This window comes from Cololabis saira, chromosome 22, assembly GCF_033807715.1.
Source record: "Cololabis saira isolate AMF1-May2022 chromosome 22, fColSai1.1, whole genome shotgun sequence".
Taxonomy (NCBI): domain Eukaryota; kingdom Metazoa; phylum Chordata; class Actinopteri; order Beloniformes; family Belonidae; genus Cololabis; species Cololabis saira.
The window spans coordinates 29214945-29287033 of NC_084608.1; the positions used below are offsets into that span (position 1 = coordinate 29214945).

Genomic DNA, 72089 nt, shown 5'->3' on the forward strand with positions numbered 1-72089 from the left:
GGCATTCAAGATGAAAAGCCTGGATTAAAAGAAATAATAATATTAGTTGTCATTCAGTAAGGCTGTTATAAAACTGATATCTGCAGAAACTTACCCGGTATTTCTGTAAAATCTCAGCGTAAGGTTCGCACCTGGAAACAAAGAAATGTTAGTATTCAAATTATTATTATTATTATTATTAGTAGTAGTAGTAGTAATAATAGTAGTAGTATGCAGTCACTGAATCAACCATATCGTCTTCTGTATTCCAGATTATTAAATCCAAACTTCGACCCAACTGAAATGTACGAGAGGGGCCTTAACAGAGCTTTGCTTAAGTGAAACTGAAAAATGTCAGTTACGTGAAGGAATATTATGATGAAAACTGGACCAAAATCCCATAACATCAATCTGAGAGACTAATACATACAGCTTCATGTTATTGCTTCTGAAGGTGGATCTACAAACTACTACAGGATGGGGGTACTTTGTATTGCCCGCATGCATTTTTTTTTCTCAATAAATTAGTACAGTGAAAAAGGTTCTGTATGTTTTTCTGTCTCCAAGATTGCATTTGCCTAATACTAAGACCCACTACAAAACAACTTTTATTGCTTTTACAGAAGAAAAAAAACATAGGATTGAAAGTTACCAATTACTTAGATGTAGTATTTGTCAGAGGTGTCAAGTAACCAAGTACAAATACTTCGTTACCTTACTTAAGTATAAATTTTGGTTATCTATACTTCACTGGAGTAATTATTTTTTTTACTTTTACTCCTTGCATTTTCAGGCAAATATCTGTACTTTTTACTCCTTACATTTTAAAAACAGCCTCGTTACTCTATTTCATTGCGGCCTTTAAATAAAAACTATCCAGTTAAATTGCTCCATCCGTATAGAGTGAATTTGGTTGTGGTTGTTTCAGATGTTCTTGTCCAGTTTTGTTCTTACATCCGTTCCCTCAGATTCCTGCAACTAAACTTGGATGTACATTCCAATAAAGGTTAGGATAAATGATAACATGCCTCTGAAGTTTGACTTTTTGCACCATTACAATACTTATAGGCAACTAGTCATCATATCTCCTGCTCTCTGAAACACATGTTAATGTTCAATAGTACACATATATGGTTCTTTAATATATTTGCATTATACTAAGATGCATTCATTTTCAATGGCTTTTGTCCTTAATGGCTTTTTTCCCCCTTACATTACTTTTACTTTTATACTTTAAGTATTTTTGAAACCAGTACTTTTATACTTTTACTTGAGTAAAAAACTTGAGTTGATACTTCAACTTCTACAGGAGTATTTTCAAACTCTAGTATCTATACTTCTACCTGAGTAATGAATGTGAATACTTTTGACACCTCTGGTATTTGTCAATAATGAGATTTTCATTTATTTTCACAGCAGCTGAAGTCTAGAGAGGCGGTCAGAACCTGTACAGCTGGCTTTCAACACAAAGGAAGTTAGTTTACGTTGAGGCCTGGAACCCTGGTATCAACAAGCTTTCAGGGTATTTCATTGTAGTTCTGAGATACTTACTGTGCCTGCTCACACTGATTGAAGGGAGGTTGCAAAAGCTGTCAAGTAAAGTTAGAAAGTCAATACACAGTACATACTCAGTGTGAAGTATAGTTAAAGCAATCAGTGTACATACCGAGCGCAGGGAGGAGGGGTTAAAATCATCTTTGGGAATATCAAGTCTTATGGCATAAAACTGCCCTGGAAAAAATCAAGGAAAAGACAGAATAGTTGAGTATGAAAAACAAGTATGTTTCTGCTCTCAAGCGGTTTTTTCTTCTCTTACTTGCAGAATCACAGAAAGCCGTGCAGTTGCAGAATTGTGGCGCAGCCCCTGAAGCACAAGCAATCATGTTTACAACAGCAGAAGCTACAAACAGTCTGTTGCTGTGAGTTTACAGTGTCAGTGTGAGCCGTACGTACCGCTGCAGGACTCGCTCCTCTGTTCTGCAGCATTCTGGGAGTTTGGCTCAAACATGGAGCTGGAGGAAAAACAATACAAAGATAGAATGCTCAGTTGTGCACACAGAGAAGAGAAGAAAAACAGGAGCTGCAGCTCACCAGGTAATCCTGGAGGTGCTGTTGGACAGGCAGATGTCATCCAGGGAGGAGGACGATGTGCATCTCACAAAACCACCACTAGAGGGCGGCACGTTGTCACACAGCTTTCGACCTGATGTGGAGAAAAACAGAGTAGTATGAGTGTGTCAATACTGGCATATGCTGGAATTCACTTATTAGGATGTATTTATTACAATTTTCTAGATTAGGACATTTCAAACTTTTTAGAAATTGCTTTGAAGGACAGACACCGTCTATCTGTGTATCTGTTCATCTTTTGCATTTCCATAAAAGTGCATCTGTGGATTTATTTTGTAAATAAAAATGTTTTCTCTGGCACCATGTGCAAATTGGGAGCATGGTTTGCATACTTGGATGATGCTTAACATGTGTACAGTCGTGTAGGTAAATGTGGTACAGATCACAACAACTACTGTTGGTTTTCAGCCTTAAACTCCCTCGTTCTCTGAACGGGAGAGAAGTCTGTGGATCAGGAGGTTTCTAATGTTTTTGGTTGCACTAATTAATCAAATATTCTTATTTTTTATGTAACACCATCTCCAAGTCTTTGCTATGCTCTTTTTAATGCATTATTGGTCAGAGGTGTCAAAAGTATTCACATTCATTACTCAGGTAGAAGTATAGATACTAGAGTTCAAAAATAATTGAAGTATCAACTCAAGATTTTTACTCGAGTAAAAGTATAAAAGTACTGGTTTCAAAACTACTTAAAGTATAAAAGTAAAAGTAATGTAAGGGGGGAAAAAAGCCATTAAGGACAAAAGCCATTGAAAATGAATGCATCTTAGTATAATGCAAATATATTAAAGAACCATATATGTGTACTATTGAGCATTAACATGTGTTTCAGAGAGCAGGAGATATGATGACTAGTTGCCTATAAGTATTGTAATGGTGCAAAAAGTCAAACTTCAGAGGCATGTTATCATTTATCCTAACCTTTATTGGAATGTACATCCAAGTTTAGTTGCAGGAATCTAAGGGAACGGATGTAAGAACAAAACTGGACAAGAACATCTGAAACAACCACAACCAAATTCACTCCATCCGGATGGAGCAATTTAACTGGATAGTTTTTTTTAAAGGCCGAAATGAAATAGAGTAACGAGGCTGTTTTTAAAATGTAAGGAGTAAAAAGTACAGATAATTGCGTGAAAATGTAAGGAGTAAAAGTAAAAAGTCGTCTGAAAAATAATTACTCCAGTGAAGTATAGATAAACCAAAATTTCTACTTAAGTAAGGTAACGAAGTATTTGTACTTCGTTACTTGACACCTCTGTTATTGGTGTCGATTGATTAGATTCAAAAACGTCTGGGTGGAGGGGGAGGGTTGCGCTTATTTGGGTGATGTTGCACCATTACAGCATAAGCAAACACATTTCATTTCATCATACTAGTTTGTTTTACTTTCTTTCTTCTCTTTTTCATCCTTTTTATTGGGTCATTATCTTCTTATATTTCATTAGCAGTTGGAACACGGTGAAAGAGGGTTTTTTCTCGTTATCGTTGTACAACCAGCCAGGTATCACTGTATGCAATGACCCTGTGATATATTCTGAAAAGGTTTCAGGCACAGTTTCATATATTTGCCACTCAGGTCTGCGGTTTGGTCTCTTACCGACTCTTTCCACTTGGATTTGTCCCACAGCTGTTTGCAGCATATTCTCTCCAACGAGCTGCAGGTCGCATGCAGAGACGGTGTGGCTGAGCAGCAACACCACGTTGCAGGTTGTTTGGCTGGAGACATAACAGAGATAACAGATTTTTATCTGGTATTTAAATACAACCTCAGATAAACAACAACACGTGGCAACACTTTAGATGTTTTAGTTTCACATTAATCACTTACATGAGTGTCAGTCTTCCCACATCTATTAAATCCACTCAATTAAAAACTGACATTTATATGAATTAATTTGCTGCTGAATTCTTGAAATTCTTGATTAACAGGATGAATAATTTTTTTTTTCTTGCTAAAAAATAGCATCTGAAGGCAACAAAAAACAAAATTCTAACATGCACAAATAACGGCATCTTTTTTTTTACATGCATGTTCGAAATAAAAATCTTCAAATTCAAAGATGTATATGCACATCTTCATGTTCAACACAGTGACAGCAGGCATCCAAGGTATCCACGACCAGGGGCTGCGTAATGAGCCTTAATCATTATCCTTCCACCACTGTACTTGACAGCAAGTTTGAATTGCTGATATGTTACTTTTATATTTTTCTCCAAGTGTAAAGCTTTATCTTTGAGCCAAATGTTGCTACTTCAGTCTTGTCCATTTATGCAAAAATGTCCAATGTTCCAGAAATCTTGTGCGTCTTTGCAGTCAATCGCAAGCCTAAGCTACGCTGCAAAGTTCTTTGTAGAGGCTTTCTTCTTCCAAACAGTCCGTTTCTAGATGTACTGTCATATACTTTAAATCTATAAGGCAAGGCAAGTTTATTTCTATAGCGCGTTTCATTTACAACACAATTCAAACAGCCTGAGATATACTGTAGTTCTTGGATTTCTTTGGGTCTTGGGAGAATAGTTTAAAAAGGCCTTACAAACCTGCCCAGATTGATGGGCAGCAACAATTGCTCCTCTAAGATCCTTGCTGATGTCTGTCCTTCTTGGCATTTTGTTATCACACTGCTGAATAGTTTAGACGTTTGAAACATTTAATCTTATAGAGGTGCTGACTTTTGGGCTTTTGAAGTGCATTGCTTTAATTATAGCTTTGTTTTAATATTTGAAATCTTGTGCTGCCTCTTGGCCAGGACACCCTTGCAAAAGAGATTTTTAATCTCAATGGGTTTCTTTTCCTTTTTAAATAAAGGTTAAATAAAAAAAAATTAAAAATTGCTACTTATTTCCTGCAGAAATGCTGAAGATGCACCTTGTTTGTGAATTGCGTCTGCATTTCGATGTAGTTTTTGATTAATAAACGACAACAAAGTGTCAATATAGCACTGTTGTTGATTTGTGGTTGTAGTAACCGTTTCGAGGACCAGGGGACCCCCCAACCCATAAAAATACAGATTTACTATTACCTTATGTTAGCAGCACGTTTTACACAGGACACTTCCACAATCTGCAAAAACAGAGGAGAAAGGTTTCAGTCATTTGTTAGATCTACAAGAGAAATGTACTAACGAAATGCAGAATGATGCTGCTGTTTCTAGATGAGGCTGACCTGAACCGTTCCGTCATTTTGACAGAAATCCATAAAGCTTGTTGCTCCTTGGACAGCAGCAGCACCGTCCCCCGGACAACCAAAGGCGGTTGACACCTGAGTGAAAGATGAAGAAACAGAAACAGACAAATGAATATAATGCAAGATGACAGATTCAGTTTAAGTAACAGGACAGTGAGGGATGAGAGCTGCTTGTGTTGTAACTGTGGTTGTGCAGTTTGGATGTGAAATTAAACAGCTGTCTAATGCAGACTACAGGCAAACTTTTTGTGGACAATCCATCAAATTTAAAGAGATCACTTCTATTTTTGTTTATGATATGGCATAATAAGTTTTTTCCTGTCCTTATTCTTTAATAGTAGCCCTGGTTAGACATCAGCAGTTAGAAATCTAACATTTCTCCATGTGGGAGATTTGGATCAAGAGATTATATTTAATTAAATGCCAATAAAATGAAAACAAGCAGCTTGCAGCCTGCATGGCTCTAAAAGTTTCTTCTGTTTTTTAATTAGTTTGTGCTTTCACATGAGAAAATAACTAAAGCCTTGACGTAATTTCTCTTTGCTGTGATGCTGAGCTCATTCAATAAAACTGAAATATTATTCTGAGCCGCTGCAGCTTTGCGTGTTGAACTTCTCTGACTAAAATAACATCAATTGTCATGAACTGAAACTAGTGCAGTTGTTACTGGAAAATAATGTTACTTCAGGGAACAACGAACAAAATAATCCATAATTATCATTATTGCTGCCTCCAAAAGTTTGTGTAAAAGAGATTGGGCACAAAAAAAATAGATAAGATTAACTAATATTTAACTAATACTTCAACATGAAAAACCTTGCTGTGGCTTTAATTAGGTATCATTTAAGTGATTTGAAATTGGTATAACCATCTGGAGTTATACAGCTTGTTTCCAGAATCTTACAGTTGGTTGATTATGTATAAAAACAGAAATAATCCGTCATATTTAATCAAACATGGATCTAAACAGCTACATGCACTTAGCAGATGGAAATTCATTGAGAACTGAAACTGATATCCAGCATTGCACATTGGGTCTGGAGGTTCAAGCCCCAGAATGAACCACCTTGGGCCCCTGAGCAAGGCCCTTAACCCTAATAGCTCCCCGAAATGGTGTGTTTATTCTCTCAGATGTAAGTTGCTTTGGATAAAAGCATCTGCTAAATTACAGTAGTAGTAGTAGTATAGTTAAATAAAGCAAAGAAAGTTATCCATTTAGATATAAACTTTGTTGCATCCATTTTGCACCGTTGTCCCCTTTGATGTTAACAGCACAATTAAATACTGTATTAATCAAGGAATGAAGGTGCTAAATGGATTGACAGGTGAAATTCCCAGGAGGCGTTTCTCTGCAATTAAGGCATCAGTGTCTTGCTTTCACATGCTCCTTGTTGTTATTTAACAGAGACATGTAGCTCATTGCTGAATAACCAAATGGAGGCTGTACATTGACGTGCGCGGTACCAAACCTTCAGATCTCGTGGTTTATCCATCTTATAACCATTTTTATAAACAAAATACACGTGGGACATGAGGCACGGTCAAGCAAAAATAAATAAATACAATCCAGGGACTACAGGCGGAAATTAGCAATTGTTGCTATAACCTGGCTCAAAGCATCTCTTCTTGTTTTACAAGATTCATGTTTTTTTTGTGTATTATCCCTGTTTTAAATAAATAAATTAAAAGTCAAATAAATACATATGGAAGAGTATTAGGGCCACTTAAAAAAAATAAAAAAAATTCTGAGAAAAAAGTCAGAATTCTGACTTTAATCTCAGAATTCTGAGAAAAAAGTCAGAATTCTGAGAAAAAAGTCAGAATTCTGAGAAAAAAGTCAAAATTCTGACTTTAATCTCAGAATTCTGAAAAAGTCAGAATTCTGAGAAAAAAGTCAGAATTCTGACTTTAATCTCAGAATTCTGAGAAAAAAGTCAGAATTCTGAGAAAAAAGTCAGAATACTGACTTTAATCTCAGAATTCTGAGAAAAAAGTCAGAATTCTGACTTTAATCTCAGAATTCTGAGAAAAAAGTCAGAATCCATCCATTATCTATACCCGCTTTATCCCTTGCGGGGTCACGGGGGTCTGCTGGAGCCTATCCCAGCTCATTTCAGGTGAGAGGCAGGAGTTACACCCTGGACAGGTCACCAGTCCATCACAGGGCCACATATAAACACACAAACCATGCTCACAACCACACTCACGCTCACACCTACGGGCAATTTAGAATCACCAATTAACCTAGCGTGCATGTTTTTGGACTGTGGGAGGAAGCCGGAGTACCCGGAGAGAACCCACACAAGCACGGGGAGAACATGCAAACTCCACACAGAAAGGCCCCTGTAAAAAAAAAAAAAAAAAAGTCAGAATTCTGAGATTAAAGTCAGAATTCTGAGATTAAAATCAGAATTCTGAGATTAAAGTCAGAATTCTGACTTTTTTCTCAGAATTCTGACTTTTTTCTCAGAATTCTGACTTTTTTCTCAGAATTCTGAGATTAAAGTCAGAATTCTGACTTTTTTCTCAGAATTCTGACTTTCTTCTTAGCATTCTGAGATTAAAGTCAGAATTCTGACTTTTTTCTCAGAATTCTGACTTTTTTCTCAGAATTCTTTTTATTTTTTTTTAAGTGGCCCTAATACTCTTCCGTAAATACAATCTGCTTATGTAATAGACTTATGAAAAGCTACATGTGCAATGAGGAGTTCAGAACATGAAGGAAAAAGGAAAACACAACAGAATTGATGATGTCACACGGGTCTCAGATTCACGTGTTCAGTCTCAGCTGCAGCTTTTAACGGGCATTCCCTCAACAGCGTCAGATATTTGATATGGATATGGATCGTGTTTGAGCTGTTCACACATAATGATCGAGCATTGTTCATGGACCAGTCTGACCGGTTACTTAATCATAACTGACGCAAACGTAGAGCACGGCGTCAGTCGGGGTAAATTCCTCTAATTCATTTGAAACTATTATGACGGACTGATGATACTTATATAGTTATATGATTTTAACAAAACATTGGCCACGGTTACATGATGTTTTTTAATTCGGAATGAATTATTCCGAATTAAATAATTCCGAATTAAACTATTTTCCTTCGAGTTTACATGGAAATAGTAATTCCGAATTGAGGTTTACATGGAAAACATGTTTGATCGGCTTTATCCAATTCTGCTTAAGGTCTGGGGGTTGGGAAGGTTCTGATTGGATGGGGGGGGACCGAAAGTTACGTCTACCAGAAAATACGTCTATTTTTTTTTTATTATTCTATTCAGATTTAAAATCAGAATAAACCAGCCACTTACTTTAGAATTAAGTTTTTTGTTGTTTTTTTTAGTTTTTTTTTTACCTTGTCTGCACACATATTAATGGTTGATATGCCGGTAAAAACCCAAGGCATATATATGTGCATTATTACCATATTTAATATATATACATATATATACGCATACATATGCATACACATACATATATATATACACACATGAAAAAAAATAAAGAAAGAAAAAATAAAGAAAGAAAGAAAAAAAAAAAGAAAAAAAAAGAATTAAGTTTAAATCAGAATGGCCATTTTCGGAATTAGGTGTTTACATAGTAATTTTTACTCATTTTAAATCGGATTTAATTTTAATTCTGAATTAAAGAGGAATCAAACTTCCCATGTAAACGCACTCAAAGTGGTGTTAACAAGGTGTGACACTCGTTTGCACAGAGTTTTCAGTGACGAATGGAAGTGATACTGCATGCCAGATATATGTAAAAGATATTGATTCACTCATGAAATTTGGGGTTTGTGAACGTTGAGAAAATATAGAAAAAAAAACCAGGAACGAGGAATCAGTCAGGTTCCTTGTTTCGTGACAGTGATTAGCTGTCAGACTGGTGCATCACAGGGCTACAGTGTGCTGCTGTACAGTACGTAATGTATCCTGCACCAGCAGGACCTGTTTGTCACAATGTGACATTTATAGCTATTAAATGCATGATTCAGTGTCAGGCTGTCGCCTGAGAAGTGCATGAAAAACCATCAGTGCTGGGGAGGCAACGCCTGCACTCTCACCAAATTACGGACTTGGTGTTCGGTGTGATTGCCTTCTCCGGCCTCCACCCTTACAGACATCCAATAGTAAGCATCTGCAGGAAGAAAATAAAGCTGTGAGGGGCCACGAACGCCACTGTATGCAACAGCACTTCTGTGATTCAATAGAAAGCTGCTAATTTATACCTGTATTGGAGCAGAACTGACTGAGGTCACAGTTTATTTGTGGAACCCCTAAAAGAAAGAAGAAACGTCAGTCAAAAAGTACATTTTGTTCTTTACGTGAGTAGCACACATATCACACTCAGCCTCTTATTACACACCTACACAAATATGTGCTAAACATCTACTGCATGCAGACTAACCTGATGGTAATAATCCTCCACCAATGCTTTGTTCGGTTGACAGAGTTATTATTGGGAGCGTGTTTGTATTTCCTGCAACCTGATTGGCTGAATTGGTGTCAGAAGGCGGGATTGTCCCTCCGGGTAGGGATCTGCCGTATACGTGAACAGGGCCTGAAATGAAAGCAGACTCAGTGGCCACGCCTGGAGTACTGAAACTTTTTTCATGCGTCAAAAGAATCTCTGGAGGAGAAAAGTCTGGAGGGGATATTATTTGACTTAAGCGGATGCATATGAGCAATACTACTAAATTTCTAACCATAAGGACACACTCACAGTCCCCAGTCAGTCTGAACTCTTATTACTCCAGTCTCAAATGAGCTTGTGCCTGATTGCCCCTTGAATGTGGATCATCACGCTGCAACATTAAAGTTGTTGTTTTAACTTTAACAGCATGACGACAACAGCAAAGAAACTATGACGCCAACACGACTGACTATGTGGCTTTTGGGAATTTTCTTTTTCATGCTCAGGTTCTCACGTTTTTAAACTGTTGAGTCAAGAACGTCATGTGTACGTCATAAGCCAGTGACTAACTGATTCTAACTGCTACTGATTGACAAAAGTTTTAGTAATTAGAGAGACAAATGCTGCTCAGTTAGACACACCCAAGTATGTATGTATGATGGTTCAAGAAGTGCCATCCACAAAGAATAGATTGCGCCCGCAAATAGCGCTGTGAATTGCACCGCATTTACGCCCGCAATTTGCCCCGCTTTAAGGTCCTATTCACAAAAGATTTTGCTCTAATGACATACCGGAGCAAACACGCCCATAAAGTTTTGCAGTAACTTCATTAACACCGGATCGGGATCAGATCAGGATCTGACGGTAATTCATGTTCTGTGTTTTGCTACACACACCTACAGGTCAGCTGTTAAACACACACATTCTAGATGTACAGTATATGTTTATATGGTGGAACTGTTTGTAATAAAGCAGCCCCTTACTGTATGGATGAATCCTGAGCTCCGTCCTGTTATTTTTATTTTTAAATCCGAGATAAGTCCACAACCCCACTTGATCTGACTGTCTACAGTCATGTCTGACTGTAGATTTCACCCTTAATATCATTCAGTATCACACAGGCTTGAATGACATTGAAGAGAGAGAGAAACAGAGACAGAGGGGGAGTGAAGCCTGAATTATGGTTCTGTGTTAAATCGCTGTGTACCCTACGCCGTAAGCTCTGCGTTGGTGTAACGCGGAACCATAAATCAGCCTTGAGGAGTGTTACAACCAAAAACGTAATAACGGCCAATAACGTAATAACTGCCAATAACGTAATAATTTTGGCCATTTCAAATGTAATAAAGCCAATAGTGTAATAATGTGCCAATAATGTAATAAAACTTTTGAGCCAATAACGTAATAACTTTTTGCCGATAATGTAATAAGGCATTACATTATTGGCTGGTTATTACGTTATTGGCCTGGTATTAAAAAAAACCTTTCAAAATGTAATAACTGGTGCCGATAATGTAATAACACATAAATATGACAGCAGCTCTTGGAAATAAAGGTTTTTTTTGCAGTTTTTGGGCAGTTAGTGGATGACATATAGTCGTCATATTTATTCATCCAAGATATCTCTCTCTCTCTCTCTCTCTCTCTCTCTCTCTCTCTCTCTCTCTCTCTCTCTCTCTCTCTCTCTCTCTCTCATAATTGTGTGGTTTTTCATGTGTACCATGCATATACCATAAAATCAGTGTCTCATTGAGGTGTCAAATGAATTCACCATATATTTTCCTGGACATGAACAATGTCTGTTTATCAGAATTAGCTTCAGTTTGAAACAGAAAGCCAGGTTCATCAGCTATACAAGCAGGTTCATCCGATATAGAGGGGGGGTCGGGATTGTTACAACCAATAGTGTAATAATGTGCCAATAATGTAATAAAACTTTTTTTTTATTACATTATTGGCACATTATTACACTATTGGCTTTATAACATTTGAAATGGCCAAAATTATTACATTATTGGCAGTTATTACGTTATTGGCCGTTATTACGTTTTTGGTTGTAACAAGGAGTGAGTTTGCGCGCAGTTAATACACGCTTCGAAAAGACGGTATTTGCTCCACTATTTTTGCATGTGGCAAATAGCGCTGGCCTTTGTGAATTAGACGGTTTTTGCAATGAGGTTTATTTGCATAGAAAGGGGGCAATTTTGCGCCGAATGTATGAATATTACCTAATTTACATGCATGCAAATGGCACAGACGCACCATGACACTATTTGCTTGTCAGCGCAGTTTCTGGTGCAATTCGCCCTTTGCGGGTTCTTTGTGAATTAGACGCTCTCTTTTTGTCTCATTTGCACCGGTTTAGCGGCCGCAAAAGCCGCGCAATCCTTTTGTGGATTTGGCCCATGGTTTCTTAAAAAAGTGGCCTTGTTAATAATGTTTAGCTTAGTGGTGGATGGTTACGGTGCATTTTTAGCCATGACCCTAAACAATGGAGGACTTGGGGCCCTGTTAAATAGGTTTAATGTCATTATACTTAAAACAGGCGTACATTTACTAACTGAAGCCAGTACGAATACCTGCAAAACAAAGAGTCATACTCACAAAACCCATGCAAATGTCAGTGGAAAGATGAATGAAATGTCGAATACAGGTATGAAAGAAAGGGGAAGGAAAACTCTGCACAAAATAAACTACGTTACCTCTCAAAGTCACAGTTTAATCTTAAAACAATATTGCCTTCTATGGAGCAGGGATGGTAACGGTGTGAAGTAAACCTGTCGTCATCTGGTAGGTTGGGTGAGTGATAGGTAAATTCAGGAAGAACGAAGTGAAAAAGTAGATAAGGGACAGCCGTCTCAGACGTCGTTTCAGCAGATATTCCCTGCAGCTGATGCTTACCAAATACAGCCGAGCGCCTCATTCCAAGTCCACTTCTACGTACAATTCCTGCAACAGATAGTTGAGTACAGATCTACATTTGCAGTCTGATATAGACACTAAAACTGTTTTAATGGTCCCAAATAAGTACAATATCTCTTTGAGACTATTACACACAACATGCAAGAGAAAATAAGTCACCTGAATCCATGCTGTTAGAGGCGGCTTTGTTTTGACTCGATCGTCTGAACCGTTTTAGGTCTACAAGACATGCAAAGACATGTGACATTCAACATCTAGCATGCTCAGGAACATTCACCGCTACAGAGCTGGAAAAGGAGAATATCTGGAGAACAACAGGTGTGGTGTTTTGAATGCATCAACTTTAGATAGGTATAGTTTGATCTTTTGGATGTCTCTCTGACCCATCAGTAGCTTTAAAGGAAATGCTCTTTTGTAACTCATGTGATCGTCGTTTCCTGACATTTTTGTTTCATCTAAGGTATTTCTCCCGTAGCTTCGCACCCATCATATCTCAAACATATGTGAATCACTTTAGATTGATGAGGAAAAATATAACGAGTGACGCTGTTTCCTTCAACAAGATGCCTGCGATTGACTGGTTGAAAGTCTGAAGTCTCTCCGTGAGGAGCGGGGAGGCCTCATGACTCCGGTTACTGGTCAGGATGCACAAAACTTTGCAAAGATTACAAGACAATGTCTCCGTTGAGGACGCCTGTGAAAGCAATCCAGACAAAGCTAGAAAATGCTTATCTGCCTCTTTCATGGCGGTAGCCATGTGCAGTATATCGGACCACCAGGGCTGGTCCAAATGCCATTTCATGGGCTACAGATCTTTAGCACGAGATCATAACAAATGTTAGGAGAGTTTGAGCTCCAAATGTATGATGCTCCAAATAAAAATGGCAAAAAAAAAAAAAATCAAGCAAGTGTGGCCCCACATGTGCATTACTGATCTAGTGTGGTTTAGAGGCGGGACATTGTGACGAGAGAGGTCCACACTCAAGCATGTGACCAAGTGAGTGTAGTGGACACACACCACGCGGATTTATCACCATTTCCCATTACTGGTGTCATCATGAAGCATAGCTGAAAGCCATATACACTATCCTTTTAGTCTAAAAACTAGGGCTGTCAATTTTGCGTGTTAATTAGATTAATTAATTACACTGCTAATTAACGCGTTATGAAAATTAACGCAATTAATTATGAGTGGCAAAATGCGCAAGCATTTTAAATTTGGCCCATTGAGGGACTCGTAGGCCACTTAGCAGTGGCAGGTCACTTCTCATCTGCGTTACTAGTCAAACAAAAAAAACAGCGTGACAGACCTGGACGACTCAGGGGAGCGACTCAGCGAATCTTTGCTGGGCCTTTGAACGGCAAGTTTATGTATAAAAAGAAAGAAGACAGGACTATCAACAAGAACGCGGTGATTTGTACATTTTGTAAAAAATTGTTTTCCTCTCACCGGAGTTGCTCCAGCCTGAATTATTTTTTAAACGCTAAACATGTCCGGACAAGTTCCACTGTAAACGTTACAGCTACTAGTACTTGAATCGCTGTATTGAGTCAGCTTTAGTTTTAATTTTGAATTGAGAGTCCACTTAAGTGTCTATTTGAGACTCAGCCTTATTTTATTTCTGAATTTTATTTATTTAACTGTATTTGTTTGCATTTTTGAATAATGCACCTGGCCTAATTGGTTTACTGATGTGCTTGAGCTTTTTCTTTTGAATTTCATCTATGAAACACACTTCACCAATAAAAATGTGGATTTCAAATCTTCTCTTCTTAGTGTATTAGTCATGCAGTGCAATTTTGCAATGTCCTAGAAATCGAATTCTTTATTTGGGGACCTTTAGCAGATATGAGATTAAAATGCGATTAATTAGATTAATTAATTATAAATCCTGTAATTAATTAGATTAATTTTTTTAATCGCCTGAAAGCACTACTAAAAACACTAGACATGTAAGCCATGTCCACATTAAAGGTCTATTTCTCAATATTAAAAGTTGAGAATATTGAAAAGAGTAAATAAGAAACATGCTGAAGAAGGTCCATGCAACATATTACACACATGCAGTGCTACATATCAGCTAATAGGTTAATATTCTAGCATTCTTGAGTTTACCGGAACAATAATTCTGCATTTTGTTGCTTAATGCAGTTAATAATTAGTCCAGAGTATCACTCATGCATAAAAGCCCAGCTTCAAATGAATCTACCACTGTAACTGTCAGGCTCGATGAGTTGAAGTCGCTCTTTTCTCACCACATGGAAGAAACCGGTCCCCTCGTCTGGCTTTTAAACTGGTCATGCCCCAGTAATGTGAATTCCAGCCAATCACTGTGCCATCCTCGCAGGGGCCGTGGTCCCTCAGGTCGTCCCACATACGGAACAAGTACAACTCCACTTTTGTCAGCTTGGCTGCCTGGAACTGGTTTGTGGAGTCACAGCCCAGCCACAGGGATCCGGATGAAGGGATGGCCTGAGCGATGACCGTCCTCTCTGCCACCATTCTCCCGTCAACCTGAAACAGTTACGCAGCCCCCATCAGTAACGTTGGAAATGGAGCATTAAGAGCAGGTGTTAGGAGTTTTTATCTTGTCGTAATGGAAACAATGCCATCTGATCTCCAAATCTAATCTGTGCTTGTATTTTTTTTAATTAAAATGTCTTCCTTTTGGCAGCCTGTCCCAACGGCAACACTTCAGTGTTTTTCTAATTGCACTCCTGAACTTTAGCATTTAGCGCACTCACTCAAGCTTGTGGGGTCTGAGTGTAGCTATTTTAGGCAATTTCAAAGAGCTTTGTGCAATCTGACCTCAGGGTGAACCTGCAGGAAGGTGCACTTCTGGGAAGTACGACAACTTTCTTAAATGTGTTTGCACAAGTCTCGTAAACCTCAGACTGATTTGTAGCAGTAATTGCTTTCCCTCTTTAGAAAACTGCCAAAACATCACATTTATGGAGGTGGCCTTATTTATATATGATCAATTAACTAAATGGGTTTTATGAGCAGCACCTGGCCGCCCATCAAATACTTGATATCAGACAATGACATCAAATGCTGGATTCAAATCAAGCGCCAGTAAAGTGAAGACCCACTCTTGATGCCACAGTTTTTGCTAGTTACTGGCCAATCTCCAAGTTACATTTCCTCTCAAAGATCCTGGAGAAAATTGTTTATAGTCTGCTAATGGCCTTTATAGAGGAACATAATATTCTGGAGGTTCTGCAATTAGGTTTTTAAAAGTTTACACACCACCTGTTTTTGACACAGGTGGTGTGTAAACTGTTTTTGTTTTTGACACAGTGTAGCATGAAAATGTACTTTCTTATTTGAAGAGGTGGGTGGGTATAGGAGGAATAGCACTGGAGCAGTTCAGATCCAACCTTTTAGTGCGAACATTCTGCATCTACGGAAGAGTATTAGGGCCACTTAAAAAAAAGAATTCTGAGAAAAAAGTTAGAATTCTGACTTTAATCTCAGAATTCTGAGAAAAAAGTCAAAATTCTAGGCCACTAAAAAAAAAAATAATAATTCTGAGAAAAAAGTCAGAATTCTGAGAAAAAAGTCAGAATTCTGACTTTAATCTCAGAATTCTGAGAAAAAAGTCAGAATTCTGAGAAAAAAGTCAGAATTCTCAGAAAAAAGTCAGAATTCTGACTTTAATCTCAGAATTCTGAGAAAAAAAGTCAGAATTCTGACGTTTTTCTCAGAATTCTGAGATTAAAGTCAGAATTCTGAGAAAAAAGTCAGAATTCTGAGAAAAAAGTCAGAATTCTGATTTTAATCTCAGAATTCTGAGAAAAAAGTCAGAATCCATCCATTAACTATACCCGCTTTATCCCTTGCGGGGTAACGGGGTCTGCTGGAGCCTATCCCAGCTCATTTCAGGTGAGAGGCAGGGGTTACACCCTGGACAGGTCACCAGTCCATCACGGGGCCACATATAAACACACAAACCATGCTCACAACCACACTCACGCTCACACCTACGGGCAATTTAGAATCACCAATTAACCTAGCGTGCATGTTTTTGGACTGTGGGAGGAAGCCGGAGTACCCGGAGAGAACCCATGCAAGCACAGAAAGGCCCCTGCCGGGCCTGGGAGTTGAATCGGGGACCTTCTTGCTGTGAGGCATCAGTGCTAACCACTAAGCCACCGTGCTGCCCCCAAAAAAAAAAAAGTCAGAATTCTGAGATTAAAGTCAGAATTCTGAGATTAAAGTCAGAATTCTGCCTTTTTTCTCAGAATTCTGACTTTTTTCTGAGAATTCTGAGATTAAAGTCAGAATTCTGACTTTTTTCTCAGAATTCTGACTTTTTTCTCAGAATTCTGAGATTAAAGTCAGAATTCTGACTTTTTTCTCAGAATTCTGAGATTAAAGTCAGAATTCTGACTTTTTTCTCAGAATTCTGAGATTAAAGTCAGAATTCTGATTTCTGACTTTTTTCTCAGAATTCTTTTTATTTTTTTTAAGTGGCCCTAATACTCTTCCGTATGCATCAATGTTTAGATTATATTAAATTAGATTAGATAGTCCTTTATTCCTCCCTCAGTGGGGAAATTCGCTTTGTGCAGCAGCAGTACACACAACACACACATGCAGCGAAAGCAGGATAAAAAGTACAAAAAATATATTTACAAAATATAAACAGTATAAAACGTGAAATAAAATAAAAGTAGTGCAGTACGCAGTAGTACAGAGTTGGCTTTCTTCACCACTTGTGGATATATTTCTCTTCCTGCTTCCTTTCATTTGGGGTCTCACAGGGCTCCGTCTTCAGACCCCTTTCATTCCCACTCTATTTGATTCCACTTGGTTCCATGGCAAGGAAGCATGGCCTTCCTTTCAATTGTTATGCAGCATGAGTAAAATAAAAGTGTGTCTATAAAAGCAGAGGTGGCCTTCAACGTTTTAAATTTAAATGAAAAAAGACTGATGGGACTAGTTTGGCAACACGACTGAGACCAATCCTGTACATATGGGTTCTTTGAGCCAGTTTATAATGTCACGTGTCACAAACCTAGGGACTGAAATGAACCCCGATCTTAAACTGGACAGCTGGATCAACACGAGAATGAAATCTGGCTTTTTTCAATTGAGTCAGCTGGCGTAAAGTAAAGCCACATCTGTCCAGCAGAATTTTGAAAACGTAATATACGCCTTTGTCACAACTTGGCTGGATTATGGTAATGCCCTTTATTTTCGGATTTTGGACCCTGTATAGGATTAAGTGGGTGATGGATGGATGGATGGATGGATGGATGGATGGATGGATGGATGGATGTCAATGTCAATTTTATTTATAAAGCACATTTAAAAACGGCCGAGGTCGACCAAAGTGCTGTACAGCATACAACAAAATAAAACAATACCAAAAGAAAACACAGTACACAGTGTAGAAACAATAAAATCACTAACATACTAAAATGGTCAATAAAATAGTAATAAAAAATAGAAAATAGAGAATAGACGACAAAGAACAGACACATAAAGTGCACAATCACTTCTCACAGATGTAGGGAACTAATTTGTCACACACTAAAAGCCAAAGAAAATAAATAAGTTTTCAAAGAAGACTTAAAAACCACTAGGGTCTCAGCAGATCTAACATTTAGTGGCAAACTATTCCACAGCTTAGGGCCGGCCACCGCAAAAGCTCGGTCACCTCTAGTTTTGAGCCTGGATTTCGGGACGTCTAAAAGCAACTGACTTGACGACCTCAGCGCTCCGGCTGGAGTGTGGGAGTGGAGAAGTTCAGTAAGGTATTGGGGAGCCAAGCCATTCAGTGATTTAAAAACAAGCAGCAGAATCTTAAAATCAATCCTGTAGTGAACAGGAAGCCAGTGCAGGGAGGCCAGAACCGGGGTAATGTGGTCACGCTTTCTACTTCCTATGGATGGATGGATGGATGGATGGATGGTTCCTCCATTGCTCATATGCTTCAGAATAAGCCTGCATGTTTTAACTGGCCCACCAAAGTACATTTCCTGTTTTTTTTTTGCTCCAATCCATTCCTTGCCTACATTTTAGGATTCATTTTTACATTTTTTTATTTTCCTCTAAAGCCCTAAATGGCCCTGCCCTGCCTCTCTGAGCAGCTTTGCCCTCACATACATACCCGTCCTTTCAGATTAGCGGAGCAGTTGGTCCTGAGGGTGCTCACAACGAAGTGCCAGCTCAGGGGGGGGCATGGCCTTTGCTGTTGTGGCTCCAAGAAAGTGGATTGTGCTGCATTTGAACATTAGACAGGCCTCTTCTGTGTAAGCTTTTAAATCACATCTAAAAACCCATCTTTCTGGCTTTCGACACCGTATGAGTTGTTGTCCCTGTTTTACTTTATATGACTACATTTTATTTTTATTGCATCTTTTTTACATTTTATTCTATCTGATTTTATTGTATTTTATTACCCGGTGTTTTTATGGACTTCTCTTTTAAGCCCTTTGTTTCTCTGTGGTTGCTTATAAATTGCTTTATTAATATACCTGAATTTGAATGGAATATTGAAGTGAAGGAAAAGATCATTTGTAGCTCTGATAACTGGTTAAATGGTATAATGGCTTCCAAAAGCAGATTCTAAAACATGTAATTAGTGACCCAGAGGTTGATTTAAAACTATTCAACTGAATAACACATTAACTTAATTTTATCAACTCAAATATGACGTCAAAATGGATTTGTGCTCCCTATTATGCTATCTCTGGTATCACTGCAACTCTCTTTTTTATGGGTAATTTTATCTTTATTTGCACACAAAGTCATACTTGAATATCAAATGGAGTAGTTTGTGAGTGTTACCTCCAGGCTGAACTTGTTGCTGTTGTCGTCCATCCTCAGACACACCCTGTGCCAAACTCTTGGAGACATCTGAAGAGGGAACGTGTGTCGGACTTGCAGTAACCATCCATATATTGCCTCAGAGTCTCCCTCCAGGCCTAAGTCGGGGGAGGGAGTGCGCACCGAGCTGTAGGAGAAGGCCACCCAGGGTCCGGGGATGGCCAGCCGGATATCCACACACACCGTCATTCGATAAAGGTCCGGCACGGTGACCCTGTCCTGCAGCATCCAGTGGTCTTCACAGCCAGATATCACAGCCTTGGTATCTCCCAGGAAATAGCCATGTACTAAAAATAATGACAAAAGGAAACCAAATTTAAAGCTGTATTAGAACAGGACTTGTGTCGCATGTGGACAGAGGCGATTCTAGGGTCTGTTGGGGCCCTAGGCAAAAATTTCTAGGGGGCCCCTCAAACCAGCGTTCATCGCCGTTATGTTATAATAAACTGACACCAACAAAAACTTTATGAAATTTTGGTTTTTATTCCAAATGTTCACCGTAAAGTTTCTGCAAATAACAACTGGGTAAAAATGGGTAAATGTTTACATTACATTACTGTCTTGCTTTCTTCTGTCTTTGTCCTCCTTTTTTCTCTTCCTCTTTTCACTGCCGGACGGATAACTACTTCATTTTTCCTCACCTTCGGCTGAGCCGAATCTGCTCCATTTAAAACTTCCAAAATTAACTTTAAATTCTGTGCACACGACACTGTGTGTATTTTTTTTTGTTTTTCTTTTGACACCGCGTACAGGTGGATGACTGTGATCATGGGAATGACAACGTGGGGCCCCTTAAGGGAGGTTTCTTACTGGCTACTGAGATGTCATTGATAATGCCTTATGTTTGTTTAAGGAGGAGGATGTGGTCATTGTGGTTACCACATTTTGAGATCTGTACAGTAAAAACAGCCTTCAATAGTTTTTTAGTCCTCAAAACCCCTGATAGGAAACACTTTTGTAATAAAAGTAATTATAAAAAAAAAAAAAAAAAAAATTTTGTTGGGGGGCCTCATGGGCGCCCCAACAACTCGGGGCCCCAAGCAGTTGCCTGCCTTGCCTGTTCACAAGCTGCGCCCCTGCATGTGGAGTAATACAAAAATACATCCCACAATATTTCCATTTGTGTCATTCACACACTAAATAAGATCAATTACATGAGTTTGTTTTGTTACTGTTCCATTAAAGAGAGAAAAAAACCAACATGATACCCAGAAATTACTTGAATCTGACACATAAAAGAAAATATTAAGTAACTGAAAACTGACTAATGAAAATCAGACATTTGAATTGTGGTTTAATAAAAAATATCTAATGAAATTGGCCTAGATGAAAATTATCAATCAACTTAACATATTGTTGCACAAAGTTGTGACGCAATCACAACACTCAACAGATTTCGTAACGCTCAATGAGACAGGTATTTTGGTCCAGTCCTCATGAACAAACTGCTCCAAGTGTCTCTAGTTTGCATGCTTCAGATTGTTTCACAGGTGTTCAACAGGATTTCAATCAGGTCTCATAGAATAATAATTCCATGTTTTGTTTCTTGGGTGTTTTTAGCTGCAGGTTTTGGGTCATTATGCTGTTGGAGGACTTTATGTAACTAAAACCAAGCTTTTTGACACAGCGTAGCATGTTTTCCTCCAGAATACTTAGATAATCTTGAGATTCCGTGGTACTTGCAGAGTCAAGATGACTTGAAGATCCAGAATATAACCGAGCCTCCTCCATGTTTTCTACAGGGCGTGGGGATGTAGACTCATGCTTGTAGTGTCTACAGCATTCATTGCTCTGTGACTTGCTAAAAAATCCAGTTTAGTCCATCTGGCTCCCCGTGGGCTTCAGGATCAATTTTAAGGTTCTCTTATTACAAACCTACGGTGGCCGAGACCCGCCATTGCTGAAAAGTAACGCTGCAAACAGAAACAAACGCCGCTGCAAATAAAAGAAACGCTACAAATATAAAGAAACCCCGCTGCAAATAATATAATAACGCCGCTGCAAATTAAAAAAAACGACGCAAATAAAAAAGCCACAACGGAAGTGAATTACCGGGGACTATTTTTGCTGATGCACTGGTGTTTTTTACGTGAGAGGAGAAGAAGAAGAAGAGGACGTAAGTGAAAAGGAAGAAATAAGAAGAGCAAGGAAAGAACAAGAAAATAAGTGAAAAGGTTAGTGTTCAACATCGCTACGTGTAATTTTTTAAATCTTCTTCTCCTCTCACGTAAAAAACACTGGTGCATCGGCAAAAATAGTCCCCGGTAATTCACTTCCGTTGTGGCTTCTTTATTTGCGTCATTTTTTTATTTTATTTGCAGCGGCGTTACTTTTTGTTTGCAGCGTTTCTTTTATTTGCAGCGGCGTTTGTTTCTGTTTCCAGGGTCACTTTTATTTTCAGCAATGGCGGGTCTCGGCCACCGTACAAACCGGATTCGGTTGAAGTTGGGAAATTGTGTAAAATGTGAATAAAAACAAAATACAACGATTTGAAAATCCTTCTCAACCTATATTCAATTGAATACACTACAAAGACAACATATTTAATGTTCAAACTGATAAACTTAATTGTTTTTTGCCAAATAATAATTAACTTAGAATTTCATGGCTGCAACACGTCCAGTAGAAGTTGGGAAAGGTGGCAAAAAATACTGAGAAAGCTGAGAAAAGCTCATCAAACACCTATTTGGAACATCCCACATGTGATCAGGCTAATTGGGAACAGGTGGGTATCATGATTGGGTATAAAAGGAGCCTCCCCAAACATGCTCAGTCATTCACAAGCAAGGATGGGGCGAGGGTCACCACTTTGTCCACAACTGCGTGAGGAAATAGTTGAACAGTTTAAGAACATTTCTCAAAGCAAAATTGCAAGGAATTTAGGGATTTCAACATCTACGGTCCATAATATCATCAAAAGGCTCTGAAAATCTGGTGAAATCACTGCACGTAAGCGCCACGGCCGGAAACCAAGACTGAATGACCGTGACCTTCGATCCCTGAGACGGCACTGCCTTAAAAACCGACATGTGTGCGTAAAGGATATCACCAGATGGGCTCAGGAAAACTTCAGAAAACCACTGTCAGTAAATACAGTTCGTCACTACATCAGTAAGTGCGGGTTAAAACTCTACCATGCAAAGCAAAAGCCGTTTATAACAACATCCAGAAACACTGCCGGGTTATCTGGGCCCGAGCTCATGTACAATGGACTGATGCACAATGGAAAAGTGTTTTGTGGTCTGATGAGTCCACTTTTCAAATTGTTTTTGGAAACACTGGACGTCGTGTCCTCCGGACCAAACAGGAAGCGGAACCATCCGGACTGTTATCAACGCAAAGTTCAAAAGCAGCATCTGTGATGGTTTGGGGTGCATTAGTTCCCATGGCATGGGTGACTTACATTTCTGTGAAGGAACATAAATGCTGAAAAGTACGTACAGATTTTGGAGCAACATGTTGCCATCCAAGCAACGTCTTTTTCATGGACGCCGCTGCTTATTTCAGCAAGACAATGCGAAGCCACATTCTGCACGTGTTACAACAGCGTGGCTTGGAAGTAAAAGAGTCCAGGTTCTCCCCTGGCCTGCTTGCAGTCCAGACCTGTCTCCCATTGAAATTTTGTGGCGCATTATGAAGCGTAAATACGACAGAGAAGACCCCGGACTGTTGAACAACTGAAGCGGTTCATCAAGCAAGAATGGGAAAGAATTCCACATGAGAAGCTAAGAGAATTAGTCTCCTCTCTTCCAAAACGTTTGAGTGTTATTAAAAGGAAAGGTGATGCAACGAAGTGGTAAACATGCCCTTTCCCAACTTCTACTGCACGTGTTGCAGCCATGAAAGTTAATTATTATTTGAAAAATAAAATAAAGTTTATGAGTTTGAGCATTAAATATGTTGTCTTTGTAGTGTATTCAATTGAATATGGGTTGAAAAGGATTGTCAAATCATTGTATTTTGTTTTTATTTACATTTTACACAATTTCCCAACTTCAACTGAATCCGGTTTGTAGTACAAAACGTCCCTTTTCAACCTTGTTTGTTCTGCTTTCTTCCTAGGGGCGGGTTTATTTTAGTGGGTGGAGTCAACTGCTCAAGTATGGCTCCATTCCTCTCTTTTGAGATGAATGTCATAGCTTTGTGCTACCCACGTCAGAGGCGCAATAAATGCAGCATGATGTCATGTTGGATAAATATAAAGATGAGGAGGACAAACTACTCTGATCTGGTTCTGTGATGTCACAGAGCCCTGAAAATCTGAATGGTTCACCGAATGACATGTTTCAGACCTAGAGAACCCTAAACACACATAGTATCTTTAGATATTTGGGTTTTCAGATAATTGAAAAATCCAAATAAATCATTTCAGGCACAGAAGAAGTTTTGTTTCTTCGTAATATGTCTGCTTTAAGACCTGTTTTCTTTCTGTCTTCTTGTTTTTTTTAAAATTATTTTTCTTTTATTATCTGCCTCAGTAGCACCTTCAGTTTGTTTTTTGTCAGTGAATTAACAGATTTCATGGGCTTTTGTCTGCCTGTGAGCTTGTGTGCAACTTAATGCCGTCACGGATAGAAATCAGCAACCAGTGAAATCATGTATAATGCAACTTGTGACATGACGTAATTAAACAATTAAACAAAGAAAAGCCAGGATTACAAACCCAGTCATGGAAACTTCTTTTTATGCAAAAAGAGTTGTATAACACACTGATGAAAACCTGGCTTATGTGACCTTTTTAATTAAAGATGTATTCAAGTGTAATGAAATTAGCAAAATGACCATTCACCTGTGAGGGGAGCAGCGGCCAGCAGCAGAAACCAGACGAATGGAGGAAAATGAGGTTTCCACCTGCACGTTCCTTCAGAATGAAGGCCACACATCCTCCTAAAAACATGAGCACACACAATACCTTCAGTTTACTTGTCCCCGGTTTGGCACTCAGTCATGCAACAGACAATAATGAAACTGAATTCCAAGCGGTTTTTCATAACTAAAACTGCTGGCTCTGCAGCCTTGTTTGTCTGGGGAAAAATTCTTCTTCTTTCGTGCAATCTCTGTTACCGGATATGCTCACAAAGTCTCACAGTAACAGCCACTGGACAACACAGAAAGCCTGCATGTAAACTAAAACGACTGAGTAATATCATGGGCTTTGTTTGCATGGCGGACTTGACTGCCAGGCAGGGAGGGGTGGACACACTGGGTTGAGTTACGTCGCTGCACATTCACACCTTATGAAAAGACAAGTTATTGTTGCACGACTGAGACTTATGGCTGCCAAAGTGCCTCCTTTCACACACGATGACGGAGCGAAGTTTCCACCAATGCAACACCAAGTTAAACATAAGAAAACATTAATTTAACACTCTATTTTACTCTAAATTCATCTTTGTTTTATCTTTCAAGGTAAGGTAAGATTGTGTAAATATTACTGAAGCAGTACTTACTAAAAGAGACGAATAGATAAGAAAAAAACATGTTGCAGTGAAAGAGTTTAAGACCACAATCTGCCCGTTAGATGTCTCTGAGTTAAAACCATTAAAAAAACAAGGGAACTACATCACATGAATAAAACAAGCCTGTAATCGGATATCAAAGTTTGTGAATGCGAGGCTTGACTGAAGTCGATACGCTTGATTGTTCCTGTGTTATTTAATGTAAAGACATTGATTCGTCAGCGGCACAGATTTCAAGATTCCACATGCACAAACAAATAAAACGACATTTAAAAAAACAGATGAAAAAGGGTTAGAAGGATGAGCAAAAGTCAGCGAACCACACCTTAACTAACCCAGCTTGGTAGATAATTATTAATAAATCAGTATCTGCTTATGCTGGATTACATGTATTTTTTAAGATTTAACATATAAAAAAAATCTAACTATTATTAATTTCCTATTAAGTGTGTTTAGTTGGTAGATGCGGCTAAAGTTTTACCATTTTATCTTGTTTTATTTTTTTTAATCTTTAGCTTGTTATAGTTGATATCCCAATTTACCCTTAACTTCGTTGCACGCCGAAAAAAAAAGAAAAAAAAAGAATAAAACTAAATTTTAGGACAGATGGGAAACAATTTTTTAACATTAGCATGCTATGAGCTAACTAATCTAGCTCTAAATAAATATAAATATACTGGATTTATTTATGTGATTAAATGTGAAATAAATTTAAATTAATGAATTAATTCTCCTTCAATAAATAATGATTAATTCTCCTTTTTTTGACTGTTGTTATCTATGTTCCTGTGACGGGTAAAAGCCAATTTAACACCAAATTATTTCCTTGTGAACTTGAATCTACTAGCCTAGCTTAGCATGTAGCTTCATTTACAGAAACAAGTTTTAGAAGAAACAATACTTAAAAAAAAGAAACAAATATTTCTTTTGATAGTTAATCCCCCACCACTCCAGATGGTAATAAGTTTCATGGTAATATCTAACATGTACGACCGTGGTGCCGTTTGCTTCTGTATCACTCCTACAACACCTAGCTTCATTTTATTATAAATTAAAGATATTGGGAATATTTGTGGTTCCATTGTTCCATCAGATTGGTTTACTTGTAGCATAAGGCAAGGCAAGGCAAGGCAAGGCAAGGCAAGGCAAGGCAAGGCAAGGCAAGGCAAGGCAAGGCAAGGCAAGGCAAGGCAAGGCAAGGTTATTTCTTCAGGACAATTCAACAACAAGGGGATTCAAAGTGCTTTACAGAAACTTAATTAATTAAAACATCACATAGTAGAAATAAAAAGCATTAATTAAGTTTTAACAAAAAATCTATGACAAAACAAAATAGAACTAAACTAAATTTTGTACAAAAATACGCTCAATAATTTGGTATTTATCTGGACTCAAACCAGATGGGTCTCCAACCCAGACAGAATTTAACCTGAGGCACTCTAAGTGCAAATCTAATAATCAAGCATTTCGATGTAACGTCTAACTTGCTTTTTACATTGACAGATATATTTGTCACCCTCTTAAATTGTGATTTTTGACTTATAACTCTCAAATTTTGCATTTATATTTCTACCAGTCTCAAGGCAAAATGAACTACTGAATGTTTGAAAGCTCAGCGGATGTTATTCCTACGTTTCAATCCCCACAATCTAGATTTATTTACGTTTTTCATTCATGTTGTTGCTGCAAGGTCACTTGTTCAGGAATAAATTCAGGTTTCTTGAAGTTCTATACTTTAAGTATGTTTACAAAATGTTTGAAATAACTTACCTGATGCTTCTTAAAATCATGAGCAGAGTAATTCTTTTCTCTTGCTTGCGTCTGAATGTCTAAACCTGTGACTCCCACGGAGGAGGACTTGTCATCCCAACTCATGTCTCTCCATCACTCCTGCATTCTCTTCCATCCGTCTTTCACAAATCCCAGCGTGAGTTTCTCTTCCCTGACGTGTGTCAGTGCCGTCTCCCCTCCTCTGTGGCTCCACTATCCACCTGCGTCTTACACAAGAGCATCGTGGAGAGGCTGGGTGTGCAGGTGTGTTGGTGTGAGTCACATCCAGGAAATCAGAAACTCTGCTATGTGAAGTCTGCAGCAGGACAAAGCAGAGGAACGACACACACCCAGCGAGAAGGAGGGGATGTGGACACAGTCACAGTGAAAATATATCTATCTATCACTCTATCTAACTATCTATGCATCTATCCATCTATCCATCTATCTATCTATCTATCTATCTATCTATCTATCTATCTATCTATCTATCTATCTATCTATCTATCTATCTATCTATCTATCTATCTATCTATCTATCTAAGCATTGGTGGATGGCAACAGCTGGCAGAACAGGATGCAGAGCCAGACAGTTCCTGCACAGTGTGTGTGTGTGTGTGTGTGTGTGTGTGTGTGTGTGTGTGTGTGTGTGTGTGTGTGTGTGTGTGTGTGTGTGTGTGTGTGTGTGTGTGTGTGTGTGTGTGTGTGTGTGTGTGTGTGTGTGTGTGTGTGTGTGGGAGCGAGAGCGAGAGCGAGACACTGAGCTTGCAAATTAGTGCGTTAGTCTGTACTGAATAATTCAAAGGAAAAATAATAGTCAGATATTACTCAGTGTGCAAAGTATGAGGTTAGACTGAGGTGGAGGAACCGGCCAAACAGCTTTCACACTCACACACTCTCACTCTCCCTCTCTCTCTGTCTCTCACACACACGCACACACACTCTCAGGGATTTCTTCACCATGAACTTGAGGAATGACAGCTCTCGTTAGACATAAAGTGAATCCGAACAGGCCGAGGGCCGCCCGGGGGCCGACGCGCATTCTTGTGAAATCCCAGCGTGCGTTTGCTGGTCTGCGGCATGGTCGCGTCCCCTGGCCACCAGGGGGCAGCACCGAGCCCCGGCTGGTACTGGGGGTAACAACAGTGGCAGAGGATCCTTGCATATTTGGTTCTTCTGAGGCTGAGATCATTGAACATCTTTTTTTCAATTGCTCTTTTACAAAGTCCTTTTGGTCTGACATTAATATTTGTTTATCTTTAAAAATGGATGAAATTCCTGTTTTTACTTACAATGTTATGTTATCTGTTATATGCAGTACTCGAGTTGAGGGGGGATGAGGGGGGATGGAATCCCCCCTGAAATATAAACGGCCAAAGTCATCCCCCCTTTCCATCCCTTATGTCATTTCATCAATGAATGTGGTTTTACTGCTATTTCAACATTTAGAGTCATCACCAGAAAAATAACACCAGAAAAATAACTTATTTGACAATTTTCACCTGTTTCAAGTAAATCTTCACTTGAAATAAGTAGGGAAATCTGCCAATGGGACAAGATTTATCTTCTCATTACAAGCAATACAATCTTGTTCCACATGCAGATTTTTCTACTTATTTCAAGTGAAAATCTACTTGAAACAGGTGAAAATTGTTGTTTTTTTCCAGCGATGAGTCTTGTTTTAAGTGTAATGAGATTTTTTTACTAAAATTAGACATTTTAACTAGAAATAAGATAAATATTCTTGTTAAGATTTTGAGTTTTTGCAGTGATCCATTTTACTTATCCTGTGAAGGACAGAGTCATATTGATAAGTTCAGAAAACTGTTTTTTATTGTTGTGTTTTGATGTATTTGATGTAAGCCCAGTGGATATTTAAAGCTTACAGAAGGCTGCATTTAACTGCTGCTATGTCATTCCTGCAGTATTTCTGCAGGTGTTTTGGTCAGTGCTATTATTTAATATATTATATTATTTGTAATCAGCACAAATTATCTGTCCCCATATGATAAAATCCACCATCCCCCCTGATTTATTTTTACAACTCGAGTACTGATTATATGGATAACTTGGATCCTACATATTCAAACATTATCAACCCGGTGATTATTTGGGGTAAATATCATATTCACACTTGTAAGTGTAGTGGAAATACTCCCTCCTTTACTATATTTTTACATTTTTTTACCAACTACTTTAAATCTATGAAAAAGATTGATAATATGAATAGGGTTGCCAGTACTCATCCATAACTCAGTCCTTGCTCTTTTGATTTTATCGTACCTTGCTGTCATTGTGCTTTTTGTTTCTTTTGTTTGTTTTTTTGAATCAATCAATCATCAATGGGTAGTTTTGCTTTGTCCTATCTTTTTTCAAAGACTAACTCTTCCTCCCTATTTAGAGATTTGATTGTATAAAATGGTCTTAAGATAACTAACTAACCGAACTTAAAAGGAACAGAGATTTAAAAAAAAAAACAAGATTTAGGACAAAATTGATGGAACTTTGTGTTTCTGTGAAAGGAATCAGTTTATGGAACAATCTGAATAAAAAAAAAACAAAGAATCCAAATCAAACATTACATTCAAAAGAACAATTAAAGCCTGTATGTTAAGGAAATATAATTAAATATGTTAGTTAAGTTTGATTGACATACCCATAGACGGCGGTAATTTTATTTTATTTTAGTTTTTCATTCAATTAGTTTTTTTTTTTTTTTTAATTTATGTTATTTGTGAAGTTATTTCTTGGAAAAAGGGGCAGATCAGATAAGATGTTTCTTCTTTCTGCTCCCTTTTCATTCACAATTTAAGAACATTTGTATTTGTATTGAATTGTTTTATTTTTTTGAATGAAATAAAGAATAAATGTAAAAATGTATTTTGTTTCTTGTGTGAATCTGTTATCTTCACCATTGTTGCTGTAATTATTTCCTAATTTTACACCTTTTTTCACCCTTCCTTGATCTGTACATGCTTTGTGTTAAATAAAGTTGAAATAAAAAAATAAAATAATAAACCCAGTGTCAGAGAGGGGCGCGGGGTCGCGCTCCGCCACCGTGACTCAGCTCTTGTTGGGGAGCCGCTCCGCAGCGTGAGCGCGCACCCGTGCTGGGAGTCAGGCTCTCGTGCACGAGCCTGCTCTGCTCTCTCCTCCCTCCAACACACAGACCTCCAGCTGCGATGCCGCATGTGATTTAACTCTCAGTCACGTCCCACACGGCTGCTTCTTTTGTGATACAAATCCAGTCTGAAGGAGCAAAACGAGCTGCTTGTTGGGATTTTAGTGTAAAAATAATGATGACAGTCTCCCAAGAGTCAATGTGATAACACTTGAATCAACATGTTGTTTTGTGAAAAAGCAGCATTCCTGCAGTACTGCAGTTTTGGATGTGTTCTGGTGAGAGCTGGTGTCCCTCTCCAGATACGTCACACGCTCCAGTCTCTTCTCTGTCTGCTGGAGACAGCAGACTCTCATCAGATGAAATTAACATCAAATTCAGAGGGATACAGACTCATTTTTATATCCAAAAGAAAAGGAATAAGGATGTTTGGCCAGGCTATAAATATACCCCTTTTTTTAACCAACATGGACCAGGCGATGCTGCTGTTGCTGAAGCCAGTTCAGAGGAGACTGCTTCCTAAAAGCTGATGACAAACAAGCAGTGGCGTCAATTCAGTCGAAGCTAAGGTATGGCAAGGTTACGAGTCACAGAACTTAACTAGAGTATCAATCAACACGTCCAGCAAATACTCATCACAGAAGTCTGCTATGTAGCTTATCTGTGTGGTCAAGAAAATTGGAACTTTTTCAAATGCAGTCTCGCTCACTGCAAAAACTTAAAATCTTAGCAGGAATATTTGTCTTATTTCTAGTTAAAATGTCTCATTTTTAGTCAAAAAATCTCATTACACTTAAAAACAAGAGTCATCACCAGAAAAATAACTTGTTATTTGACAATTTTCATCTGTTTCAAGTAAATTTTCACTTGAAATCAGTTGAAAAATCTGCCAGTGGGACAAGATTTATCTTCTCATTACAAGCAAAAAAATCTTGTTCCACTGGCAGATTTTTCCACTTATTTTAAGTGAAAATCTACTTGAAACAGGTGAAAATGGTTGTTTTTGAGTCTTGTCTTAAATGTAAAGAGATTTTTTTTTTACTAAAAATTAGACATTTTAACTAGAAATAAGACAAATATTCTTGTTAAGATTTTGAGTTTTTGCAGTGTATAATAACTAGTGAAATCGATCATGTTGTTCTGATTTGCATTTGTAGTTATTCTATATGTATTAAGTAATAGAATAATCATATCCCCGCCCCTGCAAACAAGTGGAAGAGGGAGAATTATATCGTACTGATCAAACAGGATCCCGATCCGGAAAACAAACGTGGACAACTTGTGGTTTTACTTTCACACCAGAGATTTTCTCTTCACTCTGCAACCACTCATTCAAAGTAATCACACTAAGCATATTTTAAGATGGTTCCTGTCCTATACCTCATGGTCAGCAGGATTTGCTATGAATTGTAAAGTTCCTCATCAGTTAAAATGACATTTTATCTAGCTCTAATCACCTGCTTTAATTAAACTATACTTCTGAGCTGTGAATTAACACCCAACAGATTATAATCATCCTGCTGAAGCCGGCTGTCCTCATGTCACATGTCATTTTGATGAGTTAGCACTAAAAAGTTAGCACACACTAGGGATGGGCGGTATGGACTAAAAAAATTATCACGATAATTTCTGGCATTTATCCCGATAACGATAAAAATGACGATAAAAAAAATACCAATTCAACTCCACCTTTGTAACTATAAATCTATCACCACATTCGGTCTTTGGAGCCAAAACACTGCTCTAAAAGATACTAAATGCTACTAAACTACACCAATTAAATTGAATTAATAAAAACCAATTAAATGAGTTACACCTGTAACTACAAAACTGTAATGACTCAGATCTGCCATGTTTGTTACACAAACACGTATCAACCGGAATCTTTCTTTCTTTCTTTCTTTCTTTCTTTCTTTCTTTCTTTCTTTCTTTCTTTCTTTCTTTCTTTCTTTCTTTCTTTCTTTCTTTCTTTCTTTCTTTCTTTCTTTCTTTCTTTCTTTCTTTCTTTCTTTCTTTCTTTCTTTCTTTCATTCAGGCTCATATCTTTCTTTCTTTCTTTCTTTCTGGCTCATTTCCTTCCATCCTTCCTTCCTTCCTTCCTTCCTTCCTTCCTTCCTTCCTTCCTCCCTTCCTTCCTTCCTTCCTTCCTTCCTTCCTTCCTTCCTTCCTTCCTTCCTTCCTTCCTTCCTTCCTTCCTTCCTTCCTTCCATCCTTCCTTCCTTCCTTCCTTCCTTCCTTCCTTCCTTCCTTCCTTCCTTCCTTCCTTCCTTCCTTCCTTCACGTACGTTGTGCGTCGATTTAACGCAGAACCATAAATCAGCTTTACACAAAAACGATACATCGTGAACGGTAAAATATCACCCATTCCTAGCACACACTATGATAAATAAGTCACGTGCCAACCAACAGCCGGATCTGTTGTGTCCTTCCATTAACACATTTTTCGATTAACGGCCTGTTCTCAGGCTTCTGCTCTCGCATCACATGACCCCCGGTACCGGAGGCTCTGGCAATCAACTACGATCAGCTGAGCTGGCATAACAGCCGTGACCGGATAGTCTATTTCTTAACTGAGTGTATAGTTCCGGGACATTTTTCAATTAGCACTAGTCTACTGTGTGAACATTTATTCAGTAGCATCTTAAACTGATTACACTTATGTTTATCTTTCGTCTGATTGACCAACTGGGGAGAAAAATAATATGTTTAAGTTTGATTTATTTCCCTCACATTCACCATCCCCTCTCCAAATGGGTGGTTTTGCTTTGTCCTATCTTTTTTCAAAGACTAACCCTTCCTCCCTATTTAGAGATTTGATTGTATAAAATGGTCTTAAGATAACTAACCAACCTAACTTAAAAGAAACAGAGTTTTTAAAAATCAAGATTCAGGACTAAATTGATGGAACGTTGTGTTTCTGTGAAAGGAATCAGTTTATGGAACAATCTGAATAAAGAAAACAAAGAATCCAAATCAAACATTACATTCAAAAGAACAATTAAAGCCTGTATGTTAAGTAAATATAATGAAATATTTTAGTTAAGTTTGATTGACATACCCATAGACGGCGGTAATTTTATTTTATTTTAGTTTTTTATTTACTTAGTTGTTGTTTTTTTTAATTTTCAATTTATGTTATTTGTGAATTTATTTCTTGGAAAAAGGGGCAGATTAGATAAGATGGTAACACTTTATAATAACTACACACTATTAAGCATTAGTTAAGCATTAGTTAAGCATCAGTAAATGCTTAATTGATCATTAGTAAAGCATTATTCATACATTACTAAGCATTAATAAACACAGTTATAAACTTTACATACAAATGGTTCGTATATAATTTACTTAGACATTCTAAATTTTCTTATGAACCATTAACTTACATATAATACTTATTTATAAATGGTGAACCTATCATTTACAAAGTATGAGAATCCAGCTATACAAATGATAAATTCATGATCAATTAAGCATTTTACTAATGCTTAATAGTGTATAGTTGTAAGGTTTATAACTGTGTTTATTAATGCTTAGTAATGTATGAATAATGCTTTACTAATGATGAATTCCTGATCAATTAAGCATTTATTGATGCTTAACTAATGCTTAACTAATGCTTAATAGTGTGTAGTTATTATTAAGTGTTACCTAAGATTCTTCTTCTTTCCGCTCCCTTTTCATTCACAATTTATGAACATTTGTATTTGTATTTGTATTGAATTGTTTGTTTTATTTTTTGAATGAAATAAAGAATAAAATGAAATGAAATGAAATAAAGTCCAGAATCCGTCAGGACTGAAGCTTCCACCATCTCCATTGAGCTCGCAGCAAAGCAATGCACTTCAAACGTGGGCTTATATTTTAGTTATCCAATCTTGTTTTACAGCGGATCAAAACAAAGCATCCCGGTTAGCGGTCCCAACAGCTTGTGCACATGCTCAGCAGAAAGCCAGCTGGCAGTCTCGTGGGTGGGAAGCTGCCGCTGTTGTCTCGCTGCTGGTTATGGCACCTGCACACAGCCTGAACAATACTTTCATTCAAGCAGGGTGTCGGAAAGCAGCATGGATTAACAATAGGTAGCACTCCTACGCTATGACTTTGAACCACAGAGATGAATTCAGAAGTTGAAACAGCAGAAATCTCTTTTCCCCCTCGGGGGACGGATCACAGGATATTGAAAGGGAACAGTTTTCATTCACAGACCTGCATCGCTCGGAAATACAATGCAGGAGGAACAATGGTTGAATTGCTGGGGTTATTTTCAGAGAAAGAATGATCACTTCAGTCCAGAGTGATCAAACACAAAGTCAACGCATGCAGTGAAATTTGAAGATGATGAAAAAACCTGTTGATGGCGACGCAATGATGTTAGTTGCAACTAGTGCATAAAAATGCATAAACAGATAACCAAATAATAAAAATTGAAAAAAAGAAGTATAATTATGAGGAAAAAAAGTGACCATTCAAAGGTCTGAATTTAAAGGGGCTTTGCATTTTGTTTATTAATAATAATATATGAGTTCAGAGCTGTACAATACATGTGTTGGTTCTTGAGTATGCAGCACACTTGCAGTTCAGGGATGAGAAACCCAGATGTGTCTAACAGACAGCTGCAGGATTATGGAAGAAGCCATGATGGTTATGTCTGAAATCGCCCACCTGCCCCCGCTCCGTACGTGTTGGGCGACGACGTGAGCCATCAGCAGCCAACATGGAAACCAGCGGTTATAGACGACTTTTCATGATACATTGTGGGATACAGTGAGTACAAAACATCAAGCATAACAGTTCTCGCTGCTTATGTGGGCAGAGGGACAGCGGTTTGGAGGTTGGCGGTTTGAATTCTGACAGGGGGGAGTTTGCATGCTCTCTCCGTGCTTGAGTGGGTGTTTTCGGGCCATGCATGCATGCACAAAACCTGCATGTCAGATTAAATAGGGACCCTAAATCACAAGGTTGGTATGTAGCCCTTTTGCCTGAAGAGAGCTGGGACAGGGACAGCAGACACGTGACCCTAAAGTGGAGCCGGTGGAGCTAATGGATGGATTCTTGCAGTGTCTAGCGCAGGGGTCGGCAACTCGCGGCTCCAGAGCCGCATGCGGCTCTTTAGCACCGCCCTAGTGGCTCCTGGAGAATTTTTCAAAAATGTTTGACCTTTTTTTTCCTTCTTTTTTAATTTTCTTTTTCATTTTCTTCTTTTTTCTTTTTCTTCTCTGTTTTTTCTTCATTTTTTTTCCTTTGTCTCTCTTTTCTTTTTCCTTTTTCTTTTTTCCTTTTTTTCTCTTTTTCTCTTTTTTCTTCCTTTTTCCTTTCCTTTTTAATCTCGACATTTCGACTTTTTTCTCAAAATTTTGACTTTTTTCTCGACATTTCGACTTTTTGCTCAACATTTCGACTTTTTTCTCGAGATCGTACTTCAACATTAATCTCGACATTTCGACTTTTTTCTCGACATTTCGACTATTTTCACAAAATTCTGACTATTTCCTCAACATTTCGACTTTTTTCTCAACATTTTGATTTTGCCTTTCGCCATTTGCCTTCATTCTAAGGCTTATACATACAAAACTTTTTTTTTTTTGCGGCTCCAGATATATTTGTTTTTTGTGTTTTTGGTCCAATACGGCTCTTTCAACATTTTGGGTTGCCGACCCCTGGTCTAGCGAGTATGGGGTGATTTTGGATACAGCGACTATGACTCCTAACCTTGTCTTCAATTTCAAACCTTATTATAGGGGAAATATTATGAAGAAAAACACTTTTGCTGATACTTGGATTACTTTTTGGGTGTCTGAAGTGATTACTGCCTCAGATCTTCAACACAACACAAGCCTCTCACTCTGTGTCTGAATGGGTTTAAAAATGAGTCATTCAAGTCAGACGTTCAGATTTGCAGTCAATTGTCTCATCACAGCACCAGCCTCATAACAAACCCCCGCCGCCCCATCTTTATCTCCCCGCAACGACTTCATATCACGCTGCATTTGCTGCATGTCAAAAGTACGAGGTCAAATTCTTTTGCATTTCATTTGTTACGACAGCACATCCCCCAAAGCAGTTGCACATTTGACCGAGAGCTGGGTTGAGAGATTTCTGTGGGGCATCACATAATGTTCACGTTTCAAACGAATCATCAACAGAACTCGGAGAGATAGCTGACCGACCCCTCCTGCCCCCTCCCTGAGGGCACAAACCCCATCATGAACCGTGACTGGCTCTTTTATCTAATCTAAAAAGAAATGATCTGATGATGCTGTGAATGTTGTCAAATTAGTGATGAATGGTAATCTCTCTCCTGCAGCTCTTAAACCTCACAAAGTGCGTAAATCTTTTAAGAAAGACAACACCCTTCCGGCATTTGTTCTCATTTTTCTTCTCATTTTTCTGTGTTCAAGATATTTTGGGCTATAGTGTTGAGGCAGTGGGAGTCGTGGGTGTGAGGACGAAAATGTAGGGGGACGGCTGTTATAGGAAAATGCTGCATCCTCCCTGCTTGTTCTCTGCATCAATGCTACACACACATTCAGGCTTCATCTGCAAAAAACAAGCTTCATCTATCCAAACAGGTGACATGCTCCTTTCCAACGGGGTTATGTTGTAAATCTGTATTTGTTTCTGCAGCAATTCAGATTGTCTATAATTTTCTGAAGACAGATTGAAGGCAGGGAAGAATGGGCGGATTTACATGTTTGAATGGACAGTAAAGCACTTTAAAGGAAAGGTTTTCATTTCAAAATGTGGATAGATCTTCCGCCTATTATATTCCCACATAGAAACCACAAAGCCATGGAGAGACGTTCCCTTATTGAGACTTTATTTATCCAGCATTAAAGTAGAAATATGCAAGTCATACAGATGAGTGCCTCGCGTCACGTTAGCTGAATCGTGTGTGCAGGTAGCAGTGGGCAAACAAGGAGACCGGATCTAAAGCAAGTTTCAGAGGTGATCATTCCCCTGCCAAGACATCCAAGCTGAATCTCAACTTGTGATTGTTTAGAAAAAAAAAAAAAACCCTCATTCACATGCTGTACAGCACTGGCAACAAGGAGGTAACCATGGATACACTGCATTATAGACCTGACTTTTCTCTTCCTGTGTTTATTAGCATCGTACTCTGCTCTCTCTTAGCCCGCTACTCGTATTTCTATCGTCACAGAAGTATCAGCAATTCTCCTCAACAGATGTTTGGACCACAATGAGCCGAATCCCAGGGCTCATGCAGATAGTCACCATGGTAACGGAGGAGACAAAAACAGAAAAGAAGAAAAAGGAAACAGTTGCTCAAACGGTGGTGATCTGGTCGACCACTCTGGTGCTGTCGTTCATTTCCACACACTCCACCTCCTGCCTCTGGCCGTCGGCGCCGGGCCGGTGGCCCCGGCTCTTGGAGGGGGGCAGGAAGGTGAGCAGGGTGGGCAGGAAGGCCAGCGTGTGCAGGGCCGAGCAGCTGGCGGTGAGGGTGAGGCAGCGGAACATTGTGCGCGTGAGGTTGGAGCGTACGGAGCTGACAGGCACCAGGGCGGCGCTGTAGCAGATGAGCGTCTGCAGAGAGGGGACGCCGTGTCTCTCCAGCGCCACTCGAACCCAGCGAGTCCTGCTCTCGCCCCGGCCGGAGGCGAATCCGCAGAGGAGGGGGCCGCTGCAGTCCGCCGAGTGGCCCAGAGCGGAGATCAGACACAACACGGACATGCAGTCCAACTCGACGCCCCACAGGGTCATGAAGCCCAGCACCCCGAACTGCACGGAGAGCAGGGTGAGGCCCATCCACATGGACACCAGCGGCTCCACCACGGCCAGGGAGGACAGCCCCAGCAGGAAGAGCACCGCCAGCAGTGAGTGTCTGAGGGGGGAGCTGACCGCCGCCGCGTAGCGGTCCAAGTACACAAAGGACGGGTTAAAAATCAAAAAGCGAACGCGAGACGTGAGCGACAGGCGCCGCAGCGTGTCCAGCAGCACCGACATCTCCTCGCGCTTGTTCTCCGTGGTTTTGGCCACCAGGAAGATGCGGGAAGCCGCCACGTCCGGCTCCTCGCCCTGGCCGCGCTCGGCAAATATGATGTCGTCAGAGAAGTGGGCGAACTGCGGCTCTCGGAGGAAAGAGTGGCGCAGCGTGCGGGTGAAGTTCTCCCGGGGCTGGCTGGTGGACTGGTTGCGGTCGGAGAGGTAGGTCAGGTACGCCTCCAGCCAGCTGATCCTCTGGAAGCCTTTGGCGTATTCCAGCAGGTCCCGCTGCACAGAGGCGTTCCAGTAGGGGGCGCTTTCGTAGATGTAGAATCCAATCACCGGCGAGTACGAGCTAAAGTAACGCTGCTGGGCACGCGTGTACAGTACTGTTGCTGTATCCATGGCAACCAGTGCGCTGGGGTCAGATCCCTGGGTAACCTGTTAATAACAGGAAGAAATGTGTTACACGTACAGTCACAAAATCATGGAAAAGGTTCAACAAATATGTTGGACTTTACAGAAATAAATTGGAAAATTGCTAAATGAATGGTTTGACTGTAACAGTTTAGTTACAGTTTTCAACTTAAATGATGGGAAAAACTTTTGTCATCATTGAAAGGCACAACATTTTAATTAGGGGTGTCAAATTAGCGCGTTAATTGCGATTAATTAATTACAGGCATATTTAGCGCGTTATGTTTTTTAATCACTTAATCTATTTTTTACTTTACTTTACTTTTTCTGTTTGCAAGTTGCCTTTATTTGAAATCTGTGTTTACATTTTCTAAAACACCCCAACGGCACCATTGATAAAGGTAGAGTGATACGTGTTCTTTGTAGAAAGGACTTTGCTTTCCACCAAAGCAGCTCAAGTTTAGCCACTAAACGCAAAGCACGTCTGCAACCGAGAGGCTGGCGAATGTTCTTTCAAATTAAAGGAAAACACCTCAAGTTGAGGGCTTCTCTCAGCAATTTTTAGGTGAGATTAAAAAAGAGATTAATTAGATTAATTAATTACAGATCTTAATTAATTAATCGCAAAAAGATAAGTTAAATTGAGAAGACAAAAGATACAGAAATAGAAAGGGTGTTTGAAACAAAATTTTTAGGTGTCATCATGGACCATAAATTAAATTGGAAGATGCATATTAATCATGTCAAATCTAAATTAGCTAAATCGATAGCCATATTATACAAGGTAAAAGATATGTTGAACCAGCGTGCTTTATATATTTTATATATTTTGTATTGTACTATGTTTATTCCCTACATTACATACTGTTTAGAAATATGGGGGAGTGCATATTTTACCCATACTAAACCGATCTTTATTCTTCAAAAAAGAGCGGTAAGGATTATCACAAAATCAAATTATAGAGAACCATCAAATGAATTATTTATTAAATTAAGGGCATTTAAATTCATGGATTTGGTGGAATACAAAATAGCATTGATAATGTACAAAGTGTTCAACAGATTGTTACCTAGTAAAATTGTAAGCATGTTTAAAATAAGGGTAAGTAGATATGAGCTTCGAGGGAAACATATGATTGAAAAACCAAAGTCTAGGACTAAGATTAAACATCAATGTATTACTGTAAGGGGTGTAAATATATGGAATGCACTTGATGAAAAATTGAAGATGTGCCAGTCGATTCATGCATTCAAACGTTTGTTTAAGTTTAATGTGTTTGAAAAATATGAGGGATCCAGTAGATGATACTATTACGGAATTATGTTCGGGATTGTGTAAACAATATGATTTTTTTGTATGATGTTTTGTTTGTTGCAATCTGAATAAGTTGATCATGTGAGAAGGATAGGCGTAAATAAGCAATAGCTTCAGCCTATTGCTTTTCGGTTAGGTCTCTTTATTATGTGAACTAATGCTTTCTGTTGGTGTCTAAATTCTGAATGACCTGGCCGAAATAAATATATGCTCATTCATTCATTCATTCATTCATTCATTCATTCATTCATTCAAAAAAATCAGGGATACAAATTTTTAAAATAATTACAGGCATATTTAGCGCGTTATGTTTTTTAATCGCTTAATCTATTTTTTAATATCTAACTATACTTTTTCTATTGCCTTTATTTTGAAATCCGTGTTTGTGCTGTAGGCTTCTTGTGCTTGATTGGCTGTGGGTGGAAAACAATGATCAATCACACCATGAAGTGGACATTGATTGGCTGTCACTGTGTTTGGGTGTGTTTAGCAACGCTGGTAGACTCCCATTGTAACTGGACAGGCATCGGGGGGGGGGGCAAAAAGATGTTTAATCGCTTGACAGCACTAATTTTAATATTTCTATCTACAGTTTCTGGAGTTTCCATAAACTTAAGACGTTTAGTTCCTCACTTTAATGCTGTTAAAATGTTCATATCGCTGTGTTGTTTTGTTGTGTCTCTCAATGCCTCACCTGCAGGAAGCCCATCAAGCCGAAGGAGATGTAAACCAGGTACAGCAGAACCACAAAGGGCTTCACATACGTGTTTGTAATCCAGTCTCCATAGCAACGCCTCACACACCCCAGTAAAAGGTGTGAGTCCTGAGGATGAGGCTCCATGCCTCCCGAGGGATGAGTGTGAGGGTGAGGGTGGGGATGTGCGTGCGTGGAGTTGGCGACGTGTTCATGTATGCCGGCGTTGTTCACCATGTGCGTGTGAGTTAGGTTCGTATTCAGAACGTGCGTGTGGCCAACGCCGTGCGTGGGGTTGGTGGTCTGGGTTTCGTCCTGGTAACGAGTGTACATGAGACACCGGTACCAAGCGGGTTTGGAGTCCAGCCGGTCCTGCTTGGGCACTCGCCGGCAGAAGCAGCCGTGTCTGTAGCCCGTCTCTAAGTAGCCTGTGAACACCAGACAGGAACTGTAGAAGGACAGCATGTAAACATAGCTGATGGTGACGGCGAGCGCAGCGGTGCGGCAGAAGAGGCGCACGGCCTCCATGTTGGTGAGCGGCGAGGCGGCCAGGCCCAGCGTCATCAGGTGGAGCATGGTGGAGCCGGAGAAGCGCAGCATGACGTCCTCGAAGACGCTGGCCACGCGCTCCTTCACGTGCTGGTCCTCCCGCGTTCGTCTCCATGACGACAGCATCTCGAAGGAGCCGAAGAGCCCGTGACCTGATGTAAAACCAGAGGGAGAACACTTGAAACCAAAACATAACTTGGTTTTCAGGTCTTTTTTGTACCCTTCTACCAATGCTTTATACTTTAAAGGGGACCTATTATGGCATCTAATACCTATTTTAAACAGGCCTTGAATGTCTTAAAAACAAGCTTTTGATTGTTTTTGCTAAATAAATTAGAAATTCAGCCTCTGAACCATGTCTTTATCTTCCCATTCTCTAACCTCATTATCTATGCAGGATTCTGAGTGGGCGGGGCTATGATAATGAGGCTCTGTGCTGATTGGCTGCCTGAATGACGCGATACACCGCTACGAAAAAATGGCAGAAGCTCCGGCCGGCGGAGTTAGTTGTGGGCGTGGTTTCACGCATCGCTCCCGTCTTTACGTAATGACGGGAGCAGAATCTTATTGGCTCGTAGAAGCCACATCACACTGGACGGCTCATCCGGGCGGTTGTACAGACACTGCAGAATTTGGTTGCTTTCCTCCTTCTCTGAGTTGGCAGGCTGAGGGGAGACCACTTTATATATGTTAAAGCAAGAAAAAAACATGTTTTTCATAATAGGTCCCCTTTAAGTAGGATTTATTTTCATATAAACTAGATTTGTTCCAATATCAATACCAGTAAGGCTGCAACCAACGACAATTCTGTTAGTCACTGACTATTGAAACGGTGAGTCGACTAAACGGATTATTAGTCTGAGTGTGGCTCCGTCTAATTTCTGGTAAAGCTAAGCTATAGTTCCTGATCACGTAGCGGACGCGTACTTCAATGAAACGTCACAGGCCGTGTTCTTCTTTCAAAAGTTTACTGAAAAACCTTTCTTTCAATTACAAAAACAAAAACTGTCCAATTATTTAATACGACAAATAATATTCTCGCGCAAGCACGGTCAAAAGTAGTGTGCTCTCTCGGTTCCATAGCTTCACAAAAACCACAATACACGTACATCACGTGATATATATACGTAACCAATGAGAAAGCTGCAGTGTATTAATATTAAGCAAGCACCTTGCGAACTGATATCAAACTGCGTATTACTCAAAATACACTTAAATCAAATATTACAAAATCTAAATTATTAATCACTGTGTTTATATGTACAAATGGCTCCAACAATTAGATTATTATCAGATTAGGGTTAGGGTTAGTAATATAAATTATTATATGGCTCTTATTTAAATCTCAGCGTTTAAATTTTACATGATGTCATTTAAATGATGTGCTTATTAAAAATAAAAGACAATGAAGATCATTCAAAAATACATTTTTAATGAGCTTTGCAGCATTCGCTGTGGTCTTGCATCGCTATATTGTTTACCTGGCGCTGTACTCTATTGCACATGTGCAACTTTCAGCAGAGATAAGAAGGAGAAAGATGACTCACTTTGTTGAAATTTTCTTTATGTTAACAATAGTCGACAATTACATTTGTTGGGGACTATTTATCGATTTTTTAAGACAGCGTTGACTAATTGTTGCAATATCAGTATCAGAAGTACTCGCTGATACCGCTGGAAAGAAGGGCATGCACCTTTGAATACTGTGTCATTTTTATAAACAGAATCCCAATTCTTCTTGGTTCCCCCCAAAAGTTTATACAATTTGGTCTTGCAACTTCCTGTTTTGAGTCACAAGGCGTAAATGCAGCATATGAGATGTTGGATTTAGGATTAGCATTATATTGACAATATGTATGACAATATGATGTTTTCATTTCATTTCATTTTCATTTTATTCTTTATTTCATTCAAAAAACAAAACAATTTAATACAAACACAAATACAAATGTTCCTAACTTATGAATGAAAAGGGAGCAGAAAGAAGAAGAATCTTATCTGATCTGCCCCTTTCACAAATAACATAAATTAATAATTAAAAAACAAAAAACTCAGTGAATAAAAACAACTAAAATAAAATTAAAATAACATTAAATAAAATTACCACCGCCTACGGGTATGTCAATCAAACTCAACATTTTTCGTTATATTTCCCTAACATACAGGTTTTAATTGTTCTTTTAAATGTAATGTTTGATTTGGATTCTTTGTTTTCTTTGTTCAGATTGTTCCATAAATTGATTCCTTTCACAGAAACACAACGTTCCATCAATTTTGTCCTGCATCTTGGTTTTATAAAAATCTCTGTTCCTTTTAAGTTATACTTGCTTTTTCTTTTTTCAAATCTTTTCTGAATGTTGATTGGTAGTTTTTTTATGAGCTTTAAACATAATTTGCAGAATACTATAGTCTACTAGTTCATGAAATTTCAACAAATTTAACTGAAGGAATAATGTTTTTTTAGGCTGGCTCAATATTCAAGGCTGTGGTTTCAACAACAAATGTTGCTTAAAATAACACAGACAGCCTTCAAGGAGCCATTTGGTGAAAAAGTACAAGTCAGAGGGAAACTCAAATGAAACGCAGTAGCAGACTCAGGAGTAAGCTTTTCAGAAATGAGAGAAAGAAAGGCTGAGGCCCAGAGCAATGGTGGAACGGTTGGATGTTGGATTTCAGAAACATCGAAAACATGCAGGACAGCAGAACTCGTGGAAATGAACACCCCCGGCTGGGCGATAACTCCTTTGAATTTGGACGCCAAGCAGTTACTTCCTTTCTGTGGGGCATCTTTCCATGTATTTAAGACATACACACCCTGATTTTATTGTACATTTCCTTTGTTGGATGCATTTTTGGGAAAATAAAAAAGAAAAGGTGGTGCCAGAAGCAAGTGGAAACGAGGCGTTGAGGACAAGTGTTGAGATGTGGGCTGTAGCAACAAAAATGGGTTTTAGGTCTTCATTTGGCTGACATTGAAAGGCATTTTTCGACGTGATCTGAGGCTAGAGTGTTTAAATCTGCTAAATAGGCGAGACCGAGCACACTTAGAGTTTTATGAACCAATAAAAAAAAAGAAATGAAAAGAAAAATCAATTCTTAACCAAAGATGTAGCCAATATAGACACTTTAAAATCTACGTTTAATGCTACAAAACACACGTCTTAGATAATGGACAGTAATAAAGTGAGAAAGACGTGTGAAACAGGTTTAAATATTGCTGCTAATCATTATCCATCCATCATCCATCCGCTTCTTTCTATTCTTGGTCACGGGGGCTTCCTGGAGCCTATCCTCGCTGTCTGCAGGTGAAAGGCAGAGCTACATCCTGGACAGTCAGTCTACTGCATAGCGCTAATCATTATTCATTTTCAATTAATATTTTATTTTCTATCTGCGAAAATACTAAAAATGACCGATGTAGCTGTGTCTGTCCAAAACTGTCCAAAAGCCAAAAAGCCATCTGCTGACTTTCCAGGAGGTGCACCAGATGGTTTACACCCGTCTGTGAACAATGGCACCCCTGATGAGTGGATGAGAGCGGCTGATCTGCACCACCCTGAGTCCATTCTGCCGCTTTTTCAAGTCACAAAAAGGTTTGCATGAAACTGTTCTTCTGTTTGATTGTGAGGGGAAGTGATGTTTACCGTGATCACTTCCTCCCCTTATGTTCCAGTCAGTCACATCACCTCACGCCTCCTCCAACCTGTCTCTGTCTGCCCTGCTGGATCCACTTCCTGTCTTCCAACTACACTTTAACTCCCATTTCTGCTGAGACGGCTCTTATCTCAGCCAGCGCCGGCGGCAGTTTTATTTCAGAGAGCCTCGTGGAGCTATGTCCCTGTGTTTTTTGTTCCTTTTCAACTTAATCTAAGCTTCTCCTCAGCAACAACGTTTTTTGTATTCTCTTCGGCCCTTCCTTTTATCTTATCTCCGTCCAAACAATAAACCAGGATGCAAAGTTAATTCAAGAATGAATAAATCCCAAATGAAAACACAAGAGTGATGCAACTTCATTGCAGATTTTATGCATGACGCATACGTTGAAAGAGGTAATAAAATTTTACAGCTTCAGTACGGAGGCTTGTTGTATTGATATGAAAATAGATTTTATTTCCTTTTTTATTACTTTAGGGAATACAGATCGTATGTATACACACACACACACACACACACACACACACACACACACACACACACACACACACACACACACACACACACACACACACACACACACACACACACACACACACACACACACACACACTAACTAAAGACTGCAATATCTCCAGGCACATTCAATTGAAATCTAATTGGGGACGGGGGTTTTGGTCCCCAAAGGCAAAGGCGTCCCCAAATAACTGGTGTGTGTGCTGATGAAATTCCCCAATGTGGACTTAAGTAAGTGCACACACACACACACACACACACACACACACACACACACACACACACACACACACACACACACACACACACACATACACATACATACAGCATCAATGTCCAGTTTACATCATGTTTTTTTTCTTTTTTTATGTTTTTGATTGGGACTAAATAAGGACAAATATCAACAAAATGGAGAAACATATCTGAAGACAGTGTAATTTGAGAAGATATGTGACTTTATACATTACAAAGGTGTTTAAACCCCAACTAAAACAAATCTCAGCTCAGGTAATGAAGATCAAAAAAGTTTGAGAGTTCACACAACTTTATACCACCACATCTAAAACACTTACTTAAAATAATCTAAAATAATAGATAAATATAGAACACTAATATAAATTATCTTCATATAAAACTGTCTAAATTATGCAACGTTCCTCCTGTAGCTGTCCTCAATCGTGAGTGACCACATTTATTTTCTTCTCTTCTTTGTTCATTTTCTTTGTTTTGTTCGTTCGTTTCGTTTTATTAGTATCTTTTTGTTTCTGAAGTCTGCCTTTTGTTGAAAAGCATAGGCAAAATAACCCAAGAGGCTTCAGCCTATACCTTTTTGGTCAAAAAAAAAAAAAGGAAATGTGTACATATATATAATATATATATATATATATATATATACATATATATATATATATATATATATACCTGTGTGTGTATACATATACAGTGTGTATATGCAAACATCTTAAAATGTAAATGACCAAAACAAAATAAAATAAACTAAACTAAAACTAAACTTACAGTAGTTAAGCCAGGAACGGTAAGGAATTGGTCTGACATGTTTCCCTAAAAGGCATTAAACTGACTTGGCTACTTGGGTTTTGATTTTGTTTTTTCTTTTCTTTTTGATGTTTAAATTTTAGGTTTGGTATTGGGTTTTTTCAGTTTTCTATAAGTCTCCATTGTGCACCTGCAACTGCATTCACTGTTATTTACCATCATTATGCTGCACACAAAGGCCTGCTGAATGTTGCCCCGTTTTACCGTGTTAGTTCCTAATTCCAGGTCTTTCCCAGCAGATTGTATTAGTTGTGCCGCCTGCAGCTTTTTACCGCTCCGTTTATGCCATTAGTTGAATTTCTGTCATATGAGTTTAATTAATGGCTGAGTGATTCTACACAGTTTGAACCCAGAACACTTTTTGTCACATTTAGTAAGTGTGGCCTCACCATCTGTCAACTGCAGATCTCGTAAATACTCAGCAGAAAGAAACAAAGAAACTTCATGTGGCCTGGGTCCATAAACCGGAAACAGACAGGATGGGGGAAGCCTGACCCCCAAAATGATTTCACATATTGCTCCGGCCAATAACCGTCAAAAGGGAGCTCCACGCCTATTCTCATGCACATGAAGTGGGTGAAGGGGCTGAGCTCATCAGACATGTTTTCTCTAAAATATCAAAAGACATGATTTCACACAGAAATGAAATGTGACGCAAGTCAACAAGCTTAACTTCCATCACATTACGCGACCCACTCATGAAAATATAGTCACGCACCACCTCGAGCCCACGTACTGACAAAGCCTGGAAGTGCATTTAGATCCTGCCCTGTGGACACATCCACGGCTGCCAAGGCTGCCAGGGCTGCAGCCAAGAGCAGGTCAAGAGTTCAAGTAGTCGCCAGGACAAACCATTACGGGGTTGAATAGAGGAAGATTTTTTTCATTAAATTAAAAGTCTATCCACATGTAGTGGAGAAAAGTTGAGGAAAAAAACATATTCATATAGTTATAATATTGAGTCATTTACAACAATATTTAGGTAAAGTTTTTGAAATAGAAATTATGAACTAGTTGCCACCTTAAAAAATCTGAAATTGGAATCAGCCTGGTGCATCTCTGTAAATTCTAGGAATGGGCAATATTTTACCGTTCACGATATAGGCTACCGTCAAAAAAATGCCCCACGGTAGGAATTTGTCATCTGGCGGTAGAAACAATAACTTCCCGTTGATGACATTTTTGTGTAAAGCTGATTTATGGTTCTGCGTTAAATCAACGCACAACGTACGTGGAAGGAAGGAAGGAAGGAAGGAAGGAAGGAAGGAAGGAAGGAAGGAAGGAAGGAAGGAAGGAAGAAAGAAAGAAAGAAAGAAAGAAAGAAAGAAAGAAAGAAAGAAAGAAAGAAAGAAAGAAAGAAAGAAAGAAAGAAAGAAAGAAAGAAAGAAAGAAAGAAAGAAAGAAAGAAAGAAAGAAAGAAAGAAAGAAAGAAAGAAAGAAAAATTCCCGTTGATACGTGTTTGTGTAACAAACATGGCGGATCTGAGTCATTACAGTTTTGCAGTACAGGTGTACTAATTTAAGTGGTTTTTATTAATTAAATTGAATTGGTGTAGTTTAGTAGCATTTAGTATCTTTTAGAGCAGTGATTTGGGGGCTTCAAAGACTGAATGTGGTGACAGATTTATAGTTACAAAGGTGGAGTTGAATTGGTATTTTTTTTATCGTCATTTTTATCGTTATCAGGATAAATGCCAGAAATTATCATGATACATTTTTTAGCCCATACTGCCCATCCCTGTAAATTCCCTCCAAGTATCTTCATCAAACAACGAAGGTCTAATGGAAACTGCACTGCCAGGTATCAGCGTTGGAACCAGCAAAGCCTTCTGCCCCTCGACCTAAACAAACTAACCAATCAATCATTCGTGTAACTGTTTGTTCTAGATTCAAGATAAGGAGCTACAACTTGATGAACCTGTGTTGGCGCCGTTGCTTTGGCTCTGCATTCTGCCTCTAGTCTGAAATTGTGCATCCCTTGTTGTATCCCTTGTTCTGTCCCCCTTCCCCTCAGTAAGTGCATGCCCTACCACCTGTCAGTCATTTTGATGATCTGTCCACTTTGAAATAGCATTCAGCCCAAGGCGGGCGTCTGCACCACCCATCACGACATCACGACACTGAAAGAGCAGCTGTGAAAACGGACAGAACATGCTATTAAAGCAGTTGGCACTGTTGATCACGGCGCCCACTTGCGATGGATTAGCACCAATGCTTTTTGATTTCTCCTTGCTTTTATTCGTCGTTCGTGTTACTGACAGTCACATGTGTTCAACTATGATAACTTACCATGTAGGGCTGCAACTAACGACTATTTTAATAGTCGACTAGTCACCGACTATTGAAACGATTAGTCGACTAATCGGATAATTAGTAATTTTTTTCTTAAATCTAGTATAAGGTTGCTTTAATTATGTGGCAAATGATAATAAACACGAGAATGATGGATACGTCAATGAAAAGTAGATATTTCATTCAACTTTGCTGCTGTTCATACAAGAAGAAAATAAAATGTCCTATCTAAAAATAAAATGTCCTATCTAAAACCAAGGACAAGCACAGTGATCAGTCGGTATAGACATAAATCCATAAATAAATAAACCTCTGTCCATTATTTTTCATTTTTTAAGGACAGGCAATTGTGTTATATAAAAAATAAATTATAAAAAAAATAAATAAATAAAACGTCTTGTATTTTTTCTCCATCAAGATGGTGAAATGGGTTCTGGATGGCAGGACGTACTCTGGGTTGAACTGGTTTTATCATTTGTTGAAACCCGTCAGCATCAACCAGGAGAGCTGCTCATATCACAGATCAGCTGCAGTATTGGCTCAGTGAGGGCAGTCGCCTGTTGCGGGGTACACGTCTGCTTCTTTTGCAGAAAGGGGTCCATGGTGGCTCTTTTTCAGTCTGCGTGCATTTAATTTAAAATAGGCTAATTTTGTCAGGCACAGTCAGGCATAACGTTAAAGCTCTCCTTTAAAGCCAAAATAGGCTTAATATCTTACCTAGGCGAGTCCGTTTCATTCAACTGTCCGACGTGCTTTCTCTTCAAATGCTCGTGCATTACTGACTTGCTCCCGTGATAAGCATGCTTTGCAAACCTTGCAAGTAATCTTTTTTTTCGCCGTATCCAGGCTAAAATGCTCCCAAACTTTTGAAGTTTTGTTACATGCAGCTGCTGTACAGGACGCCGTCATTGTTGTTTAACCGCTACCCGCTCGGCTGAGACGCAGAGATTGTATTGAAGTGAGATGCCTCACTCCATTGGAAAAACATGTCTGGCGACAATTGTGATGATCGATTATTGTCGACAACGTCGACAAATCGTTGCAGCCCTATTACCATGATGAAATACATTTAATATTGCATGAAAAACTTCAAAAACGTTGACCTACCGAGCATGACGAAGGGGATTCCCAGGTATGTGGAGTTGTAGGTGGCCCTGGTCAGGTTGAGTATTCCAGCAGCAGTGAGGCCCGACAGGGTGACGGACAGCAGAGCCAGCAGTCCCAACCAGGGTTTGGACCTCACACAGTCCCTCATGGAGCAGCAGAGGACGGTCAGCACCCCGCACACTCCCAGGCTGGCCAACAGCGGGTGTCGTGCCAGCACCGAGGAGAACTGGAAGTCTGTCCTCAGAGAAGACGAGGTGGACGGGTAGAGCCCCAACTTCGGGTTCAACGCCGCAAACTGGTGCAGCTCGGCGCAGAAGGCCTTTTCCCATTGGCTGGCCACCTGGTCCATCAGGCCACCGTGGGCTTGGAGGTAGTAGGTGAGCTGCAAGGCCCTGGCAGAACGGACCCCCTCCCCCTTGGCTCCCGTCCCCTGAGCTCGCACCGCCCCGCCGGGGCCCCAGCCCTGCACGCCGCCCAGCTGGTGCCCGATGTACGCCAGCCGCCCGTCCGCCAGCTGGGTGATGGGGTACCACAGGGCCGGGATGGAGCGGTTGGAGGCGCGAGCCAACTGGATCTCCTCCATGGCGCGGATGATGTCGTCGATGATGCAAATGTTTTTATCATCGGGGAGGCAGAGGTAGGAGAAGGAGTAGTTGAAGCCGTTGAAGGCCGCGGCCGGGACCGTCACCTGCATCTGGTACAGCCGCCTGTGGAGCTGCGAGGAGACAAAACAAAGGAAGGATGGGTGTATTCCCTGAGCTGCATGGAGGTTAAATAGCTTTAAAGTGCGAACCGCTCAGTGGCCTCCTTAGTTTTAGTGGTGTGAATAACAGGGAGAGATGTGTGGGGGGCTGTTTGAATGTGTTACTCAACGGGATAACAGTAGTTGTGTCAGTGTCCTCCTCCGTTTCCATGGCAAGAGGACAGCAGTGACAGTATCCACATTGGTGGTTCCTAGGCAACAGGCCTGATGCCAGTCTCTGCCACAGCGAACATGGACAGAGCTGGCTCTGAGAGATGCGTCTGCTTGAAAGAGGAAGAGTGTTTGTAGTAATATCTACTGAAACTGCTTTTGTTTTACCTAATAAAGACCTAAAATATACCGTCTTTATTTTTTAGTTTGTAGTTGAATTAAAACAAAAATAATGCTCTAATCACACATATTGGATGGAAGGACTTGTTTTGTTCTTATTGGTGCTCTAAACGAGAACATAATCTGCTCATATGCATGGTGCTGCGGAAAACAACAAAGATGCAGGTATTTAAGAGAGGCAGGCAAACTCCTCTATCGATTCAAAGGATTTTTAACCTGTAAATAACAGGAAATAACATCTCACCACTCATTATTGAGAACCGCTTAAACCCTTACGAGGATCAGGGGGTCTAATCACAGTTTTGTCAAGCCTCTCCCATGACTGTGTAGGAGACTTCATTGGGCCCACTCTTCCGTATAACGTTGCTTCCGTTTACTGAGGGCGTTCATTAATGCACAGCTCTCTCTAGATCCTCCATCACCTTTATTATCTTGGTTATCAGTTGTTCTGATGTAGATTTTTGTCTTTGGGATAATCCTGTCATTCCATGACAAAGGTCCCATGTCTTGTGCTAAGATCAGCTGAGTTTTAGCCACCAAGTACTCACATCACACTTTTAAATACTTTATTCCAGACTTGACTGCAATGTACCTAGATCCTGTGGGTACAAAAACATGGCTCACCATTATCCCACCATGTTTGACAGCTGACATCAGCACATCACCTACTGTGTTTGGTTTTCACCAAACATGGCACTGTGCACTATGGATAAACATCTCTCATTTTGGTACTATATTTTGTTCCTGAACTACTTAGATTAAATCAGATGCAACTCTGCAATACAAGTTCTTTTGCGGTCTTTTTTTAGAAAGAAGAATTATTTATGGTTCAGTCCTTTTCAAACTGTATTGGTATGAACTTTAACATTTAACACAACCAAGCTACGATCTGTACAGTCTAATATGTAACAGCTATTTTTTTTTTTCAATTCATGTGAACATAGCACAGTCAGTGCTACAGTGCAACAAATCTGCTGGGACATCTACTCCTGGAAACAAAGCCCACTATCTTGAATATTTTCCAGATAAGATTAATGTTTTTCTCAAATAACGAACTGACTGGAAATCATGTGGAAATTGCCTCGTACCTGATGGGCAGCAAAAGTTCCTTCTCTAAGATGACTCCTGATATCTTTCATCATCTGTATTTACTATTTACCATTGACGGTAGCAAAACAAACATTTCAATTCATCTTCCGTCAACCATGAACATATCAACCAATGTCCGTGTCAACCTCTCTGTCAGATGCTGAGGTACGTCTTTGATTCTGTCATTAGGTGAACGAAGGTCAGCGAAATCATCACTTTTCATCTTCTGAGAGCCAAAAACATGTGTATCCAAATCTGTGCTAATCCATCAAACGCAGCCCTGCAGGTCACTTAAGACCCCAGTGATGGATTGCAACTGTCAACTGCAAAAAAAAAAGAAAAGAGAAGAAAAAAATAGCATCTATCATGAATTTCTGCACATTAGTTTTCTTTCCTTTGTTGCATAACTAAACCATTTGATTTGCTGGTGCCACAATGCATTAGCAGGGATAATAAAAACAGCTGCCACTTACCCTGACTATTCATAGTGACTATTATTTACAGAGACAGAACGTTTCCATTTAAATAAATAGCTGCTGATTTATGTAGATTTATGGACTAATGAAAGCTCAAATACGTCGTTACCGTCCTCTCAGTGGGTGTGGCTCATCACAGCGTTACTGAAAGTGAAAGTCTAATGTATTTTTCTCCCCCGACCACCCCTGACATCACTCCCTCTGTTGACGCAGCTTACTGCATGCAACAAGTTCAGACCCGTTCTCAAAGGGATGTTCAAAGGATTGTGGGGAAATGTTAGAACTCACGCAGTGAATCCTGGCTGAGAGCAAGCGAAGGCACGGAAAGAGAACAATCACGGACTCTTGAGCCTTGCAGATATTATCAGACTGTGTAACAGAGGATTTATCACTCCACATCACTCTCTTTTATGCCCCAGCCTGTCTGTTTCTTGCAGGAAATGATGCAGAGCCCTGAACGAAGCTGTTTCTATCTGTAGCAATCCTCTAAGGACAAACACGGTGTTCTTTATATATGTAAATTAGGTCACAATGATGATTTTTGACGAAAAAAACAGCCTACATACCTTTTTGTTTCAGGTTTATTAGTCTGTAAATCATGTAGTTGATGCTCAACAGGTGTCAATCTTATACTCAACACCCCAATCATTGAGAAGTTAGAGGTGCTTTGCCTTGCTACTTAGAAAGATGAGGAGGATGCTATGCACCAGTCTACAGATACTGTCCTGTCAAACACAAGTTGGTATTCAAAGCTGCACCCTACAGCTGATTAGCTTGGCTAGCCATCTTAATTATCTTCCTCAGTGATAGAAAGAATTTGACTTTGATTTCCAGGAGAAGGCAGAAAAGCCACTCTGGATGCCATTAGAGAGACAAACAACCAGTCAGAGGAGAGACAGTGCTAAAACCAGACTACAACCAACAAAAGACATCCAAAAGGGCATGCAGAGGAGGAGGAACACACCTGAATGACTGTTTCCAGTAATAAAAAATCTTAGTGATCCCTGGTATTATTAGCAAATCTGCAGCCACCTCGGTGGTTTTTATTACTGGTTCTGAGACACTCCTGTATGAGTCATTGTACAAAAAGGACTGCAGCTTCAGTATGTCACAATATAATTTAAAGCACAAGGAGCTATAGGCTACATATTACTGTGCAAAAGTCTTTGGCAGCTTTAAAGAAATACTGTAATGCAACAACACCCTTTTCCCCTTAAAACAGCATCAATTTTACAGGGTGGACATAAGGGATTTTGTAGGATCGTAGTCAGTTGTGTATACCATCAATTAAACCAAGCAGATGCTAATGACCATCAATAAAACAAGCAGTAATGACCATCAATAAAGCAAGCAGGTGCAAATGACCATGAATTTGTGTGTTGAAACATAGTCTTTAACTGACACAGAAACATTTGTGCAGGAGACTTGAAACTGGCTGAGGAAGAGCCAAACTCTGCTACCAAGATGACGCTGTGGAAGACGGCAACAGGACACAAGGTCCTACTGTTATACTGCATCAGTGGGGACTCCCTCGGGACAACCAGACGGGGCTGTTGAGATGAGATGATCAAGTTTTTTGGGAGAAGCACAAGTCAACCTATGGTCAAAGTGTAGCAATGGTAGTGGCTCTTTAAAAGAGCCATCATCGTCCCTGTGCCGAAGAATGTCTGACTACCGCCCTGACGGCCCCATCTCATGAAGAGCTTCGAGAGACTGGTCAGGGGCACATATGTGCCTTGCTCCCTTACTGTTCCCTTACTGGCCAATCTGATCCACAGATGACACTATCTCCCAGGTACTGCACACCAGCCTCACCCTCCTGCACAAGCACACAGGGGACTTTGTAAGACTGCTGCTCGTTGACTTTGGTTCAGCTTTCAACACTTTAGTCCTCCACACCACGCTGCCCAACCTGCGGCTGAACTCCCCCCTGTGGGCCTGGATCCTGGACTCAGAACTCCGGTGGTCCGGGTGGGAATGCACACCTCCAGCCCCTGCACCCCCAAAACCGAATCCCCACAGGGCTGCGTCCTAAGCCCCCTGCTCTTTTCCCTCTATACTCATGACCATGGAGTGCTCCACCACCATACAGTGGTTACCATTGGATTAAGGTTTTTTCTCCCACTAGGGGAGTTTTTTTACCTGCCATTGTTTATGTAATAATTACTCGGGGGTCATGTTCTGGGTCACTGGAAAGTGCCTAGAGACACTTTCTATTGTGTATGTCCTTTCCTTTTTGAGCCTTGCGGCCCATAGAGCCGGTGTTTATCTCCGGTTTCTGTAGCACAAACGAACAGGTGGTAACCACCTCCAGGATAGGACGCTAGTCTATCGCTGGATACTTCCCCTAGCAAAGCTAGGTACCCATTTATACACCTGGGTGAAGTGAGGAAAGGTGAGAGTAAAGCATATTTCCCAAGGATGCACAAAGTGACGCCAGTGCCAGGGTTCAAACCCACGACCTTCAGATCTTGAGCCCGAAGCCCCAACCACTAGGCCACTCTGCACTTTCTATTGTAATAGACGCTATATAAATAAAATTGAATTGAATAGTAAAGTTTGCGGACGACACTGTGGTGGTTGGTTGTTAGCAACAATGATGAACGGCCATATAGAAGGAGAAGCTGGCATAGTAGTAAAAACAACTTCTGGCTGAACAATGATAAAACCAAAGAGATGATTGTGGACTATAGGAGGAGACAGCAGAGAATTACACCCCTCTGAGGAGTAATGGGATTCTGGTGGAGTGTCAGTTTTAAGTACCTGGGAGTGCACATCACCAGGGATCTACAGTATCTTGGACTCCACACATACACATAAAATAAGGCAAGGAAGTGCCTTTTTCACCTCGGACAACTGAGGGAGTTCAGAGTCTCTCATAAAATCATGAGCATGTCCTCCACTGGAGTGGTGGAGAGTGTTTTGACTGGTAACATCAACTGTTGTTGATTGTTATGGGTACAGCTCCTGACTGGAGGTCAGCAGAGCGTACAACACTCCCCACCCTCCAGATATCTTCATGAGGAGGACTGCAGCCAGAGCGAACAGGATCACGAGACGCCCTCATCATCCTAAGGCTAATCAAGGTGAAGAGAGACTCAGGAGGAGCTTCTTCCCTCAGGCTGTCTGGACTGTGAACTCTGGCCTGTGGCGAAACCGGCACAGTGATACACCTCTGCTGCTCCTTGCACATATGAACTCTACCTCATAAATGATGACATTTTAACACCAAGCTGCTCTTCGAATCATGTCCGACTGCATTTCACTGCCTTTCTTGTCAGTACATGTGACAAATACACAAACAACTTCAACTTCCACTTATGCCCCTTTTCCATCAGTGCCATCAGCTCAGACCTAACAGAAACCAGTGGTACTCAGGCACACCTAGGATGTAAACCTCAGATGTGGAAACAAGGCCAAGTGACTCATGCAGAAAAACGACAGCAGCTGCCCTACATTGTAAATTTCAAATATTTGACTATGACAGAGGGAGGTTTGCTCAACCGGAGAGCTGGAGAGTGTTACAATGATGCACGTAGCTAACAGTGAAACAAGGTGGGGAATCCTTACAAGTTTAGAGCTGAACTTCTGCAAATGGAGGTGAGGATGTGGTCAGGATTAAAGGTGTCTTCAATCGTGAGAAGGCAGATACCAACATAGAGAAATGTGTCAGACTGGGCTCAAATTACTTGCACACCAGGGTAAGGACTGCAATGTCATTGGGATCAATTTTCAGCTTAAGAAAAGACAAAAAAAGTCCTGGAGGTGATTGTACGACCTTCACAAGGCCCTGTTCTCAACATATAAGGGGATATCATGAAGAAACAGAAGGATCTGAGGCAGCCTATCCACAGGATTTATTCTTAGTTCTCCAAGATGTTTGGAACAACCTGCCAACTGAGTTCCCTCAAAAACTAAAGAGCTGATGGAGAAGGAGAAGGGTTTTCACAACAAATATTAATTTGATTCATATTTGTCATCTGTTCCCTAACTTTGCATGTTGTGCTGCACCATTTGCTATCTCAGTTATAATCAGGCAGTCATCCCAAATCCTTTCAATGAATTAAATTAAACAAAGCTGACATTTATAGTTTGTCTTTCATTTCACTTGAAAACTTGTTGTTTATCCCAAAGTAGATAAATTAACAGAAGTAATTTCAGTCAGTCTAGTGTTGGTTAGAGTCTGTTCTGTACTTTCAATCTATTTTTAGGTTTGAAAGATCTGTGTGTTCGTTTGTCTGGCGCACCATAAGAAAACCAGTGAACAGAATCAAAGTTATTACAAGCTTTATTATATCATGCACCATGTTTTCCTGCCGGAGGTACACTTTTTTCAAACCACAATGGGAGAGAGAAAATGCACCCAGTGGTCATCGAACCAGCCGTATTTATACTAAAAAGGGAGGTGTTCTTTACGTTATAGGTGCAGATATTGAACCATATCTGTGGGGGGAAAGAAACCTAAACATGTCACACTTTCAGCCATATATATATATATATATATATATATATATATATATATATATATATATATATATATATATATATATATATATATATATATATATATATATATCCTGCTGATTGTTTCTTACTTGAGATGCTAACTCAGCAAATACCTAAGTTCACTAAAACTTTGAGAAAAACCGGATGGAACCTGTTTTAAAACATCTGTTTCTCTTCTTTGTCTTCACCTAAAGAAGAACTCAAACTAAACAATCTAGTCCAACAAACCAGGATGTGTTCCTGCATTGAGAGTAACCACCAGTGTAGAATCTTATAGAAAAACCCTTCAAACCTTTAAACAATTTCATAAAATCCTAACAGGTTCTTGTTTGATTTTAAAATAATTTGGGATCATTATACTTTTTAATAAGCTTCCCCTGATTTCATTATAACTTGTAGTTGATTCATCAGTGAAAAACCTGATGCCTGCTGACTCCAACTTAGTTCTGAGTGTGTGTGTCCTACCTGCAGGATGGTGTCCAGGTGAGTGTGTGTGTGTCCTACCTGCAGGATGGTGTCCAGGTGAGTCTATGCGTGCTATACCTGCATTATGGTGACCAGGTGAGTCTGTGTGTGTTCTACCTGCAGGATGGTGACCAGGTGAGTGTGTGTGTGTCCTACCTGCAGGATGGTGTCCAGGTGAGTCTATGCGTGCTATACCTGCATTATGGTGACCAGGTGAGTCTGTGTGTGTTCTACCTGCAGGATGGTGACCAGGTGAGTGTGTGTGCGTCCTACCTGCAGGATGGAGTGTGTTTGTGTCCTACCTGCAGGATGGTGTCTAGGTGAGTCTGTGTGTGTCCTACCTGCAGGATGAGTCTGTATGTGTCGTACCTGCAGGATGGTGTCCAGGTGAGTCTGTGTGTGTCCTACCTGCAGGATGGTGTCCAGGTGAGTGTGTGTGTGTCCTACCTGCAGGATGGTGCCCAGGTCTGTGTGTGTCCTACCTGCAGGGTGGTGTCCAGGTGAGTCTCTGTGTGTGTCCTACCTGCAGGATGGTGTCCAGGTGAGTGTGTGTGTGTCCTACCTGCAGGATGGTGTCCAGGTGAGTCGTCTCCAGCACGCTGCCCTTGCGGGCGGTGATGATGACGCGGCCGTAGCGGCGCGGCGTCTGCAGGTCGGAGTAGAGCGCATGCTTGGAGCGGTTGACGGGGAACAGGCTGTCCACCAGGTTGCCCTCGATCTTGGCCAGGCTGTGCTTGGGCGCCAGCAGGCTCTCCACGTCCTCCTCCACGCGGTAGCGGCTGAAGCTGGCGCCCAGCAGGACGGACAGCAGCACGGGCGCGGACGCGAAGAACACCGGGTGTCCGGCCACGAAGCGGCCGAGCGCACGGAAGCAGGTCCGCAGGCCGGCGTGGAGCACCTGGCGCAGCATCCTAGCGGCTCCAGCCTCTCCCAGCGACCACAGCAGAGCCCCGGAGCTGCTGGGCATCAGGGGCCGCCGGGCGCACCAGCGGGGCCCGGAGCGGAGGCTGGGGATGGGGATGGAGAGGCGGCGCAGCGCGGCGCGGCACGGCGCGGCGCGGGCGCGGGCGCGCCCCCCACCTGGAGGAGGAGAGTCCCACCCTCCTCCAGCCACGTTTACACTCCAAGTGTCTCAAACTAACAACCCCGGCACTTTGGGAAACACTGGAGCTTACATGCCGGAGCCTGGCGGCGGGGTCTGGTCCGCGGAGGACGGAGAAGAGAGGATGCCCTCCCGGCCGAGCGCGCGTCCTGCTCCGCCCTGCATCACCGAGTCACCAGCAACCTGCTGGTGGTCGCGGTAGGTGGGTGGGGGTGTGTGTGTGTGTGTGTGTGGTGTGTGGGTGTGTGTGTGTGTGTGTGTGTGTGTGTGTGGGTGGGGGTTGCAGTATGGGTGATGCCGGCGGAGCCGTGACAGAGCTCAGCCGGACCGGGGCTCCCTCTGCGGCAGAAAGCCGCTCATCTCCCCGGAGGAGAGCCGCTCCATGATGCTGCTGACCGGGGACCGTCTCTGTCTCTGTCCGTTTCTCTGCTGTTTCTCTGCCGTTTCTCTGCTCACAAGCCGCGTATTTCCCTCCTCCTGCCCTACCTCTCTCTCTCTCCTCCGCTCCGATTCAGAGACAAACGCAGAAGCCAAGAAAAGATCTCCAGGAATCCTGCGATCTGGACACGATCGGCGACGACGACAGTGTGCAGAAAAAACACTCCGAGAATAAACGCGCATCCACAGCTCGTGTCGACAGGTTTCAGCCACTGAACGCTTTGGGGAAATATTTCAAATTCAGTGGTGAAAAACTCAATTATACTTGTTTTTCTTATTAAAATATAATACATTAGGCAGGCACAGCCTCAAATTAACACACAACTTTTTTTCTTTCTTTCAAAGGTATTTTTATTAATGAAAAGTCAAGAATAAAACATTAACTTTACAGGAGGAAGATTTTTTTTTCCCCCTTACCAGTCCCCACCCAGACCACAACACACCTCGTTGCCCAAACATGGACAAACAGCTGACCATAAGAAATAAACACAGCATTATGAATATATAAGAATCATAGCAAAATTACAGAAAAATGAATGAGTTAGAAAATAAATAAATAATTAAGTAGATTTAAATAAATGAGTAAATTACAACACAACTTTTTAGGATACCATAATTGAACAAAAATTAAGAAAAACATAATAACTTAATTATATTTTTAACAAATAAAAATACTAAAATAAAAGGAAAAATCTATATTAATACCCATAATTCCTTGTAGATACCCTGCTGCAGCAATAACTTGAAGTAGTTGCTTCCAGTATGTTTATGCCTTTCACGTCATTTTAGAGGAATTTTGGCACTTTTTTTTATAAATCTATTTTCAACATTTTTGAGGATTCACTTATCTAAGTTTTCTTTATGACGCCCCTGCAAGTAACTCCTGATCCTTTTTTCTCTTTACTTTTCATGTTTTCATTATGTCAAACATCAGCTTCCTTGTTGCTGAAATGTGCTATGCAACTTGCCTGGCCTTGCCTTGCCTTATCCACACCCCATTCCCCGTTCACATGACAACAATAGCATCATCATCCGTTGACCTGGACATCAAGGGCTGGTGAACTGAATTGTGGGTGAATATTGGTCCTGTCAGAGGTTCAACTGTTCAGGCATCAACTGAAGCGTCAGCCAACCAAATTGTAGCCACGCAGCTCGCCGGTGGATTCGTCCACGGAGCAGGACTGTCGGAGCGTCCGGTTTACTTGTGTACTGAACAAGAAGACATTTGTCTGGTATGACCAAACCACGTCAGAAAGGTTAAGCGTTGTTGCTACGCTCCCAAGTTTCTGCCACAGCATATCTGTTGGGTTGAAGTCTGGACTTTCACTATGAATTAAGATTATTTACTGTGTTAATAATCTCTCTCACTGTAGAATGATGAACTCCCAACCTTTTGGAAATATTTTATGGCCCTATATGGCCCTGCGATGGACTGGAGAGTTGAGTCCTGCCTCTCACCTCTAATGAGCTGGGATGGGCTCCAGTAGACCCCTGTGACCTTGTATGGGATTGAGTGGATATAAAATGGAAGGATGGATGGTTTATAACCCTTTCCATTTCCACGTGCTTCTCAAGACCATTGCTTATGTCTTTCCCTCTTGGCATTGTGTTAACACATATTGAATTCTCCAAAACGTGTGTTTTATCAGTCTCACCTGCTCATAACCAGTTCATCAAGGGCTTATGGTGTCAGGGTTTGACACTTCCCTCCCCCAGTCTTTGAGTTTCTGTTTTGCCCCGCCTGTGTCCCATCTGCCCTGATTGTCTGCACCTGTGTCTCGTCATGTCTCGTTATCCCCTGAGTAGACCTGGTCTTGTCATTCCCTTGTTCCCTGTCGGACCGTACTGTTTCTACCTCCATGTTTTCCTCGTCAGGTTTTTTTAGCCACTTTCATGTTCTTGTTTTGTATCCTGCTCTGCAGCGCTTTTAGTTTGGTTTTTTGTTAAATAAACCCTTTTTTCGTTGAACTCCTGCCTCCTGCTCTCCTGCGTTTGGGTCCACACCTTACCCCAGACGTGACAGATGGTTAACAGCACCTGGCTGTAACTTACTGAAATCCTGCAGCAGCAAAGGGAGTACTTAGTAATGCCCACATTATTATTTTTTCATTTTATTCCTTGAAAATAATGATAACAATGGTAATGTGATGAAAAAATAAATAGATTTGCAGTCAATCTAAGGTTTTATTTGCCTTATACTAATACCAGCTATGATGAGGAGATTTTTATTATTCTAAACACAGAATACAATTAAGAGTTGAATTAAAAAAGGGGGGGTTAACTTTGCCATATGACAGTAGCTATGAATTTGACATTGCTGCAGAACAGATGCATGAACGATCTCTCGAGCCGCTCACTGTCTCAGAAATGAGACAAACTGTTGTCTTTGTTTTTTCTTCCTCCTTGTTGCCATGGCAATAAAAAAAACAGTATGCGTACCCATCGACTAATGCAGCACACACACTCTCTCTGTGTCACACACACCTGCTGACTTCCAATCTGCTGATGGTGTGAAGGTGTGTGATACATGACATTTAAAGAAAAGAGCCGCAGTGAGCGGAGGGAGTTGGAGATGATAATAAGTGCAGACAGACTCAGGTCACGCGCCTCTTATCCGTCATACAACTCTCGGGACACTTAGCTGCCTCCTCTTCTCAGGGATCATAAAGTCATTTGGATGTAAAACAGACACACTTATTGCTTTCCACATTTTGATTGACTGGAAAGAAATAGTAGAATGTTCAAATAATGTTGTTTTTTTTACTGTTGAGGAACCTTTTAATTTTCAAAGATGCACTGTGATGTCATGGTCATCTCATAGTATGGACATATGCAGCCTAATATATATTATCATTATTATTATTATAATATTATGAAGACGAGTGACGTTAGCTATCATCCTTTGGTTTTCGACCGACTTCAGCCCCAGAACCTTCCAGCCCAACGCAGAGTCGTAGCAGCTGTCTGTCAGCACAGATAACAGCACAATGAGCCATGTTATCTTTAGAAAAACACCGATTAGGCTCTTAATCACAGCTCAAGTTTCCTGAGAAGACAAAGCACTAAAGTGGTGATCACTGACCCTTAACCTTGTAAGCTGTAATGTAGCAATGTACTAAACATTTGTGGCTTAACCTGATCAGGTCAATAAAAAATCACTACAGTACAGTTTTCATGGATGTGAAATCTAGCTTTGGAGACTAAAATTATTCTCTGAACAAGCTGTAAATGTGTTTATTTTGCTGTAAAGTCAGACATAGCATGAGGGTTAACTGAGATGGCTTTTTTTTCACATTAACAAAACTTCCATCAGTGTAGACATATTAATGACATTTTATATTTTTCCATTTATATACAGTATTTAGGGAGAATAGGCTTCTTTTATGCCAGGAAAGAGGGAATCCAGGGTTCATTTTCAGATAATTCCCACCAACTGTATAGCTGTGGCAGAAAAATCTGATTATGTTCCATATGCACTGGTAATCGGATCATTTAACCCACTTATTTAAGTTTATTTAATCATCCTGTGAGCCATCAGTTAATCAAAATGTATCATCTTTCTTCCTCATTCTAGGTTTTATTTTCTCAAAATAATGTTTTAAATGTTACTTATCTATTATTTTTTTTTTAAAGAATCTTACAAAATGTAGATGTGAAAAAATGCACTAACTTTAAATGTAGGAGCAATATAAGATTTTATCCTCATTATTACTCTGGCCGACAGTCTAAAATCTCTTTGAAGGAACTTAATGAAACCAGAACAGCTAAACTAACACCCAGAAATGCAGTTCTAGGTCGGTCTCTGAACACTTTTAATGAAAACTACTTTTATACTGCTCAGTCCTTAAGGAGCAAAAACCAAGAAAGTACATCCACTTTATCAACAAATGTGTGACAGAATCAATTAAATGCCTGTAAACGATGTTCCTTAAAAAAAGAAGAGAGATTAGCACATTTATCCTTCCGCAGATTACAGAAACCATCCACGATTGAAGACATGTGGGGGAACTTTACTGCAGAAAGAGCAAGGGTGAAGGTTTAAACTCAGCTAAACTTGTAGCTGTCATTCATTAATTGCTAATATAGTCACATGACATGGACAAGGGATTACTTTGGGAAACGTAGAATGACAGAGCAACATTCACAAACACAATACTGCGTTGAGCTTCTCCGAACTCGTGCCACACAGGATCACATAAGAGATAAGATAAGATAATCCTTTATTTCTATTTCTCTCCCTCAATGGGGAAACTCACATTGTTCAGCAGCAGTACACTTAACACACACATGCAGGGAAGGGGTAAAAAAGTAAACAAATATATATAATATTTTCAACGGGTCAATTTTAAAATAATAAAAAAAAGAATATCTATTGCAGTAGTTCAAACATTAAGAATGCTGTGTACACATAAATTCATATACAAATTTTAAATTAAGTGATTTCAGAGTTTTTTTGTCAAGATAAACTGGCACTAGCCTTAAAAAAAAGTCATGTGGTGCAACCATGATTCATATTAAAATTAATTTCCTTAACATCTTGACATCTTTTTTTTTTTTTACAAGTTTTCAGTATTATACAAAAATGGTTGTTTTTTTAATGGTCGCGCTACATGATATTTCATAAAATGGACATCATCAGTCATACTGTTTGTATATTATGATGGAAATATAAATACAATCTTATACACTACAAGACACTTCAGAAATCATGCCAGATAGGGCAGAAGATTGATTTAAAAACATTTAGAGTGATTTCAAAAAAGGTTTTCAAACAAGAGTCCTGGTCGGACGGTCGCACAACATGACATTTTGACGCTTAAAACACACAACAAAATCCCAAATAAATAGTATTTTTTGTTAAATTCAACTGAGTCCATATGTGGGACAGGTAGGTCATATATATGGTATTTTTTACCCATTTAAACCTTTTTTGAATTGAAAAAAAATCAGTTTTTTCAGAAAATATAGGTGTCAAGTCATTGACCAATATACAGTACATTGTAATGGAAATAAGAGTAGTGCGAAAGAAAAAAAACAACAGTGCAAAAAAAGCAGGTAGAATGTGTGTGAGGTAGACAGACAGATATTGCACATATGGTTATTGCACATATGGTTATTGCACATCTTGTTATTGCACCTGTTATTGTCTGTTAGCTACTGAGAGCAGGCCTGGTTGTACAGTCTGATGGCAGCGGGGAGGAAGGACCTGCGATGCCTCTCAGTGACGCATCGCGGGTGACGAAGCCGGTCGCTGATGGAGCTCTCCAGGGCTCTGACAGTCTCATGAAGGGGGTGGGAGATGGTGAAAACATGTCGTGGTAAATCTTTTCGGAGGAAATGAACCTTTTTGTGTTATAGGCCAAAAAATCTGCTTCGTTTCCAATTGTTTATCATCACCTGAGATACGCTTGTCTGTCGGTTTATTTGCCCTTGGCGAAGATGATTTCCACTTATACGATGGAGGCATTAATGTGGAAAAGCACGGCATTTCAGAGCAACATATGCTACACTTTATGGTGCAGAACGAGGGCCAAAATTAAGACTATCACCCACCGAGCGGTGGCTACATCCTTGTACCAAGAGGCTATAACGAATCGAAGCCGGCTATTGATCTGATTACTGATAGGTCCACATCTTTAACTTAACGGCTGGTGTTGGCAAATGGTTGTATGTCTATATATGTGGCCCTGCGAAGGACCGGCAACCTTCCAGGGTGGAGCCCTGCCTCTTGCCTGTGATGAGCTGGGGTAGGCTCCATGGAAACCCATGCATTTTCAGCAAGACAAAGAAAACCCCCTTTCTGCACACTTTACCAAGGCATGACTGAGGCAGCACAGGGTACAGCTACAGTTTCACACCTTTAAATGTGGGGTAGGACAAAGAAAGGACCAGCTCCCTCTCCCCGGCCCCTTCCTTTGGCCATTCTGGGGTTATACAGAGGTTGTTTCCATGACATCCAAGAGGTAGAATCTCTTGGGTTTGCCTTGAAGGAGGTGTTTCAGATGCCTGAAACACCTCCTTCAAGAGACATCACAAATCTGATGCCCATCAACTGGATCAGGTATCGTCAACCCGCGGCTCTAGAGCCGCATGTGGCTCTTTAGCGCCGCCCTAGTGGCTCCCTGGAGCTTTTTCAAAAATGTTTGACCTTTTTTTTCCTTTTTTTCTTCTTTTTTTCCTTTTTTTCTTCTTTTTTCAATTTTTCTTCTTTTTTCCTTTTTTTCTCTTTTTTTCTTCCTTTTTCCTTTCCCTTTTAATCTCAACATTTTGACTTTTTTCTCGACATTTCGACTTTTTTCTCGAAATTTTGACTTTTTTCTCGACATTTCGACTTTTTTCTCAACATTTCCACTTTTTTCTCAACATTTCCACTTTTTTCTCGAGATTGTACTTCAACATTAATATCGACATTTCAAATTTTTCCTTGACATTTTGACTTTTTTCTCAACATTTCGACTTTTTTCTCAAAATTTCGACTATTTTCTCGAAATTTTTACTTTTTTCTCAACATTTCGACTTTTTTCTCGACATTTTGACTTTTTTCCTCAACATTTCGACTTTTTTTCTCTACATTTCGCCTTTCGCCATTTGCCTTCATTCTAAGGCTTATACAAGACTTTTCATTTTTTGCGGCTCCAGACATATTTGTTTTTTGGGTTTTTGGTCCAATATGGCTCTTTCAACATTTTGGGTTTCCGACCCCTGAACTGGATCCTCATGACTTCCACTAGGGGGAGTTTTTACGTGCCATTGTTTATGTTTATGTTATGTTTATGTAATAATTGCTCGGGGGTCATGTTCTAGGTTTCTGGAAAGAGCCTAGAGGCGATTTCTGTTTTAATAGACACTATATAAATAAAATTGAATTGAATTGAATGTGAAGACGCAGCAACTCTTCTCCAAGTCTCTTGAGAATGACCAAACTTCGCACCCAACCTCTAAGGGAGAATCGACCCTGCAGAGGAAACCGATTTAAGTTGCTTGTAACTGCAATTATATTGTTTTGGTCATTACTCACAACAATCACTGCAAAAAAGCTTAATCCCCTCCACTCGAGGGAGTACCCAACCCCTGACCTGGAGAGACAGTTGCATGTCTTAAACACAAAAATGTACGTTTGTGAGCAAATTAAACAAAGCTGGTGCAGGTTTAAGAGTTGATTTCCCATATTGCCTCAGTCTTTTCTGATTTGGGCTGTAAAAAGGGCAATAAATACAGAAAAAGTACAAGGAAACATTATCTGCATGCATGTTTTAATCCGTTATTCAATAAAGCCTCAATTAGCTCTTAATCCCCATTACGTGTCCAGTGAGACACGTGCGGTGAAGGAATGACTCAGTAAGCGTCTCCCCGGGGACCAAGGAAGTGCAGAATGGAAAACGGACGACTGCTGAGGTGGAAGGGGCTTGAGGCAGTTTCAGATAACAGAAGCACTAATTAGTGTCTCTAAATGATTTATAAAAATCAAAATGGTCTGTGCAAAGGATAAAAAAGGGAAGGTGAAGAGAATAATGAGGTGCTCTAAAAACGAGTCCAATCTTTCAGGCTACACCTTCTACGTACAGAGTCTAAGTAGCAGGAATACAGGACTGTCTCAGAAAATTAGAATATTGTGATTTTTCTGTAATGCAATTACAAAAACAAAAATGTCATACATTCTGGATTCATTACAAATCAACTGAAATATTGCAAGCCTTTTATTATTGCTGATCATGGCTTACAGTTTAAGAAAACTCAAATATCCTATCTCAAAAAATTTGAATATTCTGGGAATCTTAATCTTAAACTGTAAGCCATAATCAGCAATAATAAAACAATAAAAGGCTTGGAATATTTCAGTTGATTTGTAATGAATCCAGAATGTATGACATTTTAGTTTTTTTAATTGCATTACAGAAAATAAATAACTTTATCACAATATTCAAATTTTCTGAGACAGTCCTGTACTCCCGAGCTTAAACTGTGCAACCAAACAAACACGCTTGAAATCCTAAAAGATACGAGTTCCAACACAAGATGAACAGATGAAGGAGAACATACAGTCAGGAAAAGGAAGAGCACCTTTTAAGGTTTTATTCGACACATTATCATTTGTGTCCATCTGTGAGATGTGAATTTGATTTGACCTCATGTTGAGTCCATCCACAAAGCCTCCCTTATTAAAGAGAGTTATGGTGACGAGGGCACACATCCACCAGGCTTCTCTCTGTGGCCATACCTCTCCAAAACTGCCCGCCCTTTTCTTTTTCCACCCCTCCCATCCCCCCAGTCCATCTGTTTTGGTTGAGGCCATCCATTAATAAGGAGGCTGTCTCTTCATTTTCTACATCCCCTCCCTCTGTATTATTTATTTACCCCTCTATGATGAGTTTTGGTGTGTAGGCATGGCTGCAGGGCTGGGCTGCCGTAGATCCACCTTCCTCCCAAACTCAGGAAAATGTTCATCATAACGGATGAAAAGCCGAACTCATCCAGATTTCTCACTCATAAATGTGGGTAAATATAATTCATCATCTTTTATAACTGGATGTGTAAAATGTTTAAAAACTCTGATTAAACGGCATTTAATCACGGTGATGCTCAGCGTTGCAGCTGCCGACTCAGTTAAAACCGGGCTATTGAGACATTTTTGTTCTCCAGCCCAGAAGAGTCATAACACAGGAAGTTGGAATTAATCACTTGGAGTCCAAAAAATGAAATAAGTTAGGAAGTGGCGTCTGGAGCTATTTTGTTAGAAAACAAACACTCAAACATTTTAAATTTGTTTCCATATGAAGGATCTGCTGATATGATCCATGCATCACAAATTGGAAACATGACCGATGGTAGAAGATCTGCAAGAAGCTGGAAAGACATACAAAGTTACATGAAATGTTTCGTACTGTGACCACTCTTCCTAGAAGTTAATGTCCAGCACAGAACCTTCAGACAGATAAATAACTACGGTGGCCGACAAGGGCCAAACGCACTGCAACGGCCTAATGCATCTCAGTTAAGGAAAACGGCTTCAAGTACAGAAACGATTCAAATTCACAAACCTAAAACGAGGTACAAAAAGAGGAACGTGGTGCAAATGAAAAAACGTGCTGCAAAAAACAAAGACAAATGCAGCATCATCAAACGCGCTGCAAATAGAGAAACGATGCAAAGCACAAAGCGATATAAAACAAGAAAAACGCTTCATAACCGGTCACTTCAACCGGAAGTGCTCCAAACCTGCAAAACCTGCAAGGGGGCGCTCTCAGCGTAACAGCTCAATGGACAGACACACGGGATGTAGAGAGAGACCGAACAGCTGACTGAACCACAGTGTTTACATCCATTACGAAACGTTTCTTTATTATATTTTACACCAGACGATACAAGGCTGCACATAATATTAATAAGATAAGATCCCGTGTGTCTGTCCATTGAGAACCACATACCGACCCAATCAGCCACACATTATCAGATAAAATGAATGGTAGCTAACACTGACTACGTTTACATGCAGTCAAAATTCGGGTTATTGTGTTCAATAAAGATGCAGTAAATTATAACAGCCTTTACTGGAGAACATTGTGTTCGGACCATTATTGCGATTTAGATGATCAGATCACTTTTATGGTAAATTCATGCAGAAAACCAGTCATTTCCAAATGGTTCACTTATTCCTTTATGCCACTGCATTTGGGAGTGAAAAACATAACCATGGCACTTTGTTTAGGCCAGTGAGACTTAAAAAGATGTAATTCAGTAAGCTGTTCTTAGTCCCTTTGTGGATTTCACTTACACACACATGTGAATTGGTCTCCTGGAGAAGCTATCAAAAGCTTATGGTAGGAGCCAATGAACATACATACAGTAGGCAGGAATATACACTTGCACTTAATACACACATAACACAACAAAACAATATGCACATTTACTAGACTACCACTTACATGCAACATATCACATTACAAACACTTAACATGAAACATTTTGTGATCCCGGAGTGTACGTTTATATATATGAGCTTAATAATTGATTCTTTAATTGCCGTTTGAATATGGAGATGGACTGTGACTTTTTAAGGTTGTCATTCAGCTCATTCCAAATCTGTGGTCCCCGACACACAACACTCATACTTGTTCCCACAAGTTTACGTTTTTTCCCTATAATGAGGTGTTTGTGTCTAGTTTTGTGGGTGTGCTGGGGAACAGAGATTGGGATGAGTTGAGTTAGTCTGGGATTCAAACCTGAGACCACCTGATATATCGTACATGCATTATGGAAGTAGTTGTATTCTTTGAGTCGAAGAATACCATAGTGGGCAAACAGATGTCGAGTAGGTGAGTTAAATTCAGTCCAAGAGATGGCACGGATAATTTTTTTCTGTAAAACTTCTAATTTTTTTAGATGACTGGGATAAGTATTACACCAAATAATATTGCAGTAATTTAAATGAGGTTCAAACAAAGTTTTGTAAAGAGTGAGAAGGGCAGAGCGTGGAAGCAGGTGTCTCAGTTTGAAAAACAGACCGACATATTTAGATAATTTTTCCACAAGGTGATCTATATGACCTTTAAAATTTAGACAGTCATCAATGAGGACCCCAAGGAACTTTGTAGAGTTTACTCTCTTTATTTCTTCATCATTTATTACGATCTGAAAGGCCGAGGGGCAGGGGATTTGCTGCCCCTCGACATGGAGAGGAGGCGGTTGAGCTCATTCAGGCATCTTAACCAGAACCTCCTGGACGTCTCCCTGTATGGAGTCGTTTCACACACGTACGAACAGGAACAGGTCTCTGGTCACGGAGGAACACCTTTGTAACCTCCAGGAGAGCTAGAGGAGCGGCTAGGGAGAAAATAAAGGCTTCATGTAGGCTCAAAGAACTTGGGAGGAATCTTTTTAATTCAATGAATTATCTTTGTTTTATACAAATATATAAAAACACAGCTCAGGTGACCTCTCTGTCTCAAACAGCCCCTTCCTCAGGTTTTGAACTTTTCTCTTTTTGATCTGGCATCACGGGCTAAATATGTTCACCAGAGCTCAAGGGAAATCTATTGTAGCCAATTCCTCCATAGAAATAATGTGAGCTTAAGGTTTCTATGCTCAATGTATTCTCGTTAATCAATGCTCATTATTGCTGTAGTGAATTCATTTGAACAAATAGTTGCAGTATCATAACAATCCAAACTCTTTCAAGTAAGTTAAGGTCTCTTATAGTCGTATCATCAAAGTACTACCTTAACATTTCTGCTACTTGGTTAAAGGATGATAATTTAATTCATTCTAAATTAAAGGATCTTGTAAATGACATATATGGAATGGAAAAAATAACAATGAGACTTAGAAATCAAGTTTATATTTTTGAAGAAAGATGGGAAAAATGGGTGAGATAACAACAAACAATAGCCCTAATGACCCATAAGATGATTTTTGTGTATGTTTTGTCTCCGAATATGTCTATACTTCTGTTTATGTATTGTATATAAGGTATCCTCTGAATGAAATCTTATATGTATTGACAAAGTGATATATATGTTTTTATTTTTATTATTTTATTATTTATTGTATTATTTTTATTTTTTTATTTTTTGTGTGTGTGTGTGTTTTGTTGTTTATTCTATTCTGTTGTTGTCCTTTTATTTTCAAAAAAATGCAAATAAAAACAAAACATTTCTGCTAGTTCCTCCGTCTCTTCCAGTCTTTCAGTCTTGCTTTTTCTATCCAGTTATCATCTTGACGTCAGCTGCATTTATACTTTCTAAATGTCATTTGGACATTACCTCAGAGGCCAGGCAGGATGCGGTTTAAGTGGGGATGATGGACGAGGGAGGTCATCAGGAGGGGCATGTGAGGAGAAACACTGTAAAGATATCTTCAAGGTCTCTCTGAGACATAAAGATTTGATTACAGCAACAGGCCAGAAAGAGAGAAGAAAGGAAGATGCAGACAGACGGAGATAATAGGCTGCTCACAAAGAGACAAAGCTGAGGCAGAGCACAAGCCTGATAAAAATTCTGGGAGAGCTCCAATGACTTAAGCAGTGCCTGAGGGAAACCTTGCGAGCCGAGAGGTCAGAGAGTTATATCTGAGGACAGCTATTTTCACCTCTCAGAGAGCTAAATTTAATCTCACGAACTCCAAGAGGGAAGATTTGAGCAGGTTTTTCCTGCCCTCGATTGGCCAGAAGCAGAACTGCATGACCTGAGAGCAGCACCTGTACGTGGCAGGGGTAACTGTGTGTCGGATTTGTACTTGCTTATTCTTAGGAGGAATTTTGTCAACGGGAGAGCTGAGTGGTTTGTTTTCTGGTGTGGACATCAGCCTATAATGACCAGAAATAACTGCAGGTGTTCAAGGAAATGCCACAAATCGGCCCTGAGTTCAAAGCCTTTGACTGCTTGTTAGTTGCAGGTAAGAGTGATGGATATTGTATAAAATTATCTGATAATATAAAAGGAAAAATAATGGCAGAGAAGCAGATGAACATGACCAGATTTAAATTCTTTGTAGCCTTTGTAACTAATGAGTCCACAGTGTTTTGTGGTCAACAATAAAAAGTGAGCTGCATGAGTCTGGTGTTAAAGCCACTCTATGTAGTAATGCTACTTCTGTCTACATCAGGGGTCGGCAACCCAAAATGTTAAAAGAGCCATATTGGACCAAAAACACAAAAAACAAATATGTCTGGAGCCGCAAAAAATGAAAAGTCTTGTATATGCCTTAGAATGAAGGCAACTACATGCTGCATGTATCTATATTAGTTATAACTGGGGGAAGATTTTTTTTCATTATGCACTTCGAGAAAAAAGTTGAAATGTTGAGAAAAAAGTTGAAATATCGAGAAAAAAGTTGAAATTTCAAGAAAAAAGTTGAAATGTCGAGAAAAAGTCAAAATGTCGAGAAAAAAAGTTGAAATGATGAGAAAAAGTCGAAATTTTGAGAAAAAAGTCGAAATGTTGAGAAAAAAGTTGAAATGTCAAGATTAATGTTTAAGTACAATCTCGAGAAAAAAGACGAAATGTAGAGAAAAAAGTCAAAGTTTTGAGAAAAAAGTTGAAATGTCTGGATTGAAAAGGAAAGGAAAAAGAAAAAAAGAGAAAAAAAGGTAAAAAAGAAGAAAAAAAGAGAAAAAAGAACAAAATAAGAAAAAAAAGCAAAAAAAGAAAAAAAGGGAGCCACTAGGGCGACGCTAAAGAGCCGCATGCGGCTCTAGAGCCGCGGGTTGCCGACCCCTGGTCTACATGGTTTGTGTGTTGAGCTGATGTGTTGAAAAAGCCACTGAAAATACTTTGCCAGTGAGTTGGCATGTCTTGTAACAGCACGTTGTACTATTAGAGGTTTATTGTCTTACAGACATGGACTCTTCTTCTGATATGCAGGTAGTTTTTCAGAGGCTGTATCGCTGACACAAGGAACGGTGCTGCAAAAGTGGTCTTTGGGAACCTTTACGGGAGAATAACGTTCCTCTAGAAGGCGAGGTACTCAGACTGGCCTACAGGAACTACCTGACGGGAGGTCTCCAACAGAAACACACCTACGGTTGTTGTCTGGGGTTGTGGTCAAGGGCTGCAACC

The 72089-nt window shown here is 39.9% G+C and overlaps 1 protein-coding gene across 1 annotated transcript; it reads right to left on the bottom strand.

Moving 5' to 3' along the window:
* Positions 1-36694: 36694 nt before the first annotated feature.
* On the bottom strand, positions 36695-57922 carry ptchd1 (patched domain containing 1). Its single transcript, XM_061713431.1, has 4 exons — positions 57559-57922; positions 49368-50082; positions 40194-40894; positions 36695-38208 (listed from the first exon to the last, which is right to left on the bottom strand). The coding sequence occupies exons 1-4, from the start codon at positions 57904-57906 to the stop codon at positions 37108-37110; spliced, it is 2865 nt and encodes a 954-aa protein (XP_061569415.1). The 5' UTR covers positions 57907-57922; the 3' UTR covers positions 36695-37107.
* Between the last annotated feature and the right edge of the window lie 14167 nt (positions 57923-72089).

Coding starts and splice junctions, on each gene's coding strand:
- ptchd1 (XM_061713431.1), bottom strand. CDS start 57,906: ATGCTGCGCCAGGTGCTCCACGCCGGCCTGCGGACCTGCTTCCGTGCG. Junction 50,083..57,558: donor ACCTGGACACCATCCTGCAG/GTAGGACACACA, acceptor GTCTCCTCGCAG/CTCCACAGGCGGCTGTACCA. Junction 40,895..49,367: donor AATCCCCTTCGTCATGCTCG/GTAGGTCAACGT, acceptor GTTTTACATCAG/GTCACGGGCTCTTCGGCTCC.